Source organism: Perissodus microlepis, chromosome 23 (genome assembly GCF_051167445.1).
Source record: "Perissodus microlepis isolate ML-2025 ecotype Zambia chromosome 23, ASM5116744v1, whole genome shotgun sequence".
Lineage (NCBI taxonomy): Eukaryota > Metazoa > Chordata > Actinopteri > Cichliformes > Cichlidae > Perissodus > Perissodus microlepis.
Window position 1 is genome coordinate 2,738,881 of NC_140482.1, and position 72,089 is coordinate 2,810,969.

General features: G+C 41.9%; 1 protein-coding gene across 1 annotated transcript; it reads left to right on the forward strand.

Moving 5' to 3' along the window:
* Positions 1 to 5,856: 5,856 nt before the first annotated feature.
* On the forward strand, positions 5,857 to 50,208 carry pudp (pseudouridine 5'-phosphatase). Its single transcript, XM_084921630.1, has 4 exons — positions 5,857 to 5,979; positions 6,490 to 6,708; positions 14,555 to 14,784; positions 49,695 to 50,208. Exons 1-4 carry the CDS (start codon positions 5,910 to 5,912, stop codon positions 49,869 to 49,871), a joined length of 696 nt encoding a protein of 231 aa, XP_084777756.1. The 5' UTR covers positions 5,857 to 5,909; the 3' UTR covers positions 49,872 to 50,208.
* Positions 50,209 to 72,089: the final 21,881 nt, after the last annotated feature.

Genomic DNA, 72,089 nt, shown 5'->3' on the forward strand with positions numbered 1-72,089 from the left:
ATGCATTCTCAATCATCCAGGTAAGTAAATCTCCAAAAGTTGATTCTGTTCAATGTTTCGTCATCATCCAGGTGACGTCTTCAGTCTCAGCCGTCTGCAGGTTTCCGATCTTATAAACAGGACATTTGTATAATGACTGAAACCAGCCCACTGAAGGAACAATGGGCTGGGAGGTCACCTTCATCATAATTATGCAAATTCTCATGACCATTGATCAACAACCACTGATCAATGTCCATGAGTCCCATTCACAGTGAGTTGGGGAATGGCTGCCAACATTAAAGGGCTGGTTTTTGTTTGTTTTTTGCTCATAAGCAGAGAGGTCTCGCTGCGCTGTCCTTAGACAGTAAACGTGACGAAGCTATTGAGGAAAAACAGCCGTGTATATTGTTTATCATGACTCTGGTTTTACTGGCCGATCAACACAGTTTATAAACTGGTATATGTCACCTTGTTGCTTTGTCTTTAAGTGGTCATGTGATTGTCTTACCACGACTACTTTATTCTTCCTCAGTCAAACAGCAGCACTCGTGCGATTGTTTTGCCCCCTGAGCTCCAGGTGTTGTGCTAGAAAGTGCTCGTGATCACCATCTGCAGGAGCGCAGCTGCTTAAAGCTGCAGCGCCCAGATTACTTACAGCTACTTCCTGCAGCTGATATAAGATGCGGTAAACTCAACACAGCTTCAACGTCTGTTTGTTGAAAAATAGTAACGGACCACATTTCCTTGTTAGTAACGGTAACAGCGTTGTAACGATAGGAATAGTAATTAGTTAGATTACTCGTTACTGAAAAAAGTAACGCCTATTACCCCGTTACTTGAAACGCCGTTATTCCCATCACTGGTTAAATGTCCCATTTTTACATGGTTGCACACAGTGAATCCAGGGTCACACTGCCAGTCCTGGGGTCCACTGTGGTGTTCTGGGGCATCTAGAAAAGACGGTGGTCACTATTTGAACTGTGGAATGGTTTTACTGTACGTTAGATTTGTTTTTGTTCTTTTCTGGACTTTGTCATTTCATGACAGTAAGTATCTTTCCTCAGTAACTGGAATTGATTACAGTTGCTCTTAGGCCTCAGTCACACAAAACAAAAGACTGGTTTGGCATCTCTGGGCAGTTGTTGGCTGCCACTGGATGAAAAGAGAACCTCCTTGTGATTGCTGCTGTCACCCATAGTTTGCATGGAAACACTAACTAACCACCAAGTGGAAGTGCAACCAACATGTTTCAAAAGGTACAACTTTTGAAATTTAAACTCAAATTAAAAAATTCAAAAAATGAAAAACACAAAAGTTAAAAAGTAGAGTACTGAATCACTTTATTGTCTCTTCAAATGTGGAATTCTGTTAAAAAAAAAAATCTAAGAGGTATTTCCTTGGATGGAAGATACTTCCAAACTATAATGAGAGAATTACAGCATGATAATGTACTTGTATTTGTATATGTAGTTGCACAGGATATTTAGTGTATATGATAGTGTGAGAACAACAGAAATGGTGCTTTATGGTCGTAGAGGTCAATCGTGACCCGTTTTAAATGAATCAAGTAAACAGTGTATCACCCATCATATAACAGCTGGGCAGTCCTGAGTGTTTATGTCTAAATTATAATTAAAAGCCAGAACGACGGTTTTCTCTTTCATCATAAAACAGTGGATACAAGCATCTCTCAGTCTAATTGTAGCAGAGTCTCTGCAGCAGTCTCACTCCAGAGAGAGATGAGAAAACTAAGTAACTGTGTTTCTGGCTGTGATTTTACCACTCCACTATTTATATCTACAGACACAGTGTTTCAGTCAGACAGCAAAGTGTCGCTCCAGGCTAGCTTCATAGCAATCTTCCGCTACTTCTCTCAGACTGTCATCTTCGTGTTGTTGGATTGATTTGTGGGATTGGAAGAATCATCAGGCTTATCCTGTTTTTCTGTGCTGTTTCCTCTGCTCACGCTCTTGCTGCAAGAAAATAAAAATACTCAACTTCTTTGTTTTGCTGGTGTCGTTATGTTTACATTTGAAAAAAAAGTTTTATCATGAAATTGTACTTTTCTTTAGTGCTCCTCCAAACGAACACACGGGTCGCGCTCCTACACGACATTCCTAGCTCTGGGTCATTTTGACCGATTCCCCTAACTGTGCAATTTGGCACAAAGCACACGCAACAAGACCCCGATTCTCATTTCACTCTCACCATTAGACCTAAAATCCATAGGCTCATTAGATCACCCAGGTTACAGAGTTATCTCATTTCCCTGCCATCTCTTTCACACTAACAAGACAAACTCTGTTAATGCAGAGCTTCCAATTATTGCGAACGATGTGGCAGTGCTGGTAACAATGCAGCGAACAGCCTTTTGTCAGTAATTTGCAGCAGTCCTTCTTTGTGAAACGCTGACATGTAAGGCTGAATTCTTACTTAATAGAAACAGTTGTTATTCATCATGTTAAAGAGCATCATATCAGGTGTAAGTGAGGGTATTTAAGTTAATCCCTGCAATGGACCTTTAGTGATTTTTACACCTTTACCTATGACAGAGAGCGCGACTCTGTGAAAGGAGCTGTTGGTCACGTGATCATTGGGGGAGTTTCAGCTATTGATGTTCAACTACTGTTGTGAACCTCTAACGTTGAATTGAATTGAATATCTTCTGAGGTGTCATGTCTAAAGAAGCCTTGCTGCCTAAAGTGGCTTAAGGACTTGGTGGGAGGTACCACTCCATGTGGGGGAACTTAAACAGTTATGTTAGCAGTGACAGTGAAACCTGGGGAAACAGGTAATGGCCTTCTCAGTCTGCACCTGAGTGCTGTTCAGCTGGATTTCTGTACTAGACAGAGTTCATAACAAACACTGTGCTTGAGCATCTGGGGCTCCAAAGCACACTTGGCCCAATGGCAACTTTGGGCCACAGGTAAATGATTGAAGAACTATCCGAGATGTACTGTCGCGTAAAGCGGAGCGCAGATGTGACAGGAGCTGAAGCAAAAACCTGGAGCTTAAGAGGAGTTCTTTGTTGCCATAAAGCAAGGACCTTAAAGGTTCTGGAAAACCAGGCAAGGAACTTGGAAAGGGGAAGCAGTTTTCTTCCCACATTGTTTGCATACTGATATGGACAATGACAGCTTGTACTTACATTGTGCATATTTGTTTATTTGTTTATTTGTTTATTTATAAGGAACCCCATTAGCTTCCACAACAGTGGTTGCTAGTCTTCCTGGGGCCCAAACCATCAAATACCATCGAATAAAATGTTACACAATGAGTTGGATGCAAAATATCCACATCATTTGGCTCTTACATCCACAATAAGGTTTTACAATTCTGAAAATATAAGCATGTAAATATTAAAAATTATAAAAAACACTCAAACAAAATACACAATTTCCATTACAAGTGACATTACCCTCTTACAATATTTACAAATAAATTAAAAACTGCCTAAATAGGCTTTTAGGTGATTTTTAAAATTATGAATAGAAGCCAATTCTCTAATTGCATAAGGCGACTTATTCCACTGAAAAGATGCTCTAAAGTTTTTCAAAAAGTTACTTTTAACTCGAGGAGTTACTAAATTGTGGTTAGTTGAGAATCGTGTAGCATGATTATGTATTTCATCTGGATGCTGCAACTGAGCATAAAAAAAGTGTGGTGTGTTTACCACTATTGCTTTCTTTAAAAATACAAGTAAGCCATAGTATAATTTAGCTTGTACAGAAAGCCAAGAAAGTTTATCGTGCATTTTATCAATACTTGTATAATATGAACACCTTAACACTAATCTGGCCGCCCTATTTTGGACTAACTGAAGTCTGTTCAGATCTGTCTTATTAGCTGCTGACCAAATGATGGAGCAGTACTCTAGATGAGATAATACTAGTGCATTAATGACATCTTTCATAATTGAAGAAGTAATATAAAAAGAGCATTTCCTAGCTATAGCTAAGCCCTGCCCCATTTTCTTAATAACAGAGTTGATGTGCTGAGACCATGAAAGGTGGTGGTTTATGGTAACACCAAGTAATTTAATCTGGGTGACCTGTTCTAATACCGATCCAGCTATGGAAAGATTTAGCTGTGGGCTGTTGACTAAGCGTACTCTACTTCCTATTAACATGGCTTTGGATTTAGACACGTTTAAAATCATGTTGTTTTTACTTATCCAGTCAAACACGTTCAGCAAATCTTGTTGTGATACGCTTGTCAATTCAAAAATGCCACTGGCTGAATAAAACATGGTGGAATCAAACCATATGACTCCATATGATCTCGACTGGGGATGTAGTTGGAGGCTGGAAGGAATACTGAGCATTTCCTGAATCCCACTGGCACGCCCTTTGTAGATGTAGCCAAGTCTGGGGATGAGGTGGCTCAGTGAGTTAACTCAGGTAGGAGAGTCTGTCAAACCTCTGATTCAGAAGGAGCCTCCAACACAGGCAGTAATAAAATCTTATTATTTCTGTTCTTTTCTTAGTCATAGTTGTTATTTTTTATACATTACACAAAAAAAACTGAGCATGAGCCTCACAATCAGTGGGGAAATCTGTTGCATTCAGTCAGATCAGTGAGGAAAGCGTTCCAGATTAAGTTGAAAGTCGGCATTTTAAACGGGATTGTCTGATTTCCAACTCGGAAAGTTGGGGCAGCCTCAAAAACTCCAAGTTAGCAATCCAAGAAGGCAGGAAGTAAACAGTAACTGTACAACGTTTAATCTGTTGTGCCTCTGGGGTGTCTTCCTGACACACTAAATAAACTATGCATGGATCAGGCTTTTTCTATGATTGCTCTGCAGCCGAGGTTTTAAGCACAAAAAACAAGTACTGTGCTGAATTGCTCAGTATTGCTAGTGATGCATGAATGACTCTATCTAAGGAAGCAAAATAAATCCCGTTTTCCTTTCATTCCTTATTATTGGAACACGCTTCACTCAGAAGTGATGTCAGTTCTGAGTTCAGACACGTGACTTCTGAGGGAACAGGAACACAGTGATGTCAAACTCTTTTTACCTGGTGGACCACATCAACCCAGTATCACAGCAAAATGTGACACCGGTCCACCGTGAAGTGTGAAATGGACACGCGTGCAGAAGTTGCGCTACCAGCAGGAGGAAATAATATAGTCGGTATTGAGCAAAAAACATATTAGTACACTCCAGGGTCAGATTACTGCAACAAACTGCAACTTCTACATTTCATGTTTTCAAGAGGCAAAGCGTGAAACGGACACTGTGGACCAGCGTGTCTATTACACACTGTGTCAGGATATCGGGTTGACCACGTACTTTCATTCTAAGCGGGCTGGATAAGTGAAACTCGCCTTTCAGTCTGGGAGAAGAATAAAAGGAAGTGCAATCCCAACAGCAATTATCAGTTTTTCTGCATAACTAAGAAATGCTCGTCTGCTAAATGAGAGGAGTCTGTTACCATGCTGTTTGAGCTTAAACTGAAAATAACAAACTGATGAAAAGTGAAAAACAGAAAGATTTCTGTCACTGGTTATTATCTATTACTTTTGTATGAGTCGTGGCAGGTCTATATCAGTGGGAAAAGCTGTAAATCTCATATATAGTCAATATTAGTTAAAAGTCCCTCACTTTTAACATAGTGTCCCAATTTTGGCATCAATTTTACATCCCTGCTGTAAAAGGTTCGTGTGGACTTCATTTCCCACAAGCCATTGCTCTGGGTCATCTAAAAAGTATTCACGAGAAGACCGAATATTTTATTTAGAGAGAAATGCAGAAAGGCTTGTTATTTATAACCAGATGTTTACAATAAGAAAGCGTGTGACAGCTGTCTTTGAGGGGACGTTGGTGGAAACGCGCGTTTGGCCGCTATTTGTTTCGTGACGCGAACATCTGGCTGAGTTTTGGTTGTCCTGCTCCGGCCACGCGGAACTACAGTCACAAGTGAAACATGTCTGTGTCCCACGGCAGCTACAAACCTGTGGACCGTGTCATTTTTGACATGGATGGATTGTTATTAGGTCCTGAAACGCATTTTTATCTTCTTCTGGTGATGTTGTGTTTTAGGCGAGTGCTGAAATCCATTCGTTCACTCGAGTCGCGTTCGAGTCTGGTGAAGACCTGGTCCACCGCAGCCCGTGGAAAAACATTACTGATATGATGTGTCGTGTAAAGTTTTTATATATATATGATGTTGAATCTAAACCATCAGTCTGTGCTATCAACTTGTTTACCATAAAATAAACCAGTCATTACACGAGTGTGAGTGAACTTGTGTTATCACTAAACGCAGACTCTGTAACTAAGTTACTGATACCTGGCAAATTATTCACCTGCCTAAGCTGATACCCGGCGTTTGGCCCTGTTTTAAATGGGTGCGCGGTTTTAATGAATGTTAAACATTGAAAATGTCATCAGGTCAGATGTGCTCGTTTGTTGGTGTACCTGTAGGTTTGTGGTGAACAACGTGCTTCAGTTCTACACAATGTTCAGTGACATTTAAGTAAAAGCTGTTTATTTCCTCATTATAGACACCGAGCGACTTTACACCGTGTCCTTCCAGAAAATATGTGACCGGTTTGGAAAGCAGTACACATGGGACGTGAAGACGTCAGTGATGGGGAAGAAGGCTCTGGATGCTGCCCAGATTATCCGTGATAGGCTGGAGCTCCCCATGACAGCTGAGGAACTGCTTGCTGAAAGCAGACAAATACAAGAAAAGATCTTTCCCTCTGCTAAACTCATGCCAGGTAAATCTGACTTACCCTGACATTTGACATCAGTTACTGTGTTTACGAGCTTTCTCTGAGGAATTCAGACGAACAACAGTAAGATGCAGCTGTTTGTGCTAAGCTAAGGTTACTTTATTGTCTCCTGTAGGAGGAAACTGAGCTTCCAAACGGGACAATAGCAAACAATAAAAACACACGTAATTTAAACTGCCTTTCATTGGGTATTGTGTAGGCTGTGGATCTTCACGTAGGAGTGCTGCTTGTTCTGTGTGTGAATCATACCAGTGTGTGGAAGTGTTGTGACCGAAGGCTCCTCTCATCCAGTGTGATGGCTGCTCGGACACCTGTAAACACCTGCTGTCTGTATGAATATTAGAAGTCAGAAACAGACGCGCATCCATCACATGTCCATTTGTGTTACATTACACTGGCAGTTCATAATCACATACACCAACAATTCCCTGGATTTCATCCAGAAAGCCGTGTCGTAATTAAATTATTGCAGACAGGATTTCATTTGTGCTGCTAATGCTACTAAACACAGGCTTAGTGAAACCGTTCACAGACGCTCTTTGTCTGCTCTTACAGGCTGGTGCTGCTGACGGTCATTGTTAAACAGGGATACATCGCTTTAGTGGGCAGAGCTATATATGTATATGTGACCCCCACAGTGACACAAGAAGAACTTTGATCACGTTTTCTGCTTTGTGTGGATTAAACATGATATCCATTACTGGGCACGAGAGGCTTGAATCACAGACAAACAGACTCTGACCAGTGGATGACTTCTCTTGTGTTTTCTTAGACACAGCATGCCTATCATACTGCCCATGTTACACAAGAGCTTTAATGTGTTTTTGTTTCACAGCAAAAAGCCCAGTGTTGAATTAACTCTCACAGAGTTGGTTTCAACACTTTTTCAGGGTTTATAGAGCCCCAACCGGTCCAGATGTAAATGGACATGTTCAGAATAGTTAAATATTTAACACAATGCCAGAGTTTGTTATTTAACTCACAAATAACTGCGCTCAGAGCTACTTTCTTGCTAGTTTCACTCCCCCAAGTGTCAACACTGAAAACTGTTAAAATTAATAAGAAGAATTCCAATAAACAAATTAATTTTCAAATAAAAGTGTATTTTTGCCTGCAGTCATTAATACAGCTGAATGAAAACACCGTAAATGAAGGTATAAAATACAAAGTTTCATCTGAACCATTGTTTGAATATCAAATGGTTTGTGAAATTTAAACTCAAATATTTTGAATCATACGACTTTCCTCACTTTGTACTACCCTGAGTGCATGACCATGGTCATCAACCTTTTCTCTGAGTAGTTTGTCAAAAGAAAAAAGATTTTTTTCCAAAAGTATTTGATAGAAAAGAGACAAGACTGCAGCGAGGCAAGTCCAGCGTTATAATCAAAACTATCAACTTTAACTCGACTAGCTGAGAAAAGCTCGTTTGATCTCGCATTCATTTCATTTGATGGTGAAGGTTTCCCAGTGATAAGCTTTGGCCGTCTGATGCTTTTCAGCACGTGATTTGTTTCTGTTTTTCAAATGTTTAAAAGACTTCAGACCTCACACAGTCCACATGTGCCAGGTCTCTCTTGAAAATGAGATTTTTTACCTAGATAAATAAAGGACTAATGTGGAATCAGGGCCAACAGGACACGGGTAATGGATCATTCAAGGATGCTTAGGTATCAAGTTTCTATGTGGTTACAAGTGTTTAAATAGTTTCGGTGCTCAACAATCAAATGCTATAAATATACTGTCATACCTGCAGTCGGAGACGGTGAGAAAACGACGTTCATTATTTGAAGTAACAACACCAACAAATTCCAGTTTTCGTCTCCTGCAGGAATAATGTCACCAGACACAGTGGGATGTTCCCCACATGACACAGTGTGTGGATAGAATTCAAACCATTACCAGCACTCTCCAAACTAAGTCCTGTTCTGACATGAAGTGTTGTGTGAGATCATGCATTATATCAAATGAGTCGTTATTACAAACATGGACATACTTTTAATATTTCTTTTTAAACAATATAAAAACTTGAATTGTTTCTTGGAGAAATGCATGATCATCTTAGGCTCATCCTACTGTTTGAGAATCACTGCTCTCAATCAAACAAAGGCGACAGAAATGATGTTTACTGCACGACTCATTAAAACCAGGAATTAGGTCCATTCCTAGATGATCTCCAGTGAGCTGTGAGAGTGTGCCATATACCTTAGCCCTCGGCTCTGTGCAGATCTCGCGTGTGGAAAAGTGATACCAGATGAATGTTATTCAAAACCAAATGAAATTTTGGGGCAAGTTTCTTACAATAAAATAAAGACGTCTGGAGCCAAGGGGATTGGCTGTAGTCATCATAGTGTAGCTGAATTTGTAATGTGTGTCTTTTGACTGAAAACTAAAGCTGAGTTTTAAAATAACTTCCATCAGAAAAGTCAGGCTCTGAGCTACACTCCTTTTTTAAGAGCACACAGATGTCTGGATTTCTGCACATGAACCTCAGTCTTTCTGAAATCAGTACATATATAAAAGTCTATATAAAAGTATCCCTTACAGGTACTTGATCATAAGTACTGGATTTCTGCTTTCACCTGTTGTCATTCTCACTCCCAGTGTTATTTCAGCTGGGTCTGAGAAGAGATATTGAATTAGTAATGCAAATGTATGCAACGGCTGTGCAGTTAAAGTGGCACAAATATGAAAACAAAACCCTGAAACATATGTACGCACATGATTATCAACCAGGTGAGCCACCAGGATGTGAACCATTTGTCTTCTTGTGCCATGTGTTGTTTGGTACTCCTGTAGTACTCCTGTAGTACTCCTGTAGTACTCCAGTTGTACTCCAGTTGTACTCCTGTAGTACTCCAGTTGTACTCCAGTTGTACTCCTGTAGTACTCCTGTAGTACTCCAGTTGTACTCCTGTAGTACTCCTGTAGTACTCCTGTAGTATTCCAGTTGTACTCCTGTAGTATTCCTGTTGTACTCCTGTAGTATTCCAGTTGTACTCCTGTAGTACCCCTGTAGTACTCCTGTAGTACCCTTGTAGTACTTCTGTTGTACTCCTGTAGTACCCCTGTAGTACCCCTGTAGTACTCCTGTAGTACCCCTGTAGTACTCCTGTAGTACTCTAGTTGTACTCCTGTAGTACTCCAGTTGTACTCCTGTAGTACCCCTGTAGTACTCTAGTTGTACTCCTGTTGTACTCCTGTAGTACTCCTGTAGTACTCCTGTAGTACTCCAGTTGTACTCCTGTAGTACTCCAGTTCTACTCCTGTAGTACTCCTGTTGTACTCCTGTAGTACTCCTGTAGTACTCCAGTTGTACTCCTGTAGTACCCCTGTAGTACTCCTGTAGTACTCCAGTTGTACTCCTGTAGTACCCCTATAGTACTCCAGTTGTACTCCTGTAGTACCCCTGTAGTACTCCTGTAGTACTCCAGTTGTACTCCTGTAGTACCCCTGTAGTACTCCTGTAGTACCCCTGTAGTACTCCTGTAGTATTCCAGTTGTACTCCTGTAGTATTCCTGTTGTACTCCTGTAGTACTCCAGTTGTACTCCTGTAGTACTCCTGTAGTACTCCTGTAGTACTCCAGTTGTACTCCAGTTGTACTCCTGTAGTACTCCAGTTGTACTCCAGTTGTACTCCTGTAGTACTCCTGTAGTACTCCAGTTGTACTCCTGTAGTACTCCTGTAGTACTCCTGTAGTATTCCAGTTGTACTCCTGTAGTATTCCTGTTGTACTCCTGTAGTACTCCAGTTGTACTCCTGTAGTACCCCTGTAGTACCCTTGTAGTACTTCTGTTGTACTCCTGTAGTACCCCTGTAGTACCCCTGTAGTACTCCTGTAGTACCCCTGTAGTACTCCTGTAGTACTCTAGTTGTACTCCTGTAGTACTCCAGTTGTACTCCTGTAGTACCCCTGTAGTACTCTAGTTGTACTCCTGTTGTACTCCTGTAGTACTCCTGTAGTACTCCTGTAGTACTCCAGTTGTACTCCTGTAGTACTCCAGTTCTACTCCTGTAGTACTCCTGTTGTACTCCTGTAGTACTCCTGTAGTACTCCAGTTGTACTCCTGTAGTACCCCTGTAGTACTCCTGTAGTACTCCAGTTGTACTCCTGTAGTACCCCTATAGTACTCCAGTTGTACTCCTGTAGTACCCCTGTAGTACTCCTGTAGTACTCCAGTTGTACTCCTGTAGTACCCCTGTAGTACTCCTGTAGTACTCCAGTTGTACTCCTGTTGTACTCCTGTAGTACCCCTGTAGTACTCCTGTAGTACTCTAGTTGTACTCCTGTAGTACTCCTGTAGTACCCCTGTAGTACTCCTGTAGTACTCCAGTTGTACTCCTGTAGTACCCCTGTAGTACTCCTGTAGTACTCCAGTTGTACTCCTGTTGTACTCCTGTAGTACCCCTGTAGTACTCCTGTAGTACTCTAGTTGTACTCCTGTAGTACTCCTGTAGTACTCCAGTTGTACTCCTGTAGTACTCCTGTTGTACTCCTGTAGTACTCCTGTAGTACTCCAGTTGTACTCATGTAGTACTCCAGTTCTACTCCTGTAGTACTCTAGTTGTACTCCTGTTGTACTCCTGTAGTACTCCTGTAGTACTCCAGTTGTACTCCTGTTGTACTCCTCTAGTACCCCTGTAGTACTCCTGTAGTACTCCAGTTGGACTCCTGTAGTACTCCTGTAGTACTCCTGTTGTACTCCTGTAGTACCCCTGTAGTACTCCTGTAGTACCCCTGTAGTACGCCTGTAGTACTCCAGTTGTACTCCTGTAGTACTCCTGTAGTACTCCAGTTGTAGTCCTGTAGTACTCCAGTTGTACTCCTGTAGTACTCCTGTAGTACTCCTGTAGTACTCCTGTTGTACCCCTGTAGTACCCCTGTAGTACTCCTGTAGTACCCCTGTAGTACTCCTGTTGTACTCCTCTAGTACCCCTGTAGTACTCCTGTAGTACTCCTGTAGTACTCTAGTTGTACTCCTGTAGTACTCCAGTTGTACTCCTGTAGTACCCCTGTAGTACTCCTGTAGTACTCCTGTTGTACTCCTCTAGTACCCCTGTAGTACTCCTGTAGTACCCCTGTAGTACTCCTGTAGTACTCCAGTTGTACTCCTGTAGTACTCCTGTAGTACTCCAGTTGTACTCCTGTAGTACCCCTGTAGTACTCCAGTTGTACTCCTGTAGTACCCCTGTAGTACTCCTGTAGTACTCCAGTTTTACTCCCGTAGTACTCCAGTTGTACTCCTGTAGTACTCCTGTAGTACCCCTGTAGTACTCCTGTAGTACTCCTGTAGTACTCCAGTTGTACTCCTGTTGTACTCCTGTAGTACCCCTGTAGTACTGTAGTTGTACTCCTGTAGTACTCCAGTTGTACTCCTGTAGTACCCCTGTAGTACCCCTGTAGTACTCCAGTTGTACTCCTGTAGTACCCCTGTAGTACTCCTGTAGTACTCCAGTTGTACTCCTGTAGTACTCCTGTAGTACTCCAGTTGTACTCCTGTAGTACTCCTGTAGTACTCCTGTAGTACTCCAGTTGTACTCCTGTTCTACTCCTGTAGTACTCCTGTAGTACTCCAGTTGTACTCCTGTAGTACTCCTGTAGTACTCCTGTAGTACTCCAGTTGTACTCCTGTAGTACTCCTGTAGTACTCCAGTTGTACTCCTGTTGTACTCCTGTAGTACTCCTGTAGTACTCCAGTTGTACTCCTGTAGTACTCCTGTAGTACTCCAGTTGTACTCCTGTTGTACTCCTGTAGTACTCCTGTAGTACTCCAGTTGTACTCCTGTAGTACTCCTGTAGTACTCCTGTAGTACTCCAGTTGTACTCCTGTTGTACTCCTGTAGTACTCCAGTTGTACTCCTGTAGTACTCCTGTAGTACTCCTGTAGTACTCCAGTTGTACTCCTGTAGTACTCCTGTAGTACTCCTGTAGTACTTCTTCACCACCACCTGCTAGCACAGATTCAACTAGCAACAAAAAACATGGTGTTAAAAGCTTTTCTAGTGTTTCTGAGTGAAATGTTAGGAAATTCATGAAAAACCATCTTTCTTACAACCTTTTTAGCTGATATTGCATCACGTGCACCCTCAGTTCGTTGTGTCTTGTTAGGAACCTCGTCTATGATTATAGTTGATGCACTTGAGCTGAAGCTCGAGTGCGATATCCCAGAGCAGGAGACGAGGAGCAATCGGAAAATTCTGAAGGAATAGAAAAACAATCAGAATAACTGTTATTGTTAGGATGCAGAGGGCCTGGTTACACCTGCCTTTGAAGCTCACTGTGACAGTCAGCACCACACTGCCTCGTCCAACAAGGTCTCTGAATATTTCCACATCAGCGTCTGTCCCTGTTGCATCCCTGTATATGACATCAGGGGGCAGGAAACATCTCTCAGTAACTGGAAAACAGTATAAATAAATTCATGTGCTTTTGAAGGCAGCACTTTTTATAGGTCACAGGTAAAGATTATCCATGTGAAACGCATTAAATCACCACTCAGTAACCAATAAACAGACACATTTCTTCCCCTGCACAACCTGAAGTCCAAATTTCAAACAAAATAAAAATGACTGTTATGCTCTACAGGGGAATACATGTTGGGAATATTTCTTAATTAACAAAACACTTTGATAAGGGCAAGTTAAATTCATCAGTGTCCAGAGAATGGGGCTTTAAAACAATTCACATCTGTTTCTAAACCTTGTCCCTTTGCAAAGCTAAAATAAAACTCAACTCCTTTTTTGTGGAATTGGAGAAAATCAATCTGTCCTTCAAAGGCATCCAGCTACTTCTGCTGCTGGTTGTACTTCACCTGCATCAGCATTTTTACTAAGACATAAAGTGAATTAAGATTTAAAGGGAAAACATCTGAGAAGCTCTGACTGCTTTTAAAATGTGTGACAAAATTAGCCAAGCAGGCCACACACAGAGGACTTTCTGTGTATGTTTGCCATGCTAGCTAGTCATTCTGACACACTGGTGCTGGTAACAGTCACAACTTTGTAGCGCATGTATTCTCTACATATGTTTCATTGTACATGTTGCAGTTTGTGGCACCAATTTATGACTATTCCAGTAAATTTGACTTAATTGCACTTAGATTAGATTAGATTAGATGAAACTTTATTAATCCCTCGGGTGGGTTCCTCCGGGAAATTCAGTTTCCAGTAGCAAAGCACCGAAAGAAGTTGCATGATACAGATACATTAAGGGGAAAGAGAGTAAGGATATAAGCATAAATAAATACACCATATATACACATATATAGATACAGAATATACAATATGGATAAATAGGATTGCTCATTTGAGTGAGTATATTGCACAGTGGTTATTGCACAGTCAAATATAAGAAAAAAAAAAGACAAAACAAAAAAAAGAACTGCACCAAAGCGGTGAAATGTGGCCTGCTTGTGTCGTTGCCTCCAACCAAAGCGGAGGCGGAGCTCAGTTCTCTCACTACAGAGTTGGAATCCAACGCTGAACACAATTTAATCAGAATATATTAAAATTATAATAGCGGAGAGAAGAGCGAGGTGTGGTTGGAAGAACAACTCATCAGCCCTTTGTGACATGCTTAGTTCAGATAACATACAAAAAAGTGATGAAGTGCTGCTCGGCACCATTTACTGGTCTGTCTTCTTCTCACGTAAGTCAGTGAACAGAACAGCCAAGGTACAGCAGAGTGTTCCTGAAGGGAGTTTCTCTGAGCTGCTCCGCTCAGCGCTCTGCTCACCAGTGCTGGAAATGTTTTAATGTTATCCTGTAAATTGATGAACCAGTATATTAGTCCTACATTAAGACTAATTCTGCAACGCATGTACCACCAGGTGTGGAGAAACTTGTGCGTCATCTGCAGAAGCACAAAATCCCCACTGCAGTGGCAACCAGCTCAGCCGGCGTGACGTTCAAATTGAAGACGAGTCAACACAAAGAGTTCTTTGCTGTCTTTGATCACATTGTCCTGGGTGACGATCCAGATGTGAAGAATGGCAAACCTCAGCCGGACTCCTTCCTGGTGTGTGCCGGCCGGTTCAATCCCCCAGCTCGTCCGGAGAAGGTGAGGAGTGCACAGTCTGTTTGCTGCTGTTCGTCATTCGCAACATTCGAGATCAAAGTAACAAAAGTCTATTTTGAAACATTTGTTTTTGTTTTTTCACAAAACTCTTCAAAAATAGGAACCAAAGTTCTTTACGTTTATAATTAGATAGTGAAATATTATTTAAAATAATTAATATTAAAACAATGTTTCAAAAAATAGTTTTTTTGTCCTCTTATTATAATTTTTAGTTGTCTTAGATTTTCCTGTAATAGATAATAGCAACACGATTCTCTATTCATGAGATGATTTTTGTATGCAGGTGAACGATATTTATTATCAGCAGGTGGAACAAAATCTTTACAGTTAAAAAACCATTCTTCTCTTCTTTGCCTCGAAATGTTTGATCCAGTGCTGTTATATAGTGTGTGTGTGTGTGTGTGTGTGTGTCTGCAGTGCTGCTAATACACTGAAAACACACAGACAGGCACTGATACTCACTAACTTGCTATTCTTCTCTTTAATGATCTTTAAAGATGTTTCTGCTTCTGGTAAAAATATCTTTGTGTGTCTAATAAATAATTATTTCAGTATGTAGAACACGGTAACGAGCGAGAACAATCCACTGAAATGTCGTCACATCAGAGGATTTCCTGTACTGTAAGTTCTCAAATTCAAACTGATAGACAAACTAAATAAATAAATTAATAAACAGTGGTTATCAATAGAAACCACTGTTGGGCTGCTTTGCAAAAAGAATTTACAAAGGAACACATCAAATGCTGAAACAGGGCAAACTGATATTTTGAAGCCTCCTTCCTGCAACACACTGTTGTTGTGATTTGGTGCTGTGCAAATACAGTTAAATTCAATTGAGTTGAAAAATGCTAAAAATGAATGGTGCTACTGAGGAGACTTTAGCACAGGACGTGTGTGCTCAGCACAGTCCCACTAACGCTGAGCTGATTCCACACACTGGATGAAAGTCATATGTAGAAAATATGATCCCAGAGATGAAAGATGCATCTTCAGCACTGCAGTAGAACTGCAGTCAACAGTAAGTCACACAATGTGAGTCTTTTATCTAGTTGTATTTAACTGCCAGTATGTCAGTCAGGAGCTTTTTATTTGCAGCTAATGTGTTCCATTTGCAGTAATGCAGACAGGACCTAATGTCAGCCGCTCTCTGCACTGACAGGCACACACATCTTCTGCAGCACTTTGATCAAAAGTGGGAAGCTTTCAGGGTTCATGGGCTGTTTAAGATATATTTTCAGGCACTCTGGAAGCCATTTGCAGCGTTGAGTCAGTCAAAAATAGCTGCCAAATATCTCCCTAAAAGAACCAAATAACAGTGAGAGCTGACCTACTTTATGATAACACTCTCACTCTAGACCACACGTTAAAAAACGAATCTGCTGCTGATTATTACACCGATTCAATATGTGTTCAGGGGATGTTCATGCTTTAGCTATGAACCCTTCATTTTATGTAGGTACAATATTACGTACATATTCATAAAAATACTACAGCACTCTGCATGTGTGGTAGCAGAAATGCTGAGATGCTGTTTAAACGAATCATCGTTACAGTGAAACTGTCTTTATCTTGGAGAGTAAACCTAAGGAGCATTTTTATCCTTCTCAGAAAGGCACATGATAATGATCACAGAATATGTGCTCAGCTGAAGCGTGCATTGATTTACAGACACTGCTGGAGTAGCAGATAACCTTGAGGTTACATGAAGGCTTTTGCTGTTTATATTAGCTAACTCGTCCAATCAGATGGTTCTGTGTCTCCTCTCTGATTAGCACTGGTTTTGGACAAATAGATAGAGACTGTTCCTACTGCTTTGACTGGTCCCAGAGACACAGTGGCCTCTGTAAAATAGAAGAGGTGTTGGAGTACCAGGAACCACCAGAGTTGGTCGTCTGCGCTGCATAACTGAGCCAGAACCTTGATCAGAGAGGTGACCACAACCAAAACAATCACTCCAACACTTTCAGAGATGCAGGAACATTTAGACACGGAGTCCATATGGAATAAAAACCATATTACAAAGACTTACCCAGAATACTGGACTCTGTAACTGCTGACTGGATGGAACACTGGTTGCGAGCTGAATGTCACCTTTGAACCCTGGAGCTTTCAGCACTGAGGAAATGCTCTTCCAACTTTTAGTTTACTTCAGTTTTTCCCTGTGGAAACAGGAGTCTTGTCTTTTTTGCTGGGTTGAATTTCCAAAGTTAGCACAGCCGCTTCCTGGTTGGGGAGGCTGTGTAACAGCATCTAGATTTCTGTCACAAGTTTTCATTTATTATGTTGAAATTATTACCCTTTGTCAGCATCTGCACGATGCTGTTCTTCACTTGTTTCTTCTAAAATCGCTCTCGTGCTGTACGCGAGGATACTCAGTGGTAATTCTGCTGCTACAGTTTAAAGCTGAGTCTAAACGGAGTTGTCCTTTGCTTGTGAATGGATTTTATTCAGATTTTTGTTTTGGCTGTCGGGAATCAGACCAAGGATGTTGCCCTTTTCTAAGCACTGCCTTCAACTAGCACATTTACTGTATTCACTTTTGTTCGGGACAGCCAGGAACAAACGTTGAACTGGCAACATATCCTTGGAACATAAAGCCTGTGAAAAGAAGAGGTTACTGCATTTTAATGTGGAAAGAATCTTTTATGTGAAATATTTCTTATTAACAGATGCCCACACGCATTACTCATCACATTCAACACTAATGCAAATAATTCTCCATTTGAATGATTTTTCTGGTTTTATAGAAATGACCAATAAATGACACTGTTGGCTTGGAAACATGAAAAGTGCAAATGAAACGAAAGCCAACGACAAAACAAACATTTTCGTTCTAGTGAAGTGAAATGTGGGTGCACTTTATGCATTTGTTGGTTGGCTACTGTAACCTGTAGCCACTTGTAACCACTCACTTCCGCTACATATTCTACTAATGCAGTTTGTTGTGATAAACTGTGAAAACCTGAACTGTCCTGTAGTTTATATATAAAGATTTTGCAACTGTGGTGTGCAATCAGCTTGTGATGTTGTTGCTCCCTGCTTTGAAGAATGAACCAGGTCTGCAACTGTTTGCAGTCAGTTGCAATAACCCAGCAATGAGTGTCAGTCTGCTATCAGTTTGAGAGTAAATGGGGTAAAATTACATGCAGTGTTTTTATCATGTTCGCGTTGTTGATTTGTCTAGAAGAGATGAATAGTGTATGCAAATCGATAATGAACGTCATTCTACTGTCAACAAGAGCTTTGCTGTGAGCATTTAGTTTGTGTTACGTTTGCAGCAACGTTGGCAGCAGTTAGGAGGAAAGTGGAGAGTAAATAACAAACTTCTAACAGTGAGTCAGTGACATTGTTATTCAACCAGTTCTAAAAATAGCTGAAACTTTGAGATGGAATAGGCAACATCTAAAATGAGCGTGCCACGCTCCTTTGAGTAATTGTACCAGAGCACTATGGTCACCGTGTAGACGCCTCCAGGATGGAGCGGATTAAAGCCCTGAGTCATCTCAAAGGCACACGACTCTCATTTGGACACATGTAGCCGATTACATGTGAGATCCAGACGTGGCTGCACTTTGGCTGCTGTTGCCTGATTTGGTTTTGAAAAGTATTTTGATGCAATCACTTTTGTGTTACAGTTTATTACTTGACGTCACCATTTCTGATATGATTTATATTAAAAATAAAACAGAATTACTTTGGATTAATGTGGCAGCTTTATGCCTTCATCAAAAGTTTTTATCTTGTGTTGTCAGACAGAATTTCAAACCCACAGCTGTGCCTGGCATAAGTGTTAACAGTGTTTGTGTTGTTTCACTCTGCAAATCATATCGTTTCCTGCTTTTATTTAATCAGCATTTCTCCTCATGACCCAGTTGTTACTGAACAGTGATATCTAGTTGCATTGCTTTTGTCTTTGCTTTATTCCAATAGGAGCCTCACCCATTCCCACTGCAAGGAGTAAACAGTTTCCAGAAGTTGCTGCAGAAGACGCTTAAAAGAAATGATGCAGTAAATTAATGAAATGTGCTTATTCCATAAATTATACAATATTTAATTAGGAAGTGTGTAGTTTGCCAGTCTAATTGGCTATTCACGTGCTGAAGTAAGACACTCATTTATTGGCACTTGTGTGTAAACGGAGGTTGTAAACTAGTTTTCCACGTCACACATCAGATGTTCACGTTCTGCAGATGCATCATCCATAAAGGTATAACTCTTAGCTTTAATAAAACGTCACAGCCATTTTAACAATACACCCTACATTTATAATTAGGCTGTGGATAATATGAAAACTACAGTGTAGACAATGCAGAAACCTTTCAGAAAGGTAGGAATAATGGGATTTTACAGCATTTTGGAATTTATGGTCTAATTTTAAAGGGAAATTTGTGGCTTCCAATAGATGCATCGCTAACTCTTCTCCCTTTAAAGCGTTTTGCTGCAAATAGGCCTGCCTGTGGCATGGTGCACCTGATTTTTTAAATCTGGAGCCAGCCACTGTTAGAGCTGGCATTTTTCTTGATGAGATATGAAACTGCGGCTGAGAGGGGGAATCGACAGAGTGTTCAGTGGAATAACGAATGATGATGCGTCACTCCCTGGCTCCCACTCCGTGACAGAGGAGAGGAGGAGGGGTTAGCGGCAGAGACATGAGACAGAGGGAGAGAGTAGGAGGTAAACACAAGAAGCCGCGGTATGGTAATAGCACACATCCAATTATCAGCTCTTTCTGCCCTCCTCTCAGCTCTGATGGAAAAAGCACGTTCCTTTTAGGGCGCTATAAAATGGGAAAATCGGACAAAAAGCAAGATCTCTATCAAACACATGGACAGATACGGACTTGGTAATATAGACATTTAGTTTATCAGCTGTTGTATGTGTTTCTAATCCTCTGAGACACATGCTAGATAAAGGACAACGGTCTAGTTCCTCATATAGACTTTGAGTTTTGCGAGTCAGGCATATAATGTTTAGTCAGTAACATGGTGGGTAACTGTTCTCACTGTTTCAATATGGGAGTAAAAAAGCTGTAGTCCTGTTCAGAATGATTTTTAAAACATGTCCTACAGTGGAGTTTAATGGGATATTCCCAAGACCGGAGGCAGAGAAAGCCTCACGTCCCCTCACGGTGAACACTGCAGTTCAGGCGCCTCACAGCTGAGTAATGTGGTGTCGTGTCTGAGGTCACCAAAGTAAAAGAAAAAGCTGCGCTCTGTTTTCGATGGAAACAGAAACATTTTTCACAGCTGTGAAGTAACACGGCTGATGAAACAGGAGATGTTACCAAAGGTGTGCTCGGCAGCCAGAAGCTGATTAATGAAACATGAACGTGAGCTAGTTTAACTCACACAGATAGAAAAAAGGAGCACTCGTCCCCCATTATTAATCGTTCAGGGGAGGCTTTGCAATCCAGATATTCAGACCAGGTTCAATTAAGACATAAACTTTTTTATCTGGACAGTTGGTTCGTTCACCCGTTATACCAGCACATCGTTCTCTGTAGAAGGGTGGCGTGAAAATGTGCTTCAGTAGCTGAGGTCGTTTTTAAATTGCTAAGTGCTCATTGTTTCTGCAGTCAGCACGTGCAGTCCCAAAGCATCGTAGATTTTACTGTTGATTCAACTCAACACAAAAGAGTGTGTGTGTCATCCAGCCTCCTGTTTTGGGGTTGTAGATTCTGGTTGCGCTGGTCAGGTGGATTTTTGTATCGGTGAGATTGAAGCGAAACGTCATCAGGGTGAAGAGAACAATAACTGATCTGCACCGTCTCACAAGGATAAAGAAGGTCTTTATTACCCTGTAGTTGAGCACTTTTCTTGGAGAAATGCTCCGATCGCGTTTTCATCCTGCTGTAGTGCAATAGTGAAGCCTAAACACAGCTCCAAGAAAACCTGTTCAAAGAATAAATAAGGGCTGTCTTCTCTGCACATGCCTTGAAGCAAAAGATTTGGTGGTCTATAAAAAAATGTAATTACATTGAACTGAAGTGTCATGGACTTTACCCACTACTTATCCAAGCTTGATTATGATGCTTTTCTTCACCCTTCAGTTAAACTGAAGATGGACAGATTTCCCCGAGGTAACATTAGATCTTTGGATCAGTGTTCAGGTTCCCAGGTAGAAATGTTTATTTACAGGTTATCGCTCAGAAATAAAACTTTTGTTGATTTGACGATATCCTTTCTTTAAGGAGACAGGTTGCTGCAAACTACACCAGCGAAAAGAACCACGCAGCGTAACAGAGCCGTCACTGTAGGGCTCAAACATGTTGGTCGTTCCTTTGTCAGCCATCTGTACATCATACATGCATGTTTTGTCTTTTAGTGTCAGTCCTTAGCAGTATTGTCTCATCCCTGGTGTAAAAATCTTTAAAAGAACAATCAGTGAAGAATAAGCGACTAAATAAACTACTGACTTTCTGACCTTCTGAGGCCACTTTATCAGCTTTTGTGTTCACTTTTCATTTTTACTACAAAGATTATTTCTGAAAACATAGAAAAGCAAAAACCGTGTACAGTGTAGATGCATCCTTGTTCCGACACACCTGAATCAAATGAATGGTTTGTTATCAGGCCTGCTGAAGAAGGAATCCAACCATCGGATTCAGCTGTGTTGGAGTAGGGATGCGTCTAAAAGCTGCAGGACGGTAGCGCTCCAGGACTGGAGCTGGACACCCCTGATTTAAAATATTAGGCAGACAGGATGAAGTGTGATTTCAGAGGAATGAAGGCAGCACATACTATATTAGCCAAATGGCACATTCTTGCTCAGTACGACATCCCATGTGTTCCACAGTTGTGTTACCTGTCAGTGGGTGACAGGTAACACAACTGATGCGCCGAGAACTCACTTGTAATTCAGTCTGTGTGTTTCTCACTGCAGCTGTCTTTCATCCTTTACTTTAATTCATCTCCCAGTGTGAAATATGACATGTAAAAACAACATTCTGATTTATTTATTCATGATATGATCAACAGAGTGTGAGTATATGTAAGAATGTTAGATAAAAGCACTGTATGAATGTATGTGTGATTGGGTGAATGAGTAGAACGTGTGTAGAGTTCTTAGATTGAGTAGAATGGTGCTTGTATGAGTACCTGTCTGTTTAGCAACAGGTAAACATCACAGAACGTTAAAAATAAATAAATAAATAAAATAAACAGGGAGAATGCTTTTGCACATTGGGCTACGCAGGTTTCGGTAGATTTTCCTCTTAATCAATTAAACAGCATTTTAATTAAATTCAAAACAAAACAGAATATTAAAATTTTGATTGATACTCTTGGAAAATGTGTGAAAAATGTGCTGAAAGCAAAAACAAAATCAGTCAGATACTTTTTCCCAGCACGGTATTTCCCTGGTTGGTCAAGCTGATGGAGTACTGTGGTGACAACGTCGGGCTAACGGGCGGGTGGCGTGGACACCTAAGTTTGTGAATGTGGTAACTGAAGAACGAGGTGACATAAGAAGCTCAAATTGATATCCTGGGTGTATCTACTAAAAACCTTGGATGGGTTCGCCCTTGAGGTTCTTGAAGTCAGGCTGACACGAGCTTTCGTGTTGTGCGGAGGCAGGCTATTGGCTGGTAGTTGGATGGGATTGCTTCATTTAGCCATTCTGGGCTAAATGAAGACTACACTCGGCGACACACCCGCCGGGGGTCAAACTCTGGTAATGGGTGATTCTGTTCTCAGACATGTGAAGCTAGAGACACCGGCAACCATAGTCAATTGTCTTCCAGGGGCCAGAGCAGGCGACACTGAAGGAAATTTAAAACTGCTGGCTAAGGGTAAACGTAAATTCAGTAAAATCATAATTCACGTCGGCAGTAATGACACCCGGTTACGCCAATCGGAGGTCACTAAAATCAATATTGAATCGATGTGCAACTTTGCTAAAACAATGTCGGACTCTGTAGTTTTCTCTGGTCCCCTCCCCAATCAGACCAGGAGTGACATGTTTAGCCGCATGTTCTCCTTAAATTGCTGGCTGTCTGAGTGGTGTCCCAGAAACGATGTGGGCTTCATAGATAATTGGCAAACCTTCTGGAGGAAACCTGGTCTTGTTAGGAGAGACGGCATCCATCCCACTTTGGATGGAGCAGCTCTCATTTCTAGAAATATGGACAAATTTATTAAACCCCCCAAAATATGACTATCCAGAGGTGGGACCAGGAAGCAGAGTTGCAGTCTTACACGCCTCTCTGCAGCTTCTCTCCTCCTGCTACCCCCCCAAAAACCCATCTCCATAGAGACTGTGTCAGCTTCCAAAAAGACAAAAAACAAACTAAAAACCAGCAACAAACAACTTAAACATAAACAATCAAAAAGAAAGAACAATACAGTATCCACATCTGAACCAAAGAGTAAAACAGTGAAATGTGGATTATTAAATATCAGGTCTCTCTCCTCCAAGTCTCTGTTAGTACATGACTTAATAATTGATCAACAAATCGATTGACTCTGCCTTACAGAAACCTGGTTGCAGCAGGATGATTATGTTAGTTGACATTTGTGATATTATAACCCAGCTGTTTCTTTCTTGTACCACTCCCTTTTACAACATTTCCTTCCCCCCTTCCCAAAGTTTTTGAGACATATTGTTGCCATCAAATTCAAAATGAGCTAATATTTATCATAAAACATTAAAATGTCTAAATATTAAATATTAGTTTTTTTTCTATTGCAAATAAAATATGGGACTATCAGATTTGCAGATCATTGCATTATGGTTTCATTTACATTTCCCATTGGATACCAGATTGTTTGGAACTGGGGTGAATTGTTACTTCTACTAACCAATGCTGATCTGGACGGGCCATTGAATAGAGGCTTTTCCTTTTCATCAACGTCGTGTGTTGTGTTCGATATCCATTTATTAATCCCAAACTGAAAATAAAAAGTAATAAAACATAACAAGTACAATTGCATTAAAGTACATTGTAATAATTTCCAAACAACATACATTTTCCTGGCTAATGTGATACCACTGCGATACCAAACAGTACAGTGGAGGAGTGATTTAAGGAAGGCTTGGTCTGAGAAAAGAGAGTCAGGTACGGTTCTTTGGTGAATTCCCTTTTGGCCAGAGGAGCTTTGGATGTATAGATAATGATGCTGCAACAACACAGCAACTATGATTGGAGTCTCACCTCCATACTTTTATTGGCTTTCATTCCTCAGAAACCATCAGGCTTTGCAGGGATTCACATAAAGGATCAGCGCTGTGATCCACAGTGAGGAGTGAAAGATGTCCAAACTATGGATTTCCAGCTGTTCATTCATCACGTAATTTATTTGTCTCTTGTTTGAATTTGACTTGGCCCCATGATCAGGTTCACTTATAAAATAGATGAGTGTGTTTTGATAGAGGTGTGATGTTATAGTGATGCCTTCACTGTCCATAGTAAACTTCAGTGCTCATGCTTAGATGGTTTTTTTCTACTTGCTAAAATAATCAAATTGTAAGTTTTTGGAATAAAATACAAATATTATGTCAGTTCATGGCGTAAAGTGCTGTGACGGCCGAGCCCACGCTGCAGCCCTTTGCATTTCTCTTATCTATTATAATACATGACTTGCTTAACTACACCTGGATACACCAGCCTGCCCCTGCTCCACACTTGTGTTTTCTTATTTGTTACCACAGAATTCAATTATTTAGGAGCCTTCTTAGATCTCGAAAAAGCAGAAGGAAAAGATGAAGGAGGAAGGGTGGCTTTGACATTTTCAGGCACCCATTTTTGCTTAGTGATGGTTTCTTGATTTAATCTGTGGACTGTCCAAAGACTTTTCTTTCCCATTTGCAATCTCTTTAAATTAGGCACAGTAGTAAGTCCTCTGCTTTTAAAATTGTCTTAATTAATGTGTCTTTTTTTGCACACCAGTTTCACAAAGAACCTGTTAAACTGGTACTTTAATGCCCAGTCATGCCCACAATCCTACTCTTTCAGAAGGATTGCAATAAAACTGTAGTACTGCTTCTACACATCCATACTTTTCTGTTAAGTCAAAAAGACCATGCCATCTTCTCTCTCTACAATAAACTATAAACTAGCAGCCTACAAAAACAAAAAAGGTTCAAATGCTTTAAAACAGGCATCTGTTCAGAAAACATCAGCAGTTCATTTAAAGAGTTTAACGAAATGGTTTCTCTAAAACATTGATTTTGAATATAAAACTCAACCTATGAAAGTTTGACACCTGAGATATCTGTAGCTTATGAAGCCAGCGTCTGAAGTCACTGAGCTCCCTGCAGTTACAGTGGTCAGGGAAAGGCATTAACCGCTGACACATGCAGGAACGCACACTTGGATTCAAAGGTTTTTATACCACTTGTTAGTGAAGAGCATTCAGACACACAGCTGCAAACTGTTACAGCACAAATATATGATGACTACTGCGTGAAACATCAAAAGAAATAGTTTTGAATGGCAAACAGAAAAACAGTGAAATAATATTTTCATATTTTTATTTGAAAGATTGTCTGACCTTGTTTTTAATTTGTATTTTACCTTATCAGCCATGATCTCTTCACAGAGGAATGCAAATCCATGATCGTAACTATCTGCATTTTAATAGAAATTCTTCCTAGTTTTTGTTCTCCCCTTGTTGCCATGGGTCAAGTGGATTTTTTCTCTGATGCTTTATTTTCTTAATTTACAGTTTAAATTGATTTGTAACATCTGGCCTCGTGGATAAATGAAGCTACATAGCAATGAAATTTGCATGCTATGTTTTCTAATCATATTGCCTAAAGCAAGCACGAGTACTGCTCGTAACACAGAACACAGTGCAACTCCATAACTAACAATCATAGAGATGACTTCACTGTTAAAGGCCATGAGAACGTCATGGGTGACCTTCACTAATGCTGTTTCTGGGCTATAAAGAGAGGAGAGCAATTAAAACTGCTGTTCTTAATCATATTCCAATTGGAAAACTATGAATATGTTTTTTCAAATTGGTAACATTTTATTTGTGAAGAAATTCATAAAGTAATTACTAGTTAACGTTAATAGAACACATGGCTCAACAGTTTAGGTAGCTGGTTTACGTCGCTGCATGCATTACCCTAGTTGAAAAATGCAAAATGTAAATGAAGTATGAAGTATGCCACATTAGGGCTGGGCCATATCATACCGTTCACAGTAATGCCGGTATAATGTTGGGCAACGTTATGGGTAAAATAGAATAAGGGTAAAACGCGCATGCGCAGTGCCTTTGTTTTCATACGCACATGGCGGAAAAAGCATGGCGGCGACGGAGAATGAGAAGGGAGAAAGCGGATCGTTGAATGAAACGGATGAACCTGAACTGGTTTGTAAAAATGCTGCAACTTCAGTGGTGTGGAGCTGGTTTGGCTTTCGTCCATCAGATACACAACAAAGCACTATTTTTGGTAGCGCATGCTAGCGGGCCGTCGTTATTACCGTGTTTTTCGGAAAATACGGCACACTTAAAATCAATCCTTTGATTTTTCTGAAAGTCAACAGTGCCCCTTATAATCCCGTGTGCCTTATGTATGAACTCTGGTTGTGTTTACTGACCTCGAAATGATTTTATGTACACGGCGCTCGAAAATCTGTCAAATGTTTTAGTATGACTTTGCTAAGCTACGAAGCCGCACCGCTTGATGGATTGTCGGAGCATCACGGCTATCGTAGGCAGGAGCCTCGCGGAGTGATACGTGCTGTGCTTCAACATAATGTTACCGTATTGTGTGTGTATAACCTCTTTTTAAGTTTTGTGGATATTATACATGGTTATGCTGAGGATATGTCGGCCAGTTTCCACTGGAAATGCCTTTTGGTTAAACTGTCAGCGAGGAATTTGCATTTGCACTGCAAAATGTTTATATAACTTTAATGCACATAAAAAAACAGCTGCTTGTTTAAGTGAAAATACATTGATGGTTTTTTTTTCACTAATAAAGTTGTGGAGTTGTAAAGTATTTTGTCTCGCGTCAGTTATATCGTTATCGCAAATTTTCAAATATATATCGTGACAAATATTTTTGGCCAAATTGCCCTGCCCTATGCCACATTATAACAAATATAAAATATAATTTTTTGCACCAAAAAGTGATTCCCAAAGAGACATGCCAACAGTTCTGAATATGTCAACATGGTTTGCAGTCTACCCTTAAAACAAACAGGAGAAATGAAGAAATGGTGGCATTAAAAAACTCCACACAAAACTCTGTGAAAAAGTGAAAGCTAATACAGTTTGACTTATAAAATAATATCTTTACACTGACATGAACATCCCTGAAGAGCTATTGGCTGAAAACTTGGCGTGTCTCAGCATGGTGTGTCCTTACAAATTTGAGGAAATTAGAGAGGAAAAGAAAAGGTGCAGGAATACAAAATATCTAGAGCAGAAAAATAGGAGCTGAGATCATGTCTTTAAGACAGGGAAACGAATCCAGCAAAGCCCGGACACAGGATCTCAGGGATGCATTTGGGGCTTTAGCTGGGAGGATGGCTGTGAAGAAGCTGTTCTTAAGGAAGACATGGAGAAAAGGCTTCCAACTGACTCATGAACTGGACTGAAAGTCAGTGGCAACAGGCTTTGTTGAGTAAGGAATCTTTTGTTGAATTTTTTTGGTTCATGTTGGTAATGTCTGACCTGCCACCTGAACGTAGCAGCAGAAATCGAGACTCGTGAGCTACTGTTGACTAGCTCGAAGACGTCTGGCCAGTCTCCTCCGATCTCTGACATCAACCTTTTTCAGACCATTTTCTGCCAACCAGGAGCTTTTGAACAGGAAAAACCCAGAAAATCTCAGACCAGCCCACCTGGCTCCAACCTTTCAACCTCCTCACGATTCATTCCCCGTTATGACTAACAGTTTGAGCTTCAGCAGATTGTCTCCATCGTGTCTACATGTTGAAATGAGTTTCTCTCATGTGCTGATTAGATTTTTGTGTAATTGAGCATCTTCTAAATACAACTTAAAGACATTTTATAACTAATAGCTAAATAATAGAATAGAATAGAATAGAATAATCCTTTAATTGCCCCACAAGGGGAAATGTGGTTGTAACCGAGCCAGAAATACACATATACAACAAACAGTACACAGGACACAGAATAGAAACATACACAATTTCTTTATACATATTTACATCAAGGACAATTGTTACTATAAACAGAGTGCTGTACAGTTATTAAACTAAATAAAATTAACAAAGAAATACCGTTATTATTTAGTAATTATTCATTTAAACTTTTTAAACTTTCTGTGATGGGACCTGTACATGACAAGAGGAGTTTTTCCATCATGAGGTATGGATATTCCTGTTGTTTGGAAGTGATCTATGAATGAACCCTTAGGTTTTGTTTGTGGGTTGTACAAATAAAAGTTTAATTTTATTTGTACAGCATGTTCCATGGAGGCTGTTTCTGCCGTCGACGTTGTTTTTTACCCAAACAATCGTTCGAACTTGGCCTCAGGGAGGCAAGATCCTCGGTTCAACCTTTGGACCAATCAGTGTGACATTTGAGACACAATGCTAAAACATGCATTTGCACTTGGTCTTGTGTGCCATTGTGCGTATCTGTCCATCATCAGCACTGGCTTTATTTCTGCTCTCCTTAACAGAAATGATGCAATGGTAAACATCCTTGGCTCATATTGCTCTAGGCTTCATCATCATTTGAAAGATTCAATGGGCAATCTGTCACTGTCACTTATTCACTCGCCACTGCAGGCAGGATACAAACACACACACTCGTATAGGTCCTGTATGTTGCTGGAACGCATTCATATATCTATTTGTAATCTATATGTAAGTGTGTCAGCTTGTTTCACATGTTTTTAACACCACTGTCATGTTGTATATGTCTTACTATCACACGCCTCTTGAGAAAAACACACCTCTCATCATCCTTATAAACAAGATAACACATACGTCATTACACTGGTAATACTGAGTGGTCTAGATGCCAGAAGCTTTGAAAACTAGAAGGTAATCCTAACATTTTATCTTTACAGTGTGTTGTTTAAAAGTGAATTACCTGAAAATACTAACGTAGCATGTTATCATGGAAATACATCACATATGCTTAAATCAACATAATAAATTGATTTCCAGCTGGTTGGCTGCAAGCTACAGCTGGAAGACAGGCGACTCATTGGGGACTGCTGACCGTCTCTGGTCGTGTCAGACTCGTGTCTTCACCCAGCGATGCCCGTTCGCCTGTTAGCTCGAGAGTTAGCCAGAACTTCTGTCTCAGGAAAACCAGGACCATCACAGGTGGCCTGATAACGACTGCGTTCAGACTGTTCTTCCCATTCCCTGCAAGGCCACCTGGGTTGGCTGGAAGACTGTTTACTTAGCCTGGCAGGGCGAAGGACACTGTCTCAGCTGAACTCTGGACATACACACGTACATATACACTGATACGCAGTCACTCATCCCCCCTCCCTTTCCAAACGCCTTTGATGCTTGTTCCCTCCTGGGAACACGGCGGGTCTGAGCCCGCGCTGGAATGGTAGCGCTGGGCAGGGTGGCTGCTGTGTTTGCGTTGGATTACTCCTCACCCCCCACCCGACCCTGTGGCTTGTCACGTGCTCCATAATGTTGTGCTGTGGACATTTATGTGCTTTTTTGTGCAGAGGAGTTTTTTTGTTTCCTGTTCTCATGCTGTCCTCCCAGGAGCCCAGCATGAGTAGAGGTCTCTTTTTTTCCTCTTGTACTTTCCCATTGTAGTGTACATTTCAGTGTTTTCTTTCTGTAACGCTACTGATCTCCGACGTATCCCCAAGTGATGTCTGTGTTGTATGTGTAAGGTCGGGGGGGGGGGGGGGTCCTATTTCACTGCAGGGCACTGCACGTGGTGAATAAAGCCTTGATTGATTGATTGATTGATTGACCCCTTGCATTCCGCCCATCACCTGCCCTCCGGAGGCGCCTCAGACCAGTCGGGTCTCACACGTCCAGACAAAAACATTTTCCTCCCCTCGGCCATTTGGACTGTTAACCCTTTAAAGCCGGTCGGAGCGGGCACACTCTGTTTTGCGTAACTATTTTTAAATCATTGTAGCACAGCAACCACGTAAGCTAGCGCAATAATTTTTTTTACATATGAAACCGAAGGAGTTGTACTTACATCTTATGCCATCAGCTTGTCCTCAGTCACAGTTTCCTTCCACATATAGCTTTGCAAAAACTGCATAAAAAGCACTTGCAGCAACAAAAACATAATATTCCAGAAACACGCTTTGCCGATCCGATCAGCTGTTTGTAACACTTCCTACGTCCATCAGCGCGAACTATCGCATGTCCGCCATGACCTGCCTGAAACCGGAAGTGATTTGAGGAAATGTAGTTTTTTACCATCAGGGCCTTATGAGCCTATACTAGTGTTTTTAAAAGTTATGTTTGACTTTATGACTTTCTGTATCATATCTGGGATGCTTAGGACTCAAATTGCACTGCTGGAAATATTTTATTTTGATGCACATGCTGTTTTTTTGCAAATTTGCATTATAATATTTATTTTCGTTTTTCCTGCAGTATATAAAAATTGGTGTATCTCAAAAATAAAACTATAAAGACACTCAAAATAAATTTCCTGTGGTGGGAAACTATTTTGTGCAACTTTTTTGTATTTGCAGTTTTGAGGGATAAGCCTCTTAAATTTCTCTAACTAGAAATTTATGTTAAAAAAAACCAAAAACGATTTTCAATTTTTTTGTAGTTTATTGCATTTTTTTTGCAATTTATGTAATTACTATGCACTTAATGAATACATATTATTAAAATTTGGGCTATAATGGGTATATTGATGTATAGCAACTTGAAATGCTCCCAAAAATGGCTCCACAGCATGTAAAAATATAATATAAGCTCTGGCGGACTTGGTTCAATGGTAGGTCTTAAAGGGTTAACAAACCCTATCCCCCCACATCCCACCCGCCCAGCCATTCACCAATCTGACCCTCATCATTCAGGCCACTCACACATGGACTCATATATATTTCTCCTGTTTGTCATTTATTCCTGCTCTCCTACATTTTTGTTGTACATGTACAATGACAATAAAAGCCTATTCTATTCTATTCTATTTCCATCCACCACTGTTCTGATCACGCCCGTGTATATCCTCCAGAGAATTGAGGAAAAAAGAATCCTGTCATTGAATTTTTTTTCCTGCCTCTTTGGAGCTAAAAGAGGACACTCAAACACATGACGTGTCAATTTAGAGCCCGCGATGTCCTCTATTTAGTACATCAGGACTTAGTAGGGTAGCTCAAACAAGTCTAAAGATGTAAACCAAAAACAAATATCCATTACAGAGGACATAAATGAATAGGCTTGGTTCTCTGTATAGCCCTTGATGTTAAACCTGGCTCAGCCCTTAGCTTTCTAGTGTCATTAGCACTAAATTCATAAATATCCAGAGGCAGCACACATAACAGCGCTGGACTTTAATCATGTTGAGTCAAAGCAGTGCTGCTGAAATTCCACCAGCATATGAACTGTGCTACACACAGGAAAAACCTCCTGGATAAAGTCTACTCCAAAATCAAATAGGGATACAGGAAGGGATGAGGATCGAGAACTGGTTCTTGTAGAGAACTGCTTCCCAGTAGTCCAATTCCTTGGAATCATTAGTTTGCCTGCCTATCGATCCCGCTTATCGGTTCTTGCACTCTCACTACAATCAGCTGATTTCAGTTCATCAGAGGAGGAAAATAGTGACGCAGTCTGCAGCATGGACATTAGTTTTATTATTATTGCACAAAAGGATGAGAGCGTGATGGTAAAGACTGCTCCAGGACAGAAACAACTGCATCACACTGTTAACACAACTTGCACCTGCACAGACAGCATGCTAACACTAAGCTAGCCAAGAACCCAGAGTGATGTTAAAGCTGAGTAAATGCTGACCCCAGCACTGTGATAAAGGGAGCCGTAAACTGCAGTGAAGCTGCTGAACTTCAACAGGTAACAAACTGATGAGCAGTCAGGCTGCAGCCTGTTCATGTTTCTACAGTAGAATCACAATCACTTTCTTTTTGTGCTGGTTTTCATCTTTGCTTTGTGCTATCGGCTTTGTGTTCATACCTATTGACTAAGAGGAAGATCACATGTGTCCTCATTGGAATAGGGTTTGGTGTTGGTGTGTGTAGCTGTAAATTTGGTTTGATGGTCTCTCTTCAAAGCTACAAAGCTGGAAGAGTAGACTACATCTGTACTTTCCTAGCACTTCACAGACACCATAACACTGACAAAAACATCTGGGTGTATGCCAACCAGAAACCCTGGATGACAAAAGAGGTCAGGACCCTGCTTAGGAACAAAAACACTACTTTTACTGTAGATCGAAGTGATGTGGTACTCTGCAGTGCAGCCAGGATATATCTGGCATCATAAGTTGGATTATAAAAATGACTGTTTTCAACCAAAAACATCAGAAGTAGCCACATCACATAATGTGATTATGTGGAAGTCATAAATCACAAAGACAGGAGCTGTGGAAGGACTTCAGTGCCAAAAGCTGCACAAGGTTGATTGGATATAAAGTCATCAGCACAAGTTTCGTGAGAACGGTTAGTAATGGAAATGGAAGAAATATAAAATGACCATCAGTCATCAGTCTGCCAGTGAACACATGGGAGAAAGTGCGGTGGTCACATGAAACCTAAATCGAGCTCTTTGGCATCAACTCCACCCGAGTACGGGATGACTTCATCACCGTGAGGGACAGGTGGGCGGGGCCAGTAGTGTAAAATCTTAGATGTCAATCGATTTCCCTCAGCCAGAACACTGGAGATAGCAGATACTGCTATGGCAACCAAGGACTGACTTAAGAAGCACATTAACAGCCAAGAAAACAAAAGGATTTAAGAGTTTCTGTAAAGAGGAGACGACCAAAATCCCTCCTGAGATATGTGCAAACCTGGTGACCAACTACAAGAAACATCTTCTCGCTAACTGCCAACAAGCGTTTCTCTACCAAGTACTGACATATTTCGCTCAGCGATCAAATACTTATTTCACTAATGGCATGGAAATAAATGTGTTTTATCTGGAGTTTTGGTTGATATCCTGTCAAATGTTTGTGTATGTGTGTGTCATCATATGTGCTGGTTTACAGGCAGCACTTTTTAATTAGTCCTATTTAACTTAAAATAACACTTTCCAAAACTAGATTTTCCAGACAAGCAGGAAAAAAGTAGGTTTCTCACACAGGTCAGCACCTATTGAAAGCCTTCTTTATGGCTCATGGTTTCTATATTGTTTTGGCATTTTTTGCACATAGCACCTGTTGATGTTTAAATTTCAGACATACAAGTTACATAATATATTATATACTGGTATTATTGTTTGAAACATGAACACATGAAAGTGATATAAAACTTAAGATTCTATATTCATAAAGCGTATTAGGTTTGCAGTACAGTGTATTGCCTTCCCACTATTTCTACTATCTCTTTGCTTTGAATCTAAACATGCAATTTCAGTTCAATTCAGTTGTGTTTATATAGCACCAAAATACAACAACAATACAATAACACAGAGAAAATCACAACAATCATATGACCCCCTATGAGCAAACATGTGGCGACAGTAGGAAAGAAAAACTCCCTTTTAACAGGAAGAAACCTTCTGCAGTGCCAGGCTCAGGAGGGGCGGGGCCATCTGCTGCAACAGGTTGGGGATGAGGATACAAAGACAGGACAACGACACGCTGTGGAAGAGCGCGAGGGATTAATAATAAGTAATAACTGAACACAGAGAAGTGTATAAAAGAGGAAACACTCAAGTGCTCTGTTGGGGTGATACGGTACTGTAAGGTCATTAAGATGAGACGGGTGCTCAGTTGCACAGCAGGTAATTGAGGATGCTCCTCACAGCTCAGTAACCTGCTGTGCAATATAGGTGATGATCTGTATTAAATGACAAACTAAAAATATCTATGATTTCACATTATGGTCTTTTGTTTTAAGGTGTCGCAAAATATATTGTTCCATATTTCTTCCATCATTACATCTCCATTTTATCACAGGCGAGAGCTGTACCGCACATTATTCCACTCATGAGACCCCATGGCAGGCTTACACACCTTAAACTCATAATGTTAAAAATGAACCTCTGTGTTAACTGCTAAAACTGCTGCTACAGTGTAATATATTTTATATAATGTATATAATAATTTTACCTTTGGTCTTTAATCATTTTTTCTTGAAGAACGTCTTATATTTTTATACTTGTGTTTGAAATGCTCCAGTACAAGTTGAAGTACTGATTCAACTTCTTTACTCAAGTAAAAGTGAAAAAGTACTCTAATACTAATACTCTAATACAAAGTACTCTAATTCTAATGAATGCACTCAGTTTGAATCTATTATTTAGTACACAAGCAGTAAAAGAGAGTTATGTTGCCAACATGGTAGAGGGTGACTTATCCTCTACACCTAAACAAAAATGAGAACGGTCAGGGGTGAAAGTGAGATTCAGCAAGTGGGGAAAATCCTAAGATCAGTTGTAGTGGCTCTGAATTGAATTGAATTCAAAACAATGAAAGCAGATGTTTCATTTCCAGTATACTGTATATTGTCTTCATACTAGAGCAGTTATACAGTTGGTATAACAAATTCAGTGAATTAATCTAAGTGTCGTCTGTATAAATGTAAATTAACTCTGCTACACTCTGCTAACCCAAAACTAACCACAGTTCATTACAGACTTCCTGATGCTTGTTTTAATCAGCTATCACGACCGTGGTATTAAATTGCTCCTTATTACACAGAAACTATGCACAGGTGTCATTACTATTCTTTAGGTTTGTTTTAAAAGGTTATTATTTGGTTATTAATGTGTTATTAAATAGAAACAGGCAGTTTTGCATTTTGCAGCTCTCTTTACTGCTTATTACACAGAAAATACCACAGGTATTTCAGTGGTAATAACTTAGAAATTAACACTGTTATATGTTCTTGCTCCTCCCTTGTTACCCTATTATTAACAATTTATTATGGAGCTGTATTTCCATATTATTACCCCCAGTTTGTGGGTTCTCATTATTCTATTACATAAATTTCAGGGCAGTATTACTCAGCTGTAACCACTGTTGCTACCATGATATTAATGGGTATTAAGTGGTTTTTACTTTGCTAATTGCATAGTAATAACATAGAAATTACCATATTATTATGTTCTTGTGTCTGCCGTGTTTCCCTACTCTGACCTCTTTATTATAAAGCTTTAATACAAAACTCCCACCAGTTTTAGTTTGTCAGCAATTCTCAAACCTACCGAAACATGACAGGTTGTAGAACATGTTGTAGAAACATTATGTCATGTAGAAATGTTAGTCCTTTGTGCTCTTTCCTTTTCTGGAGTGCTAGCTAGATGCTGATTACACAGTAGCAGTGTTGATGAGGGTTAGAGTCACCCAAATGGCAGCAGTCCTATGTTATTTAAATTGCTTGATTTTTTTTAAAATTAAAACTGCAAAGATGCTATTGTTTTTGTTGCATTAGAATCTTGACTTATCTCTGATATTGGGGAAATAATTGTGCAGAATAAAAATGGTAAATGGCCTGTATTTGTATAGCGCTTTACTAGTCCCTAAAGCGCTTTACACATCCAGTCATCCACACATTCACACACTGGTGATGGCAGCTACATTGTAGCCACAGCCGCCCTGGGGCGCACTGACAGAGGCGAGGCTGCTGGACACTGGCGCCACCGGGCCCTCTGACCACCACCAGTAGGCAACAGGTGAAGTGTCTTGCCCAAGGACACAACGACCGAGACTGTCCAAGCCGGGGCTCGAACCGGCAACCTTCCGATTACGACCTCCAAACTCTTGAGCCACGATCGCGATCGTGCAGCATTCTTGAGGGTAAATGATGGCTAATCTGTAGCTGCCTCCACCAGTGTGTTTGTTTATTTGTTTATTTATAAGGAACCCCATTAGCTTCCACAACAGTGGTTGCTAGTCTTCCTGGGGCCCAAACCATCAAATACCATCGAATAAAATGTTACACAATGAGTTGGATGCAAAATATCCACATCATTTGGCTCTTACATCCACAATAAGGTTTTACAATTCTGAAAATATAAGCATGTAAATATTAAAAATTATAAAAAACACTCAAACAAAATACACAATTTCCATTACAAGTGACATTACCCTCTTACAATATTTACAAATAAATTAAAAACTCCCTAAATAGGCTTTTAGGTGATTTTTAAAATTATGAATAGAAGCCAATTCTCTAATTGCATAAGGCGACTTATTCCACTGAAAAGATGCTCTAAAGTTTTTCAAAAAGTTACTTTTAACTCGAGGAGTTACTAAATTGTGGTTAGTTGAGAATCGTATAGCATGATTATGTATTTCATCTGGATGCTGCAACTGAGCATAAAAAAAGTGTGGTGTGTTTACCAGTATTGCTTTCTTTAGAAATACAAGTAAGCCATAGTATAATTTAGCTTGTACAGAAAGCCAAGAAAGTTTATCGTGCATTTTATCAATACTTGTATAATATGAACACCTTAACACTAATCTGGCCGCCCTATTTTGGACTAACTGAAGTCTGTTCAGATCTGTCTTATTAGCTGCTGACCAAATGATGGAGCAGTACTCTAGATGAGATAATACTAGTGCATTAATGACATCTTTCATAATTGAAGAAGTAATATAAAAAGAGCGTTTCCTAGCTATGCCCTGTCCCATTTTCTTAATAACAGAGTTGATGTGCTGAGACCATGAAAGGTGGTGGTTTATGGTAACACCAAGTAATTTAATCTGGGTGACCTGTTCTAATACCGATCCAGCTATGGAAAGATTTAGCTGTGGGCTGTTGACTAAGCGTACTCTACTTCCTATTAACATGGCTTTGGATTTAGACACGTTTAAAATCATGTTGTTTTTATTTATCCAGTCAAACACGTTCAGCAAATCTAGTTGTGATACGCTTGTCAATTCAGAGTAGCTACTGGCTGAATAAAACATGGTGGAGTCATCAGCATACATTACAAGATGAGATTTATCCAGGACATACGGCAAATTATTTGTAAAGACTGAATAGAGAAGTGGACCGAGGCAGCTGCCTTGGGGTAGACCACAGTTCATTTCACAGCCCTCAGAGAAATAACCGTTATAATAAACCTTTTGCCTTCTTCCAGACAAATAACTTTCCATCCAGCACAAAGCAGCTGGTGAAAATCCATAACATTTTAGTTTATCTATCAAAAGATCATGATTTATCAAATCAAATGCAGCACTAAAATCCAAAAATACCACCCCGGCCAATTTCCCATTATCTAGATATTTATACCAGTTATCTGTCATGTGAATAAGAGCTGAACTGGTAGAATAACCAGGTTTGTAAGCATGTTGAAACTGAGTGAGTAACTGATTTTCTGTTAGGTAATGTTGAATTTGTTCATAGACAATCCTCTCCATAATTTTACTTAGAACGGGGAGCAGACTAATAGGTCTGCTATTGACACCATTAAAAACGTCATTCTTGTTTTTAGGAATGGGAATTATTTTCGATTCTTTCCACTGCAATGGAAATAAGCTGTGAATGTGAGAGTGAAAGAATAGTGGAATTGTACAGTGCTTTGAGGGCCCGGAAAAGCGCTATATAAATGCAATCCATTATTATTATTTATTATTAATCTCTGGGTAGAAAGAAATTATATTTCAGGTTGTACGCACTGTTCACCTCAGTCGCATTAATCTTGTAGTTGAGAGCCTTGTTTACTAAACTGTTGTCCATAGCCGACAGCATAGACTGTAGCCAGTCAAGTTGCCTCCAAATCACAGCATGCAGGCATTTGCTGCTGTCACATTATTGCACCATGCTCCTCTAAAGGGGCAATGTGTTTGCATTAGAGGGCCAAATGTGTGTGAGCCTGTAACAAATGTCTGTGTATGAATCTGCCCACAGCAAACACACAGCTCTGCCTCACTGTACTTTGTCTTGACTCATTCAGCAGTGTGTACTCGAGTACACAGTGAATCCAGATTCTGTTGGTTCTGCTGGTTCTTGCGTGTTTGGGAGCAGGCCCCGGGACAGGTTGTAAATCTTACATAGTCCCTTTTGAAGAGCAGGGTGGTGTGTCTGCTCATAACTCTGCTCATGGGGATCTTAAGTCAGGAGGCTGGGCGGAGCCAGTTGGAAGCTTTGAATTTTGGATTCCCTGAAGATGGCCTTCGTGTATAATTATGTATAATGTACATTGTTTTTCAGTTTTGGGTAACCTTACCTTTTTTTAACCTCTGGGAGTTTACCACTCACCTTTGTACCATTTGGATCGACTTGAACTTCAATAAATAACTGGAAACACTGGGATGTTCCAAAACCTTTGACCAGTAGTGTATATAACATACTGTTACATCCTGTGAGGCTGTGGGAGTGTGTGGGTGGGGTGTTTGCCCGCTCTCCCCGCCTCCTCCTCTCTTGCCACTCCTACCCCCTCTGTCTCTCTCACTCTCCTCTCTCCCCAGGACACAGCTGCTTTTGAGTAGCCTCGTTTGCCACCTGACTCCAGTCAGCAATCACCTCTGAGGCTATTTAAACTGGGGATGAGCTGTGAGCAGGGTGGTTTTTTTTCCTCTGTGGCTCTACATGGTTTTGTGCTAGGTTTTGGACAGACAGCCTTCTGACTAGTGAGTAGACGGGCTTGTGGGCCCTGAGAGTGTCTCCCCGTGGTGAGGAGTAGGAGTAGGAAGTGTGGGAAGTGCCTCCCTTTTTGTTTTGTAGTCTTCTTGTCTTTTGTTGCTGCGAGTGTTTCTTTTGTTTCCTTGGCATTATTGGTAAAACGGCGTTGCCGGCTCTTTAGGTTAATGTCGTTTGTAATAAACCTATATCATTTGTAATAAAACTATATTAATACAGAACAACTCTGTCTGTTTTCCTTTTCATTCTGTTTCTGGACTCATTTGTTACTGGTCCCCTCACTCGCATGCCTAGACCCTGTGGACAAGAGATATTTTATTTCTTATTCTTATGGTGACAATTTATAATCAGAACTATCATTGATCAATCATTCATCATTGTCGAATCTGTTGATAGAATAATCTCTGAATTATATCTATGGTAATCTGATCACTTTAATTAATCTATTGTTGTTCTCTATCATTCTTTCTATCTGCTTAAGCTGTTGCAAATGGTATCCATATCATTGTATTCACACCTCTCGAAGCTGTGGGTCCAGTAGGGCCTTCTACATTCACCTACACACATATTCAGGCCTACACCAACATGCACATAGAGAGTCATGGAAAGTACGCACGTTCACACCCGCACGTATTAAGAACAGGGAGGTCGTCTCAGGACAATCTCTCGGTTGGACACACAGTCTCACAAAATTGCACAACATATCACACACTTGTTTGTCTCTAAAGTAGTATCGGATGTCTATATAAGGAGAACTTTGGAACTGTTATCATTTCCAGTAAGATCTAGCTGTGATGTCATCAGGGTAATATATAAGGATGGGGAGCGGTCTGCTCGAGGAAGATTGTAAGATTGCTGTTGCAAGTTTCTTCTCACACTGTACTGTGTGTTTTAATAAAATAATTTGTGTTGACCCACTATGGACTTCCAGTCGTATGTCTCTTCCTCAAAAATTCGAACCACGACAACCCCTTCGGGGGGAACGTAACAATGTGGGGGCTCGTCCGGGATCTGAATGGAAGGAACAGCAATTGAGTTTTAGTGAGTTGTTTGCCGGTGGCTTGTTTAGTTGTATGGTATCTGCTGCGCTCTCTCTCCAGTTAGCAAAGGGGAGTGTCTAGCTGAGCGTAAGCTCCTCCTTCAGGCACTCATTTTTTATTTTGCCTTTATTGTTTTCGGAGTAATCCCGGGTGGGGATTAGTTCCCTGTCGGGGGTAGGCTTATCGGTGCTTTGTGCACTTGATGCTTAGCCTTTAAAGTTGCTTCGAGCCTGGTACACTCCAGAAGCTAACTAGGCTAAGATTTTAGTAGGTAGGTCTGGGGAGAGGGTCGGCTGTATTTTTATTTATTGGTTAACCTGTGGCCACACATTTCCCACCTGTTTTTCATTTGTGTATTGGAGGTGGTTCTTTGTTGTTATTGTTAGCCTCAGGTAGTTTTTGTTTTAGATTTTATGGCTACCTTTGATATTGCCGTGTTTAAGGTAAACCCCTCGCTTGTCCAACTGGACGCCTGTAGGAAGAGGAATTTGCATGAGGTGGCATCATTTTATAGCATTTCTGTCTCCACAGCTCTGCGTAGGGCTGAGCTGAAAGCTGCTCTTGTGTCTGGCTTGGTGGAGGAGGGGTAAAGGCCTTGCCAGTGTCTGCCAGTCCACTTGAGCATGGTGTAGCGTCTCAGCCTGTTCCGCAGGTGCCAGCTCAGGCTGTAGGTCCATTGGTGTCTACACCTGTTGCTCAGGGGCTGCCTGAGGACAAACCCATGACATTGCCTCGCTTCGAACCTCTCTCCATTGAATCAAGTGTAGGCTCGAAGCAGGATGCTAAGCTCCGTGTACGCCTGGCTCGTCTCCAGTTGGAAAAGGAGGATCGTGAGAGAGAGTTCCAGCTAAAGAAGGAGTTGGAGCTTAGGCGGTTAGACGCAGAGCTTGCGAGAGCCAGGGAGGTTGAATTGAGAAAGGTGGAGGTGGAGGCAGAGACAGCTGTTAAGTTGCGACAGCTGGAACTCCGGCAGGCTTCCTTTCCTCCGACTGCCTCCATTCGTCAGGCAGACACACCGTTTGATGTAGGGAAGAACAGTCGTCTGGTTCTGGTGTTCCGTGACACTGAGGTTGACAGCTACTTCGAGTCGTTTGAATGAATAGCCACGGCCTTGCACTGGCCACGGGATTCGTGGGCCATTTTGCTCCAATGTAAGCTGGCAGGTAAGGCTCAGGAAGTTTGCTACTCGTTGTCAGCTGAGGACAGCTTGGACTATAACAAGCTGAAAAGTGCTATCCTGCTGGCTTATGAGCTGGTCCCAGAAGCCTATAGGCAGCGTTTCCGGGGGTTGAAAAGGGGACAGGGTCAGTCTTATCTTGATTTTGCCAGGGAAAAAGGTGTTCTTTTTGATCGGTGGTGTGCGGCCTGCAAAGCCACTGACCTGGCTTCGATCCAGGAACTAATGCTCATAGAGGAATTTAAGAACTGCATTGCTGAGCGCATCGCAGTATATATTAATGAACAGAAGGTTTCCTCGCTACAGCAGGCTGCGACGCTGGCTGATGAGTTCGCGCTCGTCCATAAAACCAGTGTTAGTAGGTATGACCGGCGTGATGCCCCAGTGAAGGCTAGCGAGGTGCCAGTTGCACAGCACCCAAAGAGTGAGGTACTTGTGTTTCGTCCCAAGGCAGACCGAAAGTGTTTTTTCTGTTTTAAGTCTGGCCACTTGATCGCAGATTGTGAAGCTTATAAACGGAAACAATCAGTCTCAACTTCACGTAAACCAAAAGGGGTCGGGCTGATGAAAACTATGCCTCCTGTCAATAGGCCCCCCTCCCCTGAGACCCCGGATGAGTGTTTTAAGCCCTTCATTTTTAAGGGGACTGTTTCGCTTTCTGGTAAGACCGAGGATAAGCGTGAAGTGACCATTCTGCGTGATACTGGTGGCTCACAGTCCCTCATACTAGCTAGTGTGCTTGAATTTAACGAGAAGTCTGACTGTGACTCTAGCATCATTGTAAGAGGTGTTGGGATGAGTTTTGTGCCTGCTCCCCTCCATCGTATTTGGGTACAGAGTGAGCTGGTGAGTGGTTTCTTCTCAGTGGGTGTACGGCCTTCTTTCCCAATTAATGGGGTGGATTTTATAATGGGAAATGATATCGCGGGTGGGAAAGTTTATCCTACCCCTGAGGTGACCAACAATCCTGTTATAGAGCCTGTGTTGGTTGCCCTCAGTCAGCAGCACCCGGATGTGTTCCCGGTGAGCGTTCTGACTCGTTCACGTGCTCAGCAACAAGGTGGGGGAGTTGATTTGTCAGAATCAGTGATTGGCTCTATTCTAGAGGAGGATGTGATGCCCTGTACTGATGAGGGAGATAATGGAGCCTTAGAGTCGGCTCAAAGTGTGGTTGAGCCAGCTCCTGAGTCTGGAGCTCCTTTTCTGCTCAACCGGGAAGCACTTGTGAAGGCTCAGAAAGAAGACCCTTCATTAGTTAAGTGTTTTACCGCTGCAGCTCAGGATAAGGGTGGTCAGGGGAGCAAGAAGCAGACATTTTTCATTTGGGAAGGTTTATTGATGCGCAAGTGGACCCCAAGGCCTGGAGAAGACTGGAGCGCAGTGCGGCAGATGGTGGTTCCGACAAGTCTGCGGCGGCATGTGCTACAGTTAGCACATGATCATGCATGGTCAGGTCATTTGGGTGTCACTAAAACGTATGACCGTATACTGCAGCATTTCTTTTGGCCGGCAATGAAAGCAGATGTAGTGCAGTTTTGTAACACCTGTCACACTTGCCAGCTTGTGGGTAAACCACACCAGGCGGTGCCCCCCGCCCCTCTACGTCCTATCCCTGCTGTCGGTGAACCATTTGAGCATATCCTGGTAGACTGTGTTGGCCCCTTACCAAAGACGCGGGCAGGGAATCAGTTCTTGTTAACCATAATGTGTGTGTCCACTCGATTCCCCGAGGCAATTCCGCTGCGGAGAATCACTACAGCAAGCATTACCAAAGCACTAGTCAAATTCTTTACCACCTTTGGCCTCCCGAAAACTGTGCAGACAGCTCAGGGTACCAATTTCATGTCCAGGGATTTTAAACGGACTTTACAGTCCTTTGGAGTTTCTCATTCTGTGTCTAGTGCCTATCACCCAGAGTCACAAGGTGCACTTGAGCGGTGGCATCAAACTCTGAAGGCAATGTTGAGTAAGTATTGCCATGACACAGGAAAAAGCTGGGATGAAGGGGTCCCTTTTGTATTGTTCGCTATACGTGATGCGAAACAGGAGTCTTTGGGGTTCAGCCCAGCTACCCTGGTGTTTGGACATGATGTGCGGGGTCCACTAAAGGTGCTGAAGGAGAGTTTTCTCAGCGGTTGTGTGCCTAAAACTAATGTGGTGGAGTTTGTAAAAACATGTAAGGACAGGTGGCAACGGGCTACTTTGTTAGCAAAAGAAGCTCTCTGTGTATCCCAGGCAAACATGAAAAAACGATTCGATCAAAAAGCAGTGGAAAGACAGTTCCAGCCTGGGGACAAAGTTCTTGTGTTGTTGCCCGTGCCTAATTCTGCCCTCATGGCTCGTTTCTCAGGCCCCTATGTGATAGTGAAAAAAGTGTCTGACACCAACTATATCCTCAACACCCCAGAACGCAGAAGGAAGACTCGCCTATGCCATGTTAACATGTTGAAACCATACCATACCAGAGACACCAGCATGACAGAATCATCAGACACTGCTGGGACGGCTGTCCCCGGTTCAGTCCCTGTTACCCTGCTAAGTGTAGAAGTTAAGGGTGATGATGATCTGGGTACCCTTTCTGAGGGACAGCAATGTGGGCGGTTGTCAAATTCTGTTTTTTTAGCTAAGGCCGAGGCCCACCTATCTCACCTTCCTCCGTCCCAGTGTAAAGATGTACTTGACTTGTTGCACTCCTACCCGTCTCTCTTTAGTGACGTACCCTCACGTACCAATGTTTGTGAACATGACATTGATGTTGGAGACGCAGCCCCAATCAAGCAGCATGCATACCGTTGCCCCATCGCCAAACGTGAGGTGATGAAAAAGGAAGTTGAGTACTTAGTAGAAAACGGCTTGGCACAACCTAGTTGTAGCCCCTGGAGCTCCCCATGTCTACTAACGCCTAAGTCTGATGGCACACCCCGTTTCTGCACAGACTATCGGAAGGTAAACGCTGTAACGGTCTCTGACTCATTTCCGCTTCCTCGTATGGAAGACTGCATCGACAGCATCGGCCCTGCCAAATTCATCACCAAACTCGATCTTCTTAAAGGCTACTGGCAGGTGCCTCTCACTTCCAGAGCTTCAGATATTTCTGCATTTGTCACCCCTGACCACTTCATGCAATACACAGTAATGGCCTTTGGCATGAAAAATGCCCCAGCTACCTTTCAACGTCTGATGCAGTTGGTGTTGGGAGATGTGCCCCAGTGCAATGTGTATCTAGATGATGTAGTGCTATACACAGACACGTGGACAGATCATATGTCCCTTCTGAGGACAGTGTTTCAGCGGCTAGCCGAGGCCTCGTTGACCCTCAATCTCGCTAAGTGTGAGTTTGGTATGGCAACCGTCACTTACCTAGGTAAGCAGGTGGGGTTTGGACAGGTCCGCCCAGTGGAGGCGAAGATTGGTGCAATCCTGGACTACCCGAGTCCAACCACCAGACGGGAACTAAGGCGGTTCCTAGGTATGACCGGATATTACCGGTGTTTCTGTAAGAACTTTTCTGTGGTCGTGACTCCGCTAACCAAACTGTGTAGCCCAAAGGTGCCTTTTGAATGGTCAGCTGAGTGCCAGCATGCCTTTGAGTCGGCAAAATCTCTCCTGTGCAGCACCCCTGTATTGGCGGCTCCTAACTTCTCTCGACCCTTTAAGCTAGAGGTCAATGCCAGTGCAACCGGAGCTGGAGCAGTTCTACTGCAGGATGATGAGGAGGGTGTGTGCCATCCGGTCTGTTATTTCTCTGCGAAGTTCAAACACCATCAGCTGAACTACTCTACCATAGAGAAGGAAGCCTTAGCTCTGCTTCTAGCTCTGCAGCATTTCGCAGTGTATGTGGGCTCCAGCGTTTCCCCGGTGACCGTCTTCACAGATCACAATCCCCTCGTCTTTCTGAACCGGATGTACAACCACAACCAGCGACTGATGCGCTGGGCACTCCTGGCCCAGGATTACAATCTGGTGATCAAACACAAGAAAGGTACTGACAATATAGTGGCTGATGCACTCTCACGCAGCTCGCAATAAGGTGTTGTTGTTGTTTTGGTAGAGCTTTAATGTAAGGGGGGGGGGGGAATGTTACATCCTGTGAGGCTGTGGGAGTGTGTGGGTGGGGTGTTTGCCCGCTCTCCCCGCCTCCTCCTCTCTTGCCACTCCTACCCCCTCTGTCTCTCTCACTCTCCTCTCTCCCCAGGACACAGCTGCTTTTGAGTAGCCTCGTTTGCCACCTGACTCCAGTCAGCAATCACCTCTGAGGCTATTTAAACTGGGGATGAGCTGTGAGCAGGGTGGTTTTTTTCCTCTGTGGCTCTACATGGTTTTGTGCTAGGTTTTGGACAGACAGCCTTCTGACTAGTGAGTAGACGGGCTTGTGGGCCCTGAGAGTGTCTCCCCGTGGTGAGGAGTAGGGTAGGAAGTGTGGGAAGTGCCTCCCTTTTTGTTTTGTAGTCTTCTTGTCTTTTGTTGCTGCGAGTGTTTCTTTTGTTTCCTTGGCATTATTGGTAAAACGGCGTTGCCGGCTCTTTAGGTTAATGTCGTTTGTAATAAACCTATATCATTTGTAATAAAACTATATTAATACAGAACAACTCTGTCTGTTTTCCTTTTCATTCTGTTTCTGGACTCATTTGTTACTGGTCCCCTCACTCGCATGCCTAGACCCCTTCGGGGGGAACGTAACACATACATATAATCCTTTCAGTGGTTCTTTTTTCTTTTTGGTATTTCTGTTGATCCACAGATTTGTTTTGTGTAGCTCTAGAAATTTTTAGTTCATTTCTTTAACTTTTGACTTTTGTAATCCACCCAAGCTATTAGTCTGCTGTGCATCTGTGTCTGTTTTCATCCAGTTCAGCACAATCAGGAAGCAGATTTAAAGGTCATTTCACGAGCTCATTGGATAATTACCGTTTTTAATTGCTCTCAGTCAAGGGAATTAGCAAGAGTGCTCTGGACTCTGAGTGTTTCCACCATCATTGTTCAAGATCCTTCAGTTTCAGGATTAGTGACATCACAGAAGTCAATTATGTTTTAAAGAGGCTTGAGGATGCCCCTTTGTTCTGCCTGAGCATTAGAGTTGAAATGAACAAGGTTTTTAAGGCTTCAGTAAAGCTTAGCGTTTGGTGACTCCTGTAGAGCTTAAGATTCATTATACTGCAACTTCCTTTATTCACACTGAAGTGCTGTTTGGAGCCATAAGCCACAAAAAAGAAAAAATGGAATTGAAAGAGAAATTTGTGATAAAGAGATAGAAAAAAGAAAGTACACCCTCTGTCAGTTGTAAAGATATAATAAAGAACTGTCCAGCCCATACCAGGTGTTAGAATGAAGGGAATACAACCTGAAAAACAACTCATGTCGCATTTCGCTATATTTGTTTATTCATCAAAGATTAAGCCAAAATGTAGAAGCACTGTGTGAATAAATTATAACCCCTATTTCAGGATAAAACACATAAAACAACAAAACTCAGTTTAAACAGAGCATTTGGAGATGAAAAACAAAAACACAACAGCAACATGTCTTGAAAATGTTGAGACAGGGCCATGTCATTGTGAGGCATCCACTCTTCATTAAACAGTAGTCCATCCTCTGGGAACGGAGGAGACCAAATGTTTTACTTTAGTGAATGAATGTTACTATTCACTTAAACCAGGAGCATTTTTTTATGCTTTTCCTACACAAGTGCTTTCTATCTAACATTCACACACATTCATACTGATGCATAATAGACATCGTCTATTTTTATGCTGCTAAAAGAGAACAACAGGAAACAGCGGGGCGAGAGGCAGTTAATTGTAGAAAATCACCAAAAAAGGAATCGTATCTAGCGGTCACTGACTAACTGTCACTGATGCATGATAATATACTCTGCTTACGCATACAGGGCGTGTACAGCCCTTTAAAATAGTGTATTTCCTCTTTGAGCTCTACCGCAGCGGTCCCCAACCTTTTTTGCGCCACGGACCGGTTTATGCCCAACAATATTTTCACGGACCGGCCTTTAAGGTGTCTCGGATAAATACAACAAAATAAAACCAGTACCGGTACAGAAAAAAAGAAGATTTATTCATAACACACGTGAAAAGACCCAGGAAAGAAGAAGTGGAGAGCAACTTAGGGTTAGTATCTTGGCCAAAGATATTTGGCATGCACACTGCACCAGCCAGGGATCCATAACTAGATAATCTGGTCTACCTCCTGAGTTACAGCCACCCCGATATTTCTAGAGTTCTGAGTCTTTTTGTGACCTCCTGGATGAGTTGTCAGTGTGCTTTTGGAGGATTTTTTATAGTCTGGCCACTTCTGAAAACATTTTGTGCATTATAGTTTTACAGCTGATCAAAAGTTTAGGACCACACCTCCAAAAAAAACAATACACTTCCCCAAAACAGAAATCAAAGTTCCAAACATGAACTCAGTAATGAGGAGCTCCACCGTTATTGTTGATCACTTCAAAAATCCGTTGTGGTATGCTCAATGCAAGCCTTTCCATGAGGTGAGTGGGAACATTTCTCCAAGTGGTGAAGACGGCTACACGAAGGGCATCTTCTGTCTGGAACTGTTGTCCATTTTTGTAAACTTCCCTCACCATCCATCCCCAAAGGCTCTCAGTTGGATTTAGATCAGGGGAACACGCAGGATGGTCCAAAAGAGTGATGTTATTCTCCTGGAAGTCTTCAGCATACCAAGACATTTTGAACTATTTATTGTTCCCAACTTTGTGGGAACAGTTGTGGGATGGCTCCTTCCTGTTCCAAAGTGACTCAACAATTCCCATAAACACACACATACATCCTAAATATTGTGGAAAAGCCTTACTTGAAGACTTTAAGCTGTAATAGCTGCAAAGGGTGGGCCAGCATCATAATAAACCCTATGGATTAAGACTGGGATGTCACTCAAGTCCATATGTGTGTGGAGGCAGAAGAGCAAACAGTGCATCTCTGTGCCAAACTGAAAACTTTGTCTGTTGTTGCTGACATTTATTTTGACTAAAGGATGAATTTCTCAGATTTTGTTGGTCCGTGTGCGTGCTATCAGAATTCCCTTTTTAGTGAAGAGTTACACAGAATGTCTTGAGGGAATTTGATTATAGAAATTCATTTGGATGAGTCAAGGACTAACAGTTGAAGGTGAAGATCAGCGCACCCTCACACAAAACACTTCTTTTTCTAATTCTGACAACGTTTTAGATAAATCTTGAACAAGATCAATTAACTGTGCTGATTGTACTGATTTTCTGCTGCAAGTTTGTGTTTAGTGTTCACTTTCCTGGTCAAGTGTCATGGGCTTAATTTCAGCTGCGTTTAAATAGTTCACCTCCAACATCACCGTATATTTTGACATGGCAGTAGGCCAGGGGTGGGCAACTCCAGGCCTCGAGGGCCGGTGTCCTGCAGGTTTTAGATCTCACCTTGGGTCAACACACCTGAATCACACGATTAGTTCGTTACCAGGCCTCTGGAGAACTTCAGGACATGTTGAGGAGCTAATTTAGCCATTTAAATCTGCTGTGTTGGTTCAAGGACACATCTAAAACCTCCAGGGACACCGGCCCTCGAGGCCTGGAGTTGCCCACCCCTGCAGTAGGTAGTTTGTTGTATCTACATCTGCACAGATGTCATTCTGTTTCCAGCTAAATCTCTTTGAATAGATGGGATTAAATATTCCTCCTAACCCTGACAGTGCTGCACTCTTACCACTGTTTGCTTCTCTCCTGTGATTATTGAACAGTGAAAGCAGAACGACCTCTCAGTGAAGGCCGCAGCTGCCACAGTGTCCTTGCTGAACATGTGCATAAACCATTTTTTAAAGGCAGTTAGTCTGCGTGTTTTTTAAAAAAATGTTTTTACGTAACATCTTGTTTTGTGTGTTATTATTAATAACACACAAAATGCTATTATTACTATGTTCAGTTCCAGCCTGTTTGAAAAGAAAATGGAAAAAGAAGTTTCTTATATATTTCCTGTGGTAAATTCAGAAGATCTAGTTATATTTATTTGTTTGGATTTTGTCTTTTTTCTATTGCATAAAAATAAAATGTGTCCACAGTAGAAATTTCAACCTCTAGCTCTATGAGATGTGATCATAGATGCATTTGCTCCCGTGGGCTGAGTGTTGATAGTGTCCAATTCGTTAAAACAAATATACTGACTTACACAGGATTGTCTTGACTCCTGTGCGGCTGTTATTTTCACATACCACCCTAGAAGTCATGTCAGGACCACTTGCATATATGCTCTGCAGTTGCACCATGGACATGCACAAACATCAGCTTTACTGTGAAACTGATGACACTGTCAGAGCAGTGTGGTCATAGTGGATTCCACAGTGCATTAACTCAGCAGAACCACTGCTGAGCATCACACGTCATCATGCAGCTGCCCACAGTGCAGTGAAAACAGGTTTTGACCCACGATCTTTGTTTACCACTACCTCTAAACTGGGCTCCCACCTGACTGTGTCGTTTTCCTCACAGTTTGAAGGTGGTCATTCTGACAGACAGACAGACAGACAGTAGCACAGCAGGCAGATTCTCAACCACTTGAGCACCATTGAGTCTGTCATGGACCCTGATATTGTTGTATAACCATCACATTTTCATAAAATAGGAAAAGATGAAGAACTTCTGGGTAATCCTTAGTAACATGAAATAAAAGCAATAAATTATTGTAGAGTCTTTAACTTAAAATCACCTTGTGGCTGTTGTGATTTGGCGCTATCTAAATAAAACTGAATCTACTGGGAGGCTGAGGGGGAGCACTGGCAGCTGCAGTATGTTTGTAATTTTAGCCTGCATTATGGCTCATCAGGGTCATTATTCTTAAAAATAAATGGATATTCTACCTGACAGGGGTAAGCAGAGTCAAGCCACAAAGATAAAATTAATTATACTTTTATATAATTATATAATTTTCTCATGTTTGTGGTATCGGCTCCTGCCATCTGAGGAGGTGAAATCCAGGTGACTATATAGGATAATATCACTGTTTTTCTTTTCTCCTGTCTTTGCCCAGTGCTTGGTGTTTGAAGATGCTCCCAATGGTGTAAAGGCAGCACTGGCAGCAGGAATGCAGGTGGTCGTGATTCCCGATGACAACCTGGACCGCAGCCTTATCCAGGAGGCTACGCTGCGACTAAGGAGTATGGAGGAGTTTGAGCCGGAGCTCTTTGGCCTGCCAGCATATGACTGAAATGGCTCATTCCCCAGCATGTAATTCAGGAAACTAGTAACCATTGTTAATTGATTGGTTGTTAAACAATAACTTCATAAATGAGTAAACTATTAGTAAAAGGATGGGCACCGTAAATCTGCAAATGTAAATCTGTATTACACCTACACATCTTACTTGGATGAATACCAAAAAGTTGAAGCTGATGGTTCTAATCTTTGTTCCAAAGGGAACCGTTCAGCTTGTAGGGTGGTGGTGATGTAAACTACGTCATGTGACTCGTCTTATTATCGTACTTCTGTTATCATTTGAACCATACAAAAATCTAATAAAGAAAACATCAGCAGTTTGAGTTGAACCATGTTCAGGTTCTTCACTGTCACCTGTAAAATACCCAGAGTAGCAGGGACATTGGCCCTTATTCACTGATGTACAATACAAACACACACACACAAGTAATTGTCTTACATTCGTAAGGTGACTTTTTAATCTGATAATTTAATTTAATAATGAATGGTTAATATTAGCGTCAGTGCTGTTATCCCGAAGTATATATCCTCATATTATGAACTGTAGCTTCTCAGAGGAGTCACTGGAAAAGCTTCAGATGCTGGTCTGTCATTCTAACACAGTATCACCTTTTGTGGTCATCTGGATGTGGACACATCGTGAAGTTGAAGTTGCACTGTTCTTGTCATACACTTCGTCTAAGATGCCTTTTTGAACTGTCAGAGACAATCCTCCTCTGCTCAGTGTGATCCAGTAAAGAGGCTGTGAGTCGTCCTCACTCCTGAACTGACTCCAGTGTTCATGCACTCCATCTGCTTGCAGAGCAGGCTTTAATGGGGGAACCCTGGAGCAGGCTGGAGGAGACTGGTGCCGCAGCTCCTCAGTCTACTCCCATCGACTTTCCCCTTTCATAGCCTCACATCCTCAACAACAGGGTCGTCTCAGCTGTTTTTTTCTTCTGTGTTTGTTGCTTACAGAGTCATCACTGTCTCTGGGCCTGAAATGTGATTGTTTCATTTTCTGTGTGTCTTCATTTCTTGTTTCCAGCAAGGCAAAGGTGTTTTTTTTACATTTTTTACATTACGTTTCCAAAAGAATTATGCCTGAAAAATAATACCTGACTTCATTTTTTCCACCTTCCTTAAATAAATAAATAAATCCTATGACAAACCCAGAAGATAATACCTTTGCATTCATTCCTAATCCCTAATAATTTTCTTCTTGACTTTGATTTCAGATTTAATTAGTTAATTGGTTATTTTCAGACTTGCATACATTTCTCAGCACAGCTTTTCAGAGCATAGAGTTCATGAACACATAGCAGCTGTGCGTCATTGCTAATTTATTTAGGCATTTAAAACATTTCATATAGCATCAGTTAACGTGTGAAATGCTGACTATAATCATGAGGACCAAGTGCGCACAATCACTGCAGGATTTAGAGCGGTGCTGCTGAAGGGAGGAGATTAAGTACAAGACAAAGCTCCTTACTATTTACGGCTTCATATGAACGACCCACATTTTACCAAATAGACCAAGATGAAAGAAACTACAGAGTATTTGTGCTCTATAAAAGTAGAGATGAGAGATGCTGCCACCTGCCAATGCTAAACAGTTTTGAGAGGTGATAATAAAAAAGGCCCGTGGTGGTCGTACTTTCATCTACTGTACTGGGCAGCGGGGTTTGTGGGTCTGTAGGTTCAGCAGTGTTCAGTTTACCCGTCACGCCACATATCATCTCTCGCACACTTACCTACATAATGTAGCACTAGTACTGCATTTGTCCCTCTTTGTTTTAATGTCTCAATCATCACATTTAATTTTAAAGAAGAGCATTCTACAAAAAGACTGACATAGAGGATGCACTTAAACCCATTTTAGAGAACTCTGGATTTTAGGTATTGCAGAAAGAGTCCATGGAAGTTGAATTTATGGGTATCAGTGAGGGGATCTGGTGGCCCTATGATGTTGTGGGGTGTTTTGCGTGGTTTTATCCCGTAAGAAGAAAAGGTGAATGCAAATCAATGAAAAAGCTGATCACATTCATCCTAATGAAACTACTCACAGGTGCATTAATGAGAATGTAAGAATCACCAGACCACAGTATAATTAAATGGCTGTGGTGTTCTTTCCTGCCATGGCCAGTGTGAACTGACTGGCACCAATCCTCCAACAGCGCCTTTCTGAGGAGCATGCCTTTGTATTCTAATACATGTTTGAAGATCATGGTTTTCTGCTCTAGACGAAGACTTTTTCAGATCCAGCATTTGTCACACAGCCATCTTTAGGTCTTTTGGCTACAGAGTGCGACTGTTCAATAGGTCAGCAATGCACATGCCCCATCCTCACAGTGAGTCTCAGCATACCTGTTATAAAGTCTGTATGAGCGCTTGAGGCAGTGCACAAACAAACAAGCGAAAACAGGCAAACAGCAAAGTGAGTTTCTACTATTTCCCATCTCTGCCAGTCACCCTCGCCTTTTATCGTTGCCACAAACCTTTTCGACTTCATTTCTGCCTGAGAGACTGGAAGAAGCGCAGAGATAGCTCCCTGACACGTTTCCCAGGCCCGTGTTCTCGTCTGTGCTCACCACTGATAGGCTCGCGTGGCTGTGGGACACATTCATCTTCAGTGTCAGGTTTTATATCCGGATTTTATCAGCACTTAGACAAGCAGCTTCTCCACAGGCAAAGTCAAATCACTGGACAGCAGAGAGACATTGTACAGATAACCTCATTTAAACATTTTTTCTTCTTAGTGTCTGCCACACAGTGACGCTCTCTGTGACTGAATATGGAAAGTACTGGATAGGCAGGCTCATCAGATTATGCCGGCAAGCCGTCCTATATTTTAGGACTTAGTTACTGAATGTCATATCTTTGAAGAAGCAGGGATGCATTTTTCTGGAAGATTTGGAAAGAACTCATATTTCTGTAATGGGATTTGAAGAGAGAAGAAGTTGCCACCTGAGTGGAAGAAGTGCTGGCTGTAACCTTTGGGAGCCTTGGACATCAACTCAAGGAGCAGTAGTGTAAATATTTTAATTCATTTGTCCCAGAAGTAATCAGAATCCAAAAGGTTTCATCCAAGCACACTGCACTATTTCTGTACATTGCCAAGTCCTTTTGTTAACAGTCCTTGAGGAAGTCTACTTTTAAAGATGTGAACAGAACAAATAGCTCTGTGCGAGAAAGCAGAACTTTAGATAGTTTATTCTTTTCTCAACACCCCACGCTAAAGCGTATCTCAAGCCTGCCTATCATCAACAAACTGGCTGTGGCTAAACTGCCAAGAAGGCTAGCGCACATAAGAATGCCAACATCCAGTAATAGTGGCTCTGCTGGATGTCATTTTGTATTCTGTTGTCAAAATGTGCAACCTTACTCAAACCAAAAGGGATTTTATGGAAATGAAGATACTGAAGGTCTCTGACCGTGAGAAGGACTCTGCCTGGTTACAAGATGGGACTCAGTGTTTCCTCAGTGATGCAAATGTAGCTCATGTTTTATTCAGCTTCAACTCATGAAACAATGCAACTGATGACAGGAGCAGGTGATTTTGGGAAGAAGATTTATGAATGCAAAAATGTTTTTAATGCACAATTAATAGTAGGCAATTATGGTAATAAGGACTTCTTGGGTACTACTTTTCCTTGTACAGAAAACCTTCACATGGGCTTTCATATCGTCCTACATCTTTAAAAAGTCTTCCCATGTCTCATTTCCACCACATATGTAGTTTTAATAGTGACTTTAAAGAGCAAACAGCAGATTTAGAACAAAGCTTTATAAAAAGACGTGACAAATATAAGTGTTAAAACAATCTTTTGACTGACTTAAAAACAAAAGCCAATTAGAATTTTTAAAAAGCACTCGATACAAGACAAACACGAGTACTAAGATCACTTGTGTCATTCAATATTCCACTTTGACTAAAGTTATGGCCGCCATCTTCTGTGGCTGAATGTGTGGAATCTGGGGATGATTTCATGTAAACCCAGCACAGTGATATATATGATTAAATGTCCTTGTGGGTTGGCGTACGTTGGTAAAACATCAGGTCTCTGAAAAGCACAATTTCAGAACATAGGTGTCATATTAGAAATCATCAGTCAGGTTTAGCTGCCAACCTTTTTAACCATATGAATCCCAGTTTGTCTTGTCTTTGTTGTATTGGCACTGAGCATGCACACTTCCAAAAAGACGAGGGGACATCAATACTCTACTTTTAGAGCCTGAACTTTCTTGGATTTTCACTCTGGACATTTTGGCCCCAACAGGTCTTAACGAAGAACTGGACATTCATCTTTTTCTATAATTCCAAGTATTACAGTGTAACATAACTTTGATATTTTCTCTATATTTCTTATGGATTCATGTGTTTTAGTTCAGGGTCATGCTGTCGTTACTACAGCTAATAATGAAAGCGCCTCTTTAAGAGTTCGTCATGGAAATACCTGATGGCATTGTAAGATCTTTTAAATATTTTTGGTATTGTACATTGTGTGTACACATTTTTATATCTTTATTGGATGCATTGTGGTTTCTGTTCTTTTTATTTAATTTTTATCATGATGATAAAATGCTTATTACAAATTTTTAAAGGCCATAAAAAATGTAACAGTAAAATGCAACATTGTGGCAAACGAGAGATTAATGCTGCAGGAAATCATTACATGGTGGTTTAATGCATGAAGCAGTAAAACAAACATTTTAAATCCAGTTGATTATTTTATCACTGAGAGTGCTCTCAGTGCTGCTGTTTATTTTAAGCTATGAAACTTTAAACTGGATCCATTTAAACGTTAAAGCTTCCTGTCCCACAGCCTGATGAAGAGGACGGAGAAATTGTTGCAGTTTGTGGCAAATCAAAGTGAAATCAGTTTGACTGATTGAACAGGTAGTCTTAGTATGTTCCTGTTTTTCCAGCTGTGTAAAAATGACACTTAGTAGATCAGAATCATGTAAAAACAACATTTTCTAAATCACCAAATTGCTTCATTTTTGTTCTTGTGATAATGCAGTGCACGGTTTGTGCTTCATTCAGTTGGTTGCTCCACAGCAAGTTAGATTGTCATGGTATGCAGAAAATGTACCAAGAATACGTGTTCATTTAAACTGATTTCACTTTGATCTGCAACAAACTGCAGTGATTTCCATCAGTTAGACAGGACAGTTAGCTTTAATGCTTAAACAGATCCAGCTTAACCTTTCAGAGGTCTATAATGGAGCCCTCACCTTAAAAGCAGACAGCATGAGGGTGGGAATGGATGTTTGTATCTGTGTGTGCCTGTATGTCTGTGTCTACAGGGAGTGCAGAATTATTAGGCAAATGAGTATTTTGTCCACTTCATCCTCTTCATGCATGTTGTCTTACTCCAAGCTGTATAGGCTCGAAAGCCTACTACCAATTAAGCATATTAGGTGATGTGCATCTCTGTAATGAGAAGGGGTGTGGTCTAATGACATCAACACCCTATATCAGGTGTGCATAATTATTAGGCAACGTCCTTTCCTTTGGCAAAATGGGTCAAAAGAAGGACTTGACAGGCTCAGAAAAGTCAAAAATAGTGAGATATCTTGCAGAGGGATGCAGCAGTCTCAAAATTGCAAAGCTTCTGAAGCGTGATCATCGAACAATCAAGCGTTTCATTCAAAATAGTCAACAGGGTCGCAAGAAGCGTGTGGAAAAACCAAGGCGCAAAATAACTGCCCATGAACTGAGAAAAGTCAAGCGTGCAGCTGCCAAGATGCCACTTGCCACCAGTTTGGCCATATTTCAGAGCTGCAACATCACTGGGGTGCCCAAAAGCACAAGGTGTGCAATACTCAGAGACATGGCCAAGGTAAGAAAGGCTGAAAGACGACCACCACTGAACAAGACACACAAGCTGAAACGTCAAGACTGGGCCAAGAAATATCTCAAGACTGATTTTTCTAAGGTTTTATGGACTGATGAAATGAGAGTGAGTCTTGATGGGCCAGATGGATGGGCCCGTGGCTGGATTGGTAAAGGGCAGAGAGCGCCAGTCCGACTCAGACGCCAGCAAGGTGGAGGTGGAGTACTGGTTTGGGCTGGTATCATCAAAGATGAGCTTGTGGGGCCTTTTCGGGTTGAGGATGGAGTCAAGCTCAACTCCCAGTCCTACTGCCAGTTTCTGGAAGACACCTTCTTCAAGCAGTGGTACAGGAAGAAGTCTGCATCCTTCAAGAAAAACATGATTTTCATGCAGGACAATGCTCCATCACACGCGTCCAAGTACTCCACAGCGTGGCTGGCAAGAAAGGGTATAAAAGAAGAAAAACTAATGACATGGCCTCCTTGTTCACCTGATCTGAACCCCATTGAGAACCTGTGGTCCATCATCAAATGTGAGATTTACAAGGAGGGAAAACAGTACACCTCTCTGAACAGTGTCTGGGAGGCTGTGGTTGCTGCTGCATGCAATGTTGATGGTGAACAGATCAAAACACTGACAGAATCCATGGATGGCAGGCTTTTGAGTGTCCTTGCAAAGAAAGGTGGCTATATTGGTCGCTGATTTGTTTTTGTTTTGTTTTTGAATGTCAGAAATGTATATTTGTGAATGTGGAGATGTTATATTGGTTTCACTGGTAAAAATAAATCATTGAAATGGGTATATATTTGTTTTTTGTTAAGTTGCCTAATAATTCTGCACCGTAATAGTCACCTGCACACACAGATATCCCCCTAAAATAGCTCAAACTAAAAACAAACTAAAAACTACTTCCAAAAACATTCAGCTTTGATATTAATGAGTTTTTTGGGTTCATTGAGAACATGGTTGTTGTTCAATAATACAATTATTCCTCAAAAATACAACTTGCCTAATAATTCTGCACTCCCTGTATATGTCAGGTTGGGTATCAGACGCCACCTCTCTGGGGACATCTCAGGTCCTCCAAGGTATGGAGGCCTATCTCCCCCCACCACTTCCCCTGCCAGTGGCAGACGCCCTCAGACATCGGTGCATTGGTGGTTCTTTGTGTCCGGGGATGGGCGTCCAGGTACACACCGGCTCACTTCTTGGTGGCTGCTTATCGGGGCCTGGAGCCTGGGGCTCGGTCGGGCCACTTCGGGGGTGGGGTGCCCTCGGCCTCTCGGCCTGGGGCTCGGTCACTCAGGCACAGCTGGCTGCCGGCGGAGCTCACGGGCACGTCACTGCAACCCCCCCTGGCTTCTGCTCCGCAGCTGCTGAGTGAGCCCTCATCTGGGGCTCTCCTCAGCTCTTTCTGGGACAGTGGCGCGGCTGCCCCTCTGTTGGTCTTCCTTGGTCTCTTGTGTTCCGAGGGCCTCTGGATGTCTGGAGTCTTGATCTCCTCCATACCTGCTTCATGCCCTGGAGGACGGGGCTGTGGCCCCCCCACACCGTCTAGCAGATCATTACATGAAGGAACCTTTTAAATACAAGCGCGCTCATGCTCACAGGTGTACACACGGGTGCTCACACACACAAACTACACCCTTTTTGGCTCCTACTTCAAAGCACACTGTGCGCTGTCGATCTTACGTGCTGCACAATAATATTCAGTATTTAGTATTTACTGTTATATTCACATAGATCATCGTGATGTTGTTTATTATATTGCTCTTTTTTTTGTGCTTGTTTTCTCTTTTTTCTTTCTCAACAGGTGATCCAGGTGATTGATATGTTTTGTCTGTTTGTTTTGTTGGTTTTTGCCCTTTATCCCCGTCCCTCTTTCCCGCTGTTTTTCTTTCCCTCTTTCTTTCTCCCTTTTCTTTCCCCAGTCAAGTCTGTCCCGTGTTCAGCAAATGAAAATAAAATAAACAATAAAAGCAAAGGTGAATCAAATGGACCAATACAGCGAGGCTGGGATGGTCCATTTGGTAAAGTAAATCCGTTGGCCATCTTTCTTTGCCTTTAGACAATAATTCTGATGAAAAAGAACCAAACGGGACAGGCGGAAAAGAAAAAAGAAAAAAAAGCAGACAGCAACACAGAGAGCACACTTAGTGATAAAATAATTTACTGTAATTAAAATGTTTACTCCATCAGTCTGTGATACATCACCAGATTAACAGTCATCTCTTGTCCTATGTCCTCAATCACATGTGGTAATGACTCTGGAGGAAGTGGCTGTCAGGGCTAGTGCCGTGGCAGGCAGCATGAAGGACCCAAATGCAGGACTATGAGACTTAGAGGGATGAACTTAGGAAGGCAATTTTATTACGCTGTGGCAAAAATTCAAAGGCACAGGGAGACACACAGCGACATGTGCTGTACAACACGACCATGGACAGAGGAAAAGACAGGGCTTAAATACACAAGGGAGTAATACGGGGATGGAAAACAGGAGGGAAACACAGCTGGGACAAAACGAGACAGGGAGGAAGCAAAAGCACTGAGCACGGGACAGAAGACTGTCAAAGTAAAACGGGAACCACGAAGAGTTCAACTTGTCGCTGAGACATGGAGCAACATGTTACTGTCACATGTCTGAGACATGACTGACTGGGGAGAAAGAGGGAACGTGGAGCACAGAGAGTAACAAACTGCGACATGGAGAATGGGGAATGACCACGGAGACAGAACTAAACACACACGATGACCTATTAAGGGAGGGAAAGATGGAAACAGGCTAAACAAACAAGAACTCACAACCAGAAATACAAATGATTAAAACAGGAAGAACAAGGACGCTAAACAAAACTAAAATGAGAACATAAGAAAACTAGAAACACTGAGTCATAGACTCTGCACCATGACGGTGGCACTCATAGGGATCATTTTCTGGGGAAGAAATCTAAAAAGTGAAACCCTTTCAGATTTATTGGATGCTGCAAAGTCCACTTCTTTCATGTGAATGTGCAGGGGAAAAGATTAACTTTGTGAGTAAATCCAGGCTTTGTTATCTTCAAAGCTTCCTTTTTTGATGCTACTGATGTGTTGCAATCTCATCAGTAGCATGTAGCGCTGTAGCATGTCAGAGTGATCACGGTCTTCTAGTCTTGTTTTTGCCACACTGTCCAGGAACCTAATTGTGTTTCTGTGAGTAAATTTGCTCTGTGATACATTAATAATACTGTGTGCTTTTAATTTGGTTCTGCACTGCTCTGCTCAGTTATTTATGATAGAGATTGATTCCTGACTTAATTTTTAATCGCACCTATTCCACCTTCCACTCGTTTCCACTTGTATGGCACAGTTACTGCTAAAGTGGCATGGAAAAAACGATTCTGCTTCAGAATCACATTTTGCTGTATTAATATTGTTTTTTTTAAAGATTATTTCCTGTAGGAGGCTCACGGGTCACTAATGATGCATGAAGGGAAATGCTTGTCTGTGAAGGAGAGCAGTGACAAACAAACTACCCAGAACATCAGCATCTCATTTCAACGACCCTCAGAGTCTCTTTTTGGTTTTCTCTCTCCTCATTTTAGGAGTGAATTATATGCCTTAAAGGTTTTTTTTTAAAGCTCGTAGAATGTAGCCAAAAGAAGATGCTCCTCTTCTTCCATTCCAGTAGAGTGCCATGAGCCCAGCAGCCCTCTGTCTCACAGAAATCGAATACAATGTAATATACATGTACCCAGCTGTGAGTAGTTTAAGGGGAAGCAAATGATGATGCAGTAAAAGTTTCTCTTGGCTCATAAAAAGAGCATCAAGCTTTGAGGCGAGCACATCAGGAGAGCTGGTCATAAGTATGTATCCGCTCTGCACAACTACATTTCGATAGTACTGTACACACACAAAAATGCACAAAATCTCTATGGACCACAGTGTTTTCATCTCCAAAAACATCTGTAAACATTTCCTCTTTATTTGAACCAAGAGTCACCTGACACCAGTGTTGGTCAAGGTCACATCAGGCTTGTGAGTGTTGGTGGTAAAGCCCCATATGTGCACTTATCCTCTTGTAAGATGTCGAGAGCTGCTGTCAGGGGCTTCGTCACAGTGCAGTACTCTTTCAAGAATTGGTACTTCCTTTCATTAAGGCACTTGATTCCCAGTTTTACACACAGGGGATTAAGTTCATTCAAGGTAAATGTGTTGGTTCTGGAAATGGCCTCGTACAGGGAATTCCACCTTGTGGATGTGGGTACACTTAGCTCCCTCCACCTGTTCAGAGGCTAATGTCCATCGATTTGCTTTAGTCCGACGAACAGAGCATTTTTCAATGCTACTCCTACATACAGCCTTGGTGTCAACATCGCTTGTTGAAATCAGTTAATTGTGTGCGATGCACATCTGTAGTGTGGAGGGAGGCTAACCTGTCCATCAACAGATGTGGCTGAAAGAGCTTCTATGACATCAGTTCCTCATTCAGACTCCAAATCACAGGGCTGACATACTCTGAATGCTTTGGCAAAGTTGGATGCATTATTCGTTACAGTGGCAACGACTCTGCTTTGCAGCCCATATGATGAATGGATTTCTTCAATCTCTGCTCCACTTACGTCATAGGTATGGCTGCCTCCAAGTCTCTTGCATGCTAGGGTGGCTTTGTTGTGCTGTAAATTGGAATTAATCCAGTGAACTGTTACACCCATAAAACTTTTATTATTCACCGTCCAGATGTCAGCAGTAGTGGAAACAAAGTTCATTATGTCGTATTCTCTCTCAAGGTATCCTGCAAATGACTTTCTCTGGGGCAGCTTGTTATGGCCCATCTAGGGGTGGCCAGACCATAAAATAAGGGTGATCCATCCTCGTCAGACCCCGAGCAGCCACATCACACAATTGGTAAAGTTTGATAATGATTTATTTACAATGGGTTGATTCGTAAGATTATTTGACACAAAAGAAGGAGCTGGTTAAAGTTTTGGGGTGGACCTAACGCCAAAACAACAAACAAAAGCAGCCTGTCTCGAGGATTTACCAAACTTACCTAATCAAAAGAATCAAACCAAATGACAGCAACTTGCCTCCCTAAGTATGAAAAACAGGAGAAAACTATAATTCAATTCAATTCGATTTTATTTATATAGCGCCAAATCACAACAAAAGTCGCCTCAAGGCGCTTCATAATCAAACAAAACGGCAGTCCACCCTTACTCCTGTAGCAGGTGAACAGCATTGGGCATGTTACAAAAGGTCTGCTGGTTGGGATAACCTGAGGATGAATGGCTGGCCGTTCATGGCGCTGTCATCATATAAGCTGTCTCCAGCTGGTTAGCCAGTCCGTAGGGTCCATCCTCTGGATCCACCAGTCAGGGAGGCACCTGCACACTGAGATTTGCATATGACACAACATTACGACCGCAGTCGTAGCACCGCTTTTAGTCGGTATTTTGTCTACGATGCGTCGGAATGACTCTGAGTCTACAGTGGAAATCGGACACTGCGCTCCGTGTTATCTGTTGCTGATCTACACACGTGTTTGTTGCTACCACGGACGTGCCACGCTCATATTATCATGATGAGACACTCTCACAAACAAAATCACGTTTTAGCAACGCAGCCTGCTTACTGGAAAGTAACAGTAATCTAATTACTTTCTTTCCAATAGTAATCCTTTACTCGTTACTGGAAAAAGGAAATTGAATTACAGTAACGCGATAGTTTTACTGTTTAGTGTTACTGCCTAACTCTGCCTGGCACACAAGCAAATTGTCTTGGATGTGTGTGTGTTAAATTACTTGCAATTAAACAAGTGGAAGAACATGCATGAATAGAGACCTCGATATTTCCAGGTTGGACGACACATTGCCTCAGAACAAGGACATGAGAAGCCAAACAGGAAAGATAAGATGAGGGAGAAAGAGGCGCCTCGTCAAAGCCAAACTGACGGATAATTTATATGTGATTTTGCTGATAGTTAATCATATTTAATATTGATCAGAAAATAAAAGTATGAGTTTAACCAGTGTAATGAATAAGTTATTTGAATGCAGGCCTGTCACTGAGAATCTCTGTGTCACGATCCTGGGTTTTGTAGCCAGCATTTTCTGGACTCAGTTGTCTGTTTGATTTTTTCTGTCTGACATTGTTGTAGTTTTCAGTTCGGCTATTATCTTTGCCTAGGTTATGTTTTCACTCTGCTCTGGTTAGTTATTCACTGGTTCCTGCCCCCCTGTGTTCCCCATGCCTACTCTGTGTTTCTGTGATATCTCCCATGTTTAATCCGTTTTGTCTTTCTGTTTACTTTGGCCTGTCAAGTACTGTTTCCTGTTTTATTTTGATAGTCTTATGTCCTATGTGTGTTGTGTTTAGTTTTGCTTCCTTCTTGCTTGTGAACTGATTCTGTTTGCTTGTGCCTTGTTTTCCCCTGCTGTGTCTATTTCCTTGATAACCTCGTGTCTATTTAAGTCCTCAGTTTCCCTCAGTTCTTTCTCACGTTGTTGTCATTCCCTCCTTGTGTGTATGTGCGCACACACATGTCAGTTTGCTGACTTATGTAATTGGTAAGTTCTAGTTTTTTTGTTTTGGCTTGTGTCTTGTGGCTTTGTATTTTGTTCCTGAGCTCCAGCAATAAAGCAGTTTGAGTTCAGTTAAGCCAGTCTGCCAAATCCTGGATTTTGGGTCCTCTCTGCCTGCCACACCCCCCCTACACGACACTACAGAGTGGCCTGTTTATGCTAAATGATGTGTGTCTGTGTGAGCAGGAGGTTGTGAGGGGAGAGTGAGTGAAACACTAAGTAGACAGTAATTTCCAGAGAATGTGTGACTTTAATATGTATGACTTTATATTGAGTATATTGTGACAATCCCAGAGTCATGAAGGAAAGTAAGAAAACATATTCCTATGGTACGGAGTTAAAAAGACATCATGTCGAAATCATAAAGAGTCATGGTATGGTAAAATGGCATAAACTGAATAAGACAGTGTATTCATATGTGACTGAATAGTCACATGTAATGGAGGTAATCACAGATCATATTAGAGTACAACATGGAACAGAACGAAATGTAGTGATTTTAATTAAGTAATCTCAAATTCGGTAGCACTTTCTGTTAGCAGTAAAGCATATTTTCACTGAAAAACCCCCACTTTCAATATCAGTTTAAATGTAAGCTTTATTTGAATTACTCTCAGGGCTGAAGTTACTGTGGGGCAGGTCTTTGTGGGCCTGCTTTAGTATGGCTAATTGCTCTGGCTAGGACTGTTTGAGTTGAAAGGCTAAAGATGTTCACCTTGATACGGATTTGAAGCTACACAGACTCAAATCGAAAGATATTTGTAGCTCATTTTAGGATTTAGAAATGTGTTGGATAGAATGTAGAGTACTGTAGAGACACTGACACTGCCCTGGATGTAGTAAAGGCCTAAACGTGTCATAAAGCTAGGAGTAGACTTTTAGGAGACCCTTCCCCACCTTGGGCTGTGAAAGTAGAACAAAGAGAAGCTATAGCTTAGGGGAAATTCCAAAAGGGATAACTGGGTGGGGGTCTCAGTGCTTGTAACCTGATAACCACGTTTTGTAAAGAAGTTTGGTGTAGCTTGGGTGAGGGGAGCCCTTTTTATGACCGGCAGGAGGGGGGTCGCTTCTATAAAACTGTTTGTAACAGACAAGGAAGTTGAGATTTGCAGAGGCATTGCCGGGCCATGTACATCTGCCTTCTAGAAGATGCATGAGTGAAGATGAATAAAGGATTTGTGAGGTAACTACTGAGTTCCAGTGTCGTCTCTGGAGGCCTGAGGAATAAAAAGAACTGGGGTGAAACTGCTTTACGTGACAGTGTTTCTACAGCACCAGATGTAGAAACACTGTCCCAGCAACAGAGTGAAGAAGAGACAGAGGAAGGTGAAATCAACGTGGGAAGAGAAAATTAGCCCACAGAGACATAATTAGAAAGGGAAAGATTTGCTTAGAATCTATTTAAAGTGAAGATAACATCTGGGACGTGCCATTATCCAGGAATGGCAGTTCATCTGGACTGGAAACTACTTCATAGCATTTATCAATGTCAAATTTCAACAGGTATGGAATAAGCAACTCTTAGGGGTTTTTTTAAGCAGTGTATTCTCTTGAGACATTATTAAAGAAATTGCATATTTTGTATGATTTTTACCCTTAGCATTGGTATGATTAAAGCAGGGGTGCCCAATCCTAGTCCTCGAGAGCTACTGTCCTGCAGTTTTTAGATGCATCCCTAATGGTTTGATTACCTCTTCAGCATGCCATCAAGTTTGGCAAAGGCCTGATAACAAGCCATTCATTTGATTCAGGTGTGTCAAAACAAGGATGCATCTAAAACCTGCAGGACGGTAGCTCTCGAGGACTGGGATTGGACACCCCTGGATTAAAGGAATTAACTAATCAGAAAGCAAGTGTAATGTAATACCTGAAATAACAGAAGAAATTAGTCCAAGAGTTCATCATCCAGGAAGTCACAAAAGAACCCAGCAGATCTAAGGAACGGCAGTTACCTCAGTTAAAGTCAGTTTAGAAGATTCAAACATCCATCCATTCGCTTCCGCTTATCCTTTTTCAGGGTCGCGGGGGGCGCTGGAGCCTATCCCAGCTGTCATAGGGCGAGAGGCGGGGTACACCCTGGACAGGTCGCCAGTCTGTCGCAGGACCAACACACAGGGACAGACAACCATTCGCACTCACATTCACTCGCACATTCACACCTATGGGCAATTTGGATTATCCAATTAACCTATCCCCACAAGCTGCATGTCTTTGGACGGTGGGAGGAAGCCGGAGTACCCGGAGGGAACCCACGCAAACATGGGGAGAACATGCAAACTCCACACAGAAGGACCCCTTCCTGATGGTGGAACTGAACTCAGGACCTTCTTGCTGTGCAGCAACAGTGCTAACCACCGTGCTGCCAAGAACAACAATTTTTAACAATTTTTATTCATTATCAGGAAAAGCATAAAAACATAACAAAGCAGACAAACAAGAGAAAAAAAACCCCAAAGGAAATAGAAAGAAAGGAAATAGACGATTCAAACATAAGAATGCAACAGGGCAAAAATGGCATCCATGAGAAACTTCCAAGGAGAAAACCACTAGTGACCAAAAAGAACACAAAGGCTCATCTCCAGTAATGGGAATAACGGCGTTACTTTTTTCAGTAACGAGTAATCTAACTAATTACTATTTCTATTGTTACAACGTCGTTACTGTTACTAACAAGAAAACCAAACAAAAACAGCAATATAACAAACACAAAACCATCGCGATGATCTATGTGACTATAACAGTAAATACTAAATATTGAATATTATTGTGCCGCATGTTGGATCGACAGCGCACAGTGTGCTTTGAGGTAGGAGCCAAAAAGGGTGTAGTTTGTGTGTGTGAGCACCCGTGTGTACACCTGTGAGCATGGACGCGCTTGTATTTAAAAGGTTCCTTCATGTAATGATCTGCTAGAGGGTGTGGGGGGGCCACAGCCCCGTCCTCCAGGGCATGAAGCAGGTATGGAGGAGATCAAGACTCCAGACATCCAGAGGCCCTCAGAACACAAGAGACCAAGGAAGACCAACAGAGGGGCAGCCGCGCCACTGTCCCAGAAAGAGCTGAGGAGAGCCCCAGATGAGGGCTCACTCAGCAGCCGCGGAGAGAAGCCAGGGGTGAGGTTGTACACCCTGATGGTCATCTGGATGCCGTATAGCGTGCCCACCCCCAAGGTCCTATATGTATGTGTTATGAGAGTGTGAGTAATGATACACCTGCTGCTGTCAGACCTGCAGGTATCAGGCTGTGATGTTCTCCTTTATAGTGGACACAATTATTTTTTTGCAGTGGCACAAATAATTTGTGTGGCATCTTATTGAATGCAGAACAGCTGATTGTTCTGTAAATAGTTTGAAATTGTTATAAAAAAGGGTAAAAGGTAAATGGCTGCAAATAACTTTGTTTCCAAAACTTGTGCATATGATTTTAAAATGGACAATTTATATTTGCATTTAAAGTTATGAAATATGATTCAATAAACATGTTTGTGGTTGTTACGGTAAAAATAGAACTTTTTCTGCTCAGATTTTATGTTTTTTGTCTGATTTTAGATCAATTGTGTTAATACTGTAGTCAAGATGAAAACATTCAGACACGTGAGGTTGTGCCAAAAAAAGGATGATAGAAAAGCCAAATCAAGGTCTGTGGCCTGGAAATTATACCAATTTAAGCTCATGGCTAACAGTCTAAAAATGCACTTCCAACCCAGTTTTTCTTGCCTAGATGACATCATCAATTCTTTATCATAGGAGCAGAAGGAGGACATCCAGGCAGTTCAAAAACTGTAGCTAACTTTTTCTTAACATCCCTCAAATTCCTGGGTCGCATTGTGTCAGCTGCAGGTTTCATCATCATCATCATCGTTTATTTGTATAGCACTTTAAGAACACACCAGGCAGACCAAAGTGCTGAACAACACAGATCAAAACAACTACCAAATTAAAAATACCATAAAATCATTACATACAATAAAATAAATAAGAAGGTGTCAGTTTCCTACAGAGTTAAAAGCCAGGGAATAAAAATAGGTTTTCAATCTGGACTTAAAGACCTGCACTGATGACGCTTGTCTAATTTGGAGGGGAAGGTTATTCCAGAGCATCGGAGCTGCAATTGAAAACGCTCGGTCTCCTCTGCATTTCAGCCGCGACTTAGGGACCGACAGCAGCAGCTGCTCAGCTGAACGGAGCGAGCGAGGAGGAACATGTGGCTTCAGCAAGTCAGATAAGTAGACAGGAGCCAGACCGTTTAAAGATTTAAAAACCAATAAAAGGACTTTAAAACGAACCCTAAATTCAATGGGAGGCCAATGCAAGGAAGCGAGAACCGGAGTGATGTGATCGAATTTCCTACTACCGGTTAAAAATCGTGCCGCCGCATTTTGCACTAACTGCAGGCGTGACAAGGTGCCCGTATTCAGGTGGATCTGGATAAAACTAAGAAAGTGGCTGAATTCCCAGTTGCATCATCAAGACATTCCAAATTTTCCTATGCGTGGCCAGATGGTAGCACCGGTTTGTCCCCAATTTCTCATAAATGGCTGAATGACTGAATACATTAAAACGCGGAGTAGCAAATGGAGATGGACACAGGAGTGTTGCACTGCTTTTGAAGTCCTCGAGACCTGCCTGGTCGCCCCACCCATCCGAGAACATGTAAACTTTGACCTGCCCTTTGTGGTTTACACTGATGTTAGTGACATGGGCCTGAAGAAGACAGAGGAACAAGGAGGATGTCCTGGTGTATGGAGCTGAATCCTGAATAGAGGAGAAGGTAACTATTATGCTGTGTTATTGGCCCTGCAATGATGGAGATACTTGGAATGGGAATTTTTCACTGTGTTCACAGATAATTCAACACTATTATGGGTCTTTGATGTCCAGACACCTAGTGCATGTCTACAGGGATTCACTTTGAGGAACACAGGAGGGAAAAGTACAACACAGTTCCAGATGCCTTGTCCAGATGACCACATGACTTGGCCACCATTGCTGCCCATTTACCACCAACCTGTAGCGCTCAATTCTATCAAAGGAGCTGCTCGGATGAAATAATCTGGAGAGCACAGCAGGATGACTGTTTTGTTGTTTTCTTTAAAATAAAAACAATAGGGACCATATTACTGGAGGGCAATAGGCATTTAGACACTGAGGGTTTTCGGGAGGAGCCGTGCTGCTCTCTGAGAGGAAGCTAGTACCATGCTCTCCTGAGTTTTAAATGCACTTTAGAACAGCCCACAACAACATTACATATGAGCGGGCGTAGGGAGGTTTGAGGTCTTCACTCACCCCGGTTCTGTTAGCCGCCAGGGCTGGGGGGCTGGGGGGCTGGGAGGAGGTGCTGGCCGTCAGACTGGGGTCTGGGATGCGGGGCCTCCCTGCTACTGCAGATAAGGAGGTGGTCCGCTTGCCTCCACCCCAGAGAGAAGGGTTACATCTCCTGGGTCTAGGTGCGGCTTGCCCCTCTGGGGGTGGGGGTACCTGGACCTGGGATATAGAGTATGTTTGGGGAGTGCGACTGTCTGTGCAGTGTCTATTTGTGTCTGTCTACACGTTGGGTGAGTGCCGAGTATTTGGTTGTGCATATGGGGGTGGGAATGCACGTCTGTGTCCGCGTGTGCCTGTTTGTCTGTGTCTATATGTCAGGTTGGGTCTTAGACTCAACCTCTCTGGGTACATCTCAGGACCTCCAAAGTACGGAGGCCTATCTCCCCTCACCACACTCCCTGCCGGTGGCTGATGCCCTTAGACGTTGGTGTGTTGGTGGTCCTTGTCATCTGGGGCTGGGCGCTCATGCATGTACCGGCTCACTCCTGGTGGCCGATTGGCGGGGCCGGGCGCCTGTGGCCCGGCTGGGCTCCTTCCGGGGGGTGGGATGCCCTCAGGCCTCTGGCCTCTGGGCCTGAAGCTCGGTCCTCTCTGGCACAGCTGGCTGCCGGCGGAGCCCGCGGGCACGCCACTGCAACCCCCTCTGGCCTCTGCTCCGTAGCTGCGGGGTGACCTCTCCTTTGGGGCTCTACTCAGCTCTTCCCAGGAGGGTGGCACGGTTCCCCCCCTTTGGTGGTCCTCCTCGGGTCCTTGTACTCTGGGGCCTCTGGATATCTGGGGCCTGGATCTCCTCCATACCTGCTTCATACCCTGGTGGACGGGGCTATGGCTCCCCACACTCCCTAGCAGATCGTTACATGGAGAAACCTTTGGAATACAAGCATGCTGATCCACACAGGTGTGCACACAGGTGTACACACGGGTGTTCACAGACACGGACTACACCTTTCTTGGCTGCTGCCTCAAAGCACATTGTGCGCTGTCTATCTTGCGTGCTGCACAATATCGTTTATTATTTAGTATCTACTGTTATCTACTGCTAGCTAGTTTATTGTGATGGTGCTGTTTTTATTATGTTGCTCTTTGTTGTTTGCTTTCTCTTCTGTTTTTTTTCTCCATACAGGTGATCCAGGTGTTTTGTTTGTTTGTTTGTTTTTTCCTTTCTTCCCCCTTTCTCACCGTCTCTTCTCCCCTTTGGTTTTCTTTCTCTCCCTCTCTTTCTTTCATTCTTTCTCCCTGTCCTATCCCCCAGTCACGTCTGTCCCGTTTGTATCAACCGAAAATAAAATAAATACATAATTATAATAAAGGTCAATCAAATGGACCAATATGGCAAGGCCATGATGATCCACTTGGTAAAATAAATCCGCTTGGCATCTTTCTTGGCCTTAAGACAACAATTCTGATGGCTAAAGATTCAAACGGGACACAAAAAAATAAAAAATAAATAAATAAATAAATAAATAAAAACAATAATAATCACCAATAAAATAAAATAAAATAAAAATAAAAAACAAACTCATGGTAGGGCAGTATCAGCCAAATTTAGTCATGTTTCTTCTGCCCATGATGAACAGGTACATATTTACGTCTCATGTGTTTTATTCTTCACACTCAGTGACATTGTGCTTTGTTCTCACTGTTTCTCAGAGCTATATTTATTTATGTGACATGAAAACAACAATTTTATAAGTCATGAAAAAGGAAGGGTGTACATCCATTTAAGATCGGTCTGGAAGTCAACAATATGATCCATAAAGTGTATTCATTGAGATTTACAAAAGAGGACCATGTACGGCTTCATAAATTTGACAAAATAATAAATTTTTCTGCCTTTGTACAGAGTTTTACTTTGGGATCTACACACGATGAGGTCAAAGTCTATGTGCATCGGCCTTTCTCTCATGGTAATTTGTGAAATGTTGAAGACATTGCACCCATGAGAAATTTGATGCTTCTCGCGGTGTGGCTTGCAGTTCTCATCTGATGAGAATGAGAGTGTTGACCCTCCTGTTGTCTCTCAGCCACCAGCAGAAACAATCCCCTCCAGTAATATGGTCCCTTTCCCAACTCCAAAAACAGGATAAACTTAGTGCTGCTAATATTAACAGAATGGTTCCAGACCCCACCAGATTCGCAGTCAGCCAAGTTTAGGACATCAAGTCATCATTTTAGCTCTTCATGACACCATCGATTGAAAATATTGTACTTTGAATGACAATAAGGGGCATGTGGGACACGTGGATACAGGGTTTACCCCTGCTGTACAATCTAGGCCTCCATGTGACTGTTGACCAATGCTTGGTTGTGTTTCGTGGCTGCTGTCTATTTTGTCAATATATGCCGAGCAAACCTGCCAAATATGGCATCAAAACATGGGCAGCATGTGATGCACAGTCCAGCTTTACCTGGAATAAAGCAAGTTTACACAAGCACATCCCTGGTGAGGGACCTGGGAAAGAAATCAGGGCACAGAGTGGTGCTTGATTGTGGTAGGTATAAAAAATCGATTTCCCCTATTCAAATCGATTTTAGTTTGAGTAATGTGATATTGATTCATTAAATACTGAATCAATTTATAATTATACATTTATTTTGCCCGAAATGCCAGAATTTCAGGTTAAACCTCACAAAACTCCTTCAACAACCACCAAACAGTTTAAACAGCAAATGAGAGCAGGTAAATGGATTCAGCACAAAGATGTTAAACACAAAGCGCAGCCCCCTGCTCACCCAGTGTGGACATGCTGTCCAACCAGCAGCAAAAGAAGATCCAAACTACGCTTCACGTTTGATAAACATCGTCATGAATTCCCTCTGACTTTGGCTGTTTTACTTCCACCATGATAAAATCACACTTCAGCTGAACCATTCCACAGAAGAGTTTCCACTGGACCAGTCTTGGGCTGATACTCCATGCTCAGACTTTGAACAGGTGATTAAAACTGATGGTCAAATGGTGTGCTCTGACGTTTTTTGTGTTGCTTAGAGACAGATTATGCTGAGTGGGTCATGACACTTGCAATAGAGAAGAACCCACCCATTTGGTGGCTGTAGCTCAGGAAGTAGAGCAGGTCATCTACTAAGTGGAAAGCTGGTGGTTTGAGTCTGTATGCCAAATATCCCTGAGGATGCTACTAAAATGTGTCTGCATGTTAGATAAAGAGCACTTAAGCATAGAAAAAAATGAATGAATGGGTGAATGCCACACGTTGCACTTGCTGTACTGGTAGTACTTTCAGTACTCTGGTAGAGTAGACAAGTATCAATCCATTTACCATTTCCAAAGCAATGTTGGGAACTGATCTTTCAGGCAGCTCATCACAGCCCGATGGTTGGACAGATGAGATATGATAAAACTTGGCTGGGTATCCAGGGGATGGTGTGCTCTTGGTCCTACAGATATCCTGAACATGTGCAACAAATACTTTAGAGGGAATTGGCGGCCATGCTAGAAATTGGGGTAATAGAACCCCCACATTGCTGGGTATAGCTCTATAGTTCAGATGAGTCTATCCGGTTCTGTGTGGATTGCTGCAAGGTGAATGAGGTTTCAGTTTGATACCTACCCCATGCTCTGGGTTGACGAGCTCCTGGACTGTTTAGGCATTGCTTGTACTGGATTTGACCAAGGGCTACTAGCTACTACCACCTTCTTTCCAGAGTCTAAGGAAAACACTGCCTTCTCCGCTAGATACAGGTTGTACCAATTTGTCACTCTTCCATTTGGCTTGTTAGGAGCCTGGCAACATTTCAGCATCTCACGGGTCAGGTGGTGCAGCCACCCACCGTATATGCCTATTTGGATGACGTCATCTACAATGACACCTGGATGGAGCATGTGCAGTGGGCGGCTGAGGTGCTGGAGTCTCTGAGGCAGAAAGGGTTGGACGGAGGGAGGTACAGTACAGGCGGACAAAACTGCAGCCATTGCATCCTGCCAATGTCTCAGGAAGTTAAATAATGGTGCAGTGGCTCCAGCCTGTAACTCTACCCTCCAGATTTTTAGAACAGTGCCCCACATCCTATTTCTATGTCAGTAATACCAGTATTTTAACACAACATTACAGATCTAAATGTGGAGCCTCAAATGGAAGGAGAGAATGTTTGCCCAATACCAGACATAGACTATACCTGCCATGCAGGCATTAGAGTTGCTTTGTCCGGTGTGTAGAGTGCTTTGTAGTGTCAGAGCAAAGCAAAGAATTTCATACATACAGATCTCAGTCAGAAACAAGCCTATTACCTCAGTACCTCCAGCTGCCTGAATATAATCAACTAATACTGTTATTATTGTGCCAAGTGGCTAGAAAAGGCTCTTTGGACATTAATTAGTTACCTTAAAAAAACACGATACACAACCTGAATACGTAATAAAGCAACAGACCTTTCAGCCCAATTCTAAATTTTCTGCATAATCCATCATATAAAATTGAATCAAATGGAAAAGTCTATTTTTATGCAACGTTCTCTGACTGGAAGGAATGTGTTTAACATTTAAACC

Excerpts from the sequence above, each read along its gene's own strand:
- pudp (XM_084921630.1), top strand. The coding sequence starts at position 5,910 with ATGTCTGTGTCCCACGGCAGCTACAAACCTGTGGACCGTGTCATTTTT. Across the intron at positions 6,709-14,554 it reads CTCTGCTAAACTCATGCCAG|GTGTGGAGAAACTTGTGCGT; the intron begins GTAAATCTGACT and ends ATGTACCACCAG. Across the intron at positions 14,785-49,694 it reads CCCCAGCTCGTCCGGAGAAG|TGCTTGGTGTTTGAAGATGC; the intron begins GTGAGGAGTGCA and ends GTCTTTGCCCAG.